The sequence below is a fragment of the Rhipicephalus sanguineus genome, chromosome 9, assembly GCF_013339695.2.
Source record: "Rhipicephalus sanguineus isolate Rsan-2018 chromosome 9, BIME_Rsan_1.4, whole genome shotgun sequence".
Classification (NCBI taxonomy): Eukaryota; Metazoa; Arthropoda; class Arachnida; order Ixodida; family Ixodidae; genus Rhipicephalus; species Rhipicephalus sanguineus.
Window position 1 is genome coordinate 28,157,482 of NC_051184.2, and position 62,261 is coordinate 28,219,742.

Genomic DNA, 62,261 nt, shown 5'->3' on the forward strand with positions numbered 1-62,261 from the left:
GAAGCTCGGTAAGATATGGAGAGGAGTATTGATGACTTTATCTCCAATAAACTTTACCATATGGCTTTGTGGTTTCTTGCGGAAACCAGTGACACAATGACGCACATTCAGCAGCGTCTAACTCGCAGGGCGTGGGCGGAAAACGACCGCTTTTCTTCGCTGTGCTCGAACGTCATCCTGCCCTTACTAAGATGGTGGCCGCGGTCGCCGCCTTAGGGTGGGTACAGCTTCACTCTTGAGGTGTCATTTCTACTCCAGGTATTCTTCTAAGTGCGTAGCACTTTAGAGGTTCGGTTTGTCGTCCATCCACCGTCTCATCTTGCATGGTTGCGCCATGGTAAATACAGACCTAAAACAAGGCTAACAATGTTCAAAACCAGTGCAAAATTAACCAAGAAGGTCTAAAATAACAAACTACAGAAATAACCAAGAATTAATCGCAATAGTTTACCTAAGATCGCGAAAAACACTCCTGAAACATACTCCTGATACCCGCGCCGCGCAAGAGAGGGCGCTACCGCCTCGGCAAGCGCGCGATTGAGGAGTGAATCACCGGGTTGCCCGCGCTATGCACATCTTTGGGTTACACGGTAGTGGAGCTGCATTAATCGCAGGATTTAGAACCAGGGTTGCCACTGACTTTCGAGTAAATGTCGCCAAACGACGAGCAGAAAGTCGCCAAAAGTCGTCATTTTTTTACGAATTTCGCCAAAAAAGTCGCCATTCTATATATGTGCGGCATATCCTAGTAATAAGAATTTCCACTGATGTATAGCCCCGTAGAATACAGTGCCATTCAAAGCCCTTAAAGTATATTGACATTTCTCAATGGCAGTCGCATCGCCCCTTCACCATGGGAGTGCTTGGTGCACCTGGTTCTCCGACTAGTCGCAAGATGTGCGCGGAGGCGCAAGTATGAAAGGATAAAACGCTCATGATATCCTTCCATCCCTGTCCGCTCGTTTCAAAGGTAAAAGTGTGGTAAACCTTAGGCGAAAGCCGCGAAGGCGTTGTTTGTAGACAGCTTTACATCCCCTCATATGAAAAAAAGGATTAACAGGTTTATTGAAAGTAGTAAGACAGAATTCTTACAGGTATCGTTCATTAGTGAGTCTTATGCCTTTCAGTGTGAACTAATATGATACCGGACGCCACTGTCCCTTTCATATATAATCACTTATATCTACCCGCGTCAATCCAGTGCGTTATAATTGAACAGGTAGACATTGTAAAATGTTATATAGCAATTGTTTTCATTGCACACGTCCACCGAGGCAGTAGAAAATGCCTGAATAAATAATTTTTTATTGCACGAACACCCGCGTATCCGCCCATCTTCGCTATACGAGCTCGATTAGGGGATACTGCAGCGGTGAATAGGTCGCCAAGCTATTCAGAATAGTTGGAGCTTTGGCGGAACAAATGGCCGGAACACACGATCAACCCGTCATCTAGCCCCTTCAGAAGCGAAACTTTAGCGAAGCTCTGAAGCATCTAGATGAATCTAGATGAATTGAGTTAGAACCATCTAGATGAATTGAGGAGATACACACGAGTTACAGGACGGACATACAGAACGGCGCGCAATGTGCACCTCAAAACCCAGAAAAATACAGAGAATAGTGCCGCTCATTCGTTGGGAAGGCACTGAGCTTAGGATGCATAACTCAGTGGAGACCTAAGCTGAAAATCGCCAAAAATTCGCCATGTCGCCATTCATAATTTTAGGTCGCCACGGGCCTCTCAAATTCGCCAATTTGGCGAAAAGTAGCCACCATTGGCAACCCTGTTTAGAACTACAACGGCAAGACCTACAGAAGAACGACCTTAGCAGGATTTAGCGCGGGATCTAGGACCGCACCACGGCCTACACAAGAACGACATTTTTTAAAACCTCCTTGTACCGCACTCACGAGGTCATCAGAGCGCGCGGTCGGGTTTGCCTTTTTCACGAACGCGAACACCTCACACAACGCGCGCAAGTGTTGTTCCGGCGGCGCGTGCCGAGGATTACTTCGTATAAGCCTCTGCAGGCCCTCTCTAGCCTGGAAGGCGAGATAAAATTGAGCGAGAGAGGGGAAAGGGAATCGTAGTCGACGCGGAGGGAAAAACGTGCAATGTGTGTCAGGTGCACTCGAACGGTGATGACGGTCGGGAGCGCAGACCCAGGGAGCGATGGACCTGGCGTCGAGGCTACGGGTTTGAGCTCGGAGCACGCGCGCGCGGACGTCACTCCGAAGCGAACTCTCGACACCGAACCCTTCGCGGTCCACGTAAACTGCTGTACTCGTGCGGCGGCGCTCAGGCCAGGCGTCCGGCGTCAGGGTCTGTTTCGTAGTCGCAGCTGCTCGCTGGATAAAAAAGTAAAGAGAACCTCGCGCGCTGTACGTCGCGCCGTCGTCCCAGCTTCCAAGGTTTGTTTGCCCGTCCTGCTTTTTTCTCTCTCTCAATGTCTGCCCTGCTTTCTTGTTTTGTTTATGTCGCTATAGTACGCTCAGAGTCGAATGCAGTACCAGTAACGAAAAGAATGATGTCTTTCTGTGGCGCCTGGTAGGACCAGCGCGCCCCCTCCTACAGCCGTCTTTCTAGAAGGCGGCCTGTGTAAGGCGTATGCTTCGCGCAAGTCCAGCTCGCACTAGCAGCTTCGTCTTTGTGCAGCTGGCTCGGTTGAATCGGATAGGCGCAGCCAGGTTGTCGTTTCTCGAACCCGCTTTTGGAGCGAGGCTCCTGGTTTGAGAGGACCTCGTATGCAATGTTCGTTACACGGGATCACGCGCCCCGTTGACGTCTGTCAGCTGGTCAGCTGCGGTTGTTTGACTTTGGCGTCACAGAGGCCTATTGTGGAGATTACTTCAACGCTTGCTGTGCGTCATTTCAGTGTAAAGAAAAAGAAAAGTATCACTAGAGTGCTGTGACCTAGACTGATGCATTAGTTATAAGCTTATCTTTTTTTTTTCATTTTTTTTTCATTTTTTTTTGTACGGGTTCGAAACGTGGGACTTGCGTTTTCGGTGAAGCGTACCTCTGGTCAAGCGATATTGAGACAGCCGACCACTCAAACCAGAGAGTTTAGGTGTACGTAGGATGAACGAAATGGTTATTCTTAGTGTTCCCTAAGCTCCACGCCTATATTATTCTTGAAGAAGGCGCACTGAATCCTCTAATCTACGGGCCTATGTTAATTTAAAAGAAGGCGCATTGAATCCTCAGGTATTCTGATGAAGTGTAACGTTCACGGCAACGTTTGTTAGTAGTTATGCAGCGTCTTGCGAGTCATACCTGCGTCGATGACGCCAACGTGGACGGTAACGGTGGCAGGCAGCTGCTTTAGTTTCCGTACAGGTACTGATGTGAACGGCGATCATTTACGCTTCCGAGCGCCAGACGCCACGCGCAGTGTGGTCGCAATGCCCGTGGAAGGGAGCAGTTATCAGAATGGATCTCAGTCGTTGTCAAAGCTTCAGTAGTTGTACAGGAGGCTTCGATCCGGCGGTACGGCGACCGCATATGGCAGAAATCAGAAGTGTTTTAATGTACCACATACAAGAGAACAGCGCCACACATGTAGGTATGCAGTTCAATGACAATCGCCGACTTTGTCACTAGGTCCTTCTTCGATCGCAGTCGTCCTAATATTCTCAGTCAAATGAAAAGGCAGGTGTCTAAGATACTTAACGGCGGGGGCGATGTAACATTGCAGTTGTTGGATCATTCACAGGAGCTATTGCATTTATTCCTGAAGCGGCCAATGTGGAATTTATCGTTATTCGCTTAATCTAAATACCGCCTGCTCATGTACTTCCGGACATTTATAAGAGGGCCGTTGGACAGTTAGAGGGCCGAATCGTAGGCGTCCGCACAGCGTGGGGCAGGCAGGGAGGTGGGGCCCTCCCCCTTATGATATAAGGGGACGCCACGTCTGCCCCTTACCCTTACTCAGTCGAACCTGTGAGGTCATTGTTTAAGGTGCGGGGTTATGGCCATGCAGGTTTTCGACGATAATGGCTGCCGAGAACCCGATGATGTCGCATTCCGAGAACTGATTTACTTCTCATCTGTGCCACAGAAAGCCGGGGACCAAAGGCAGGCAGTTGTGGGAAGCACGCCATCGCTTCATTTTCATTTTTGAATCCATTGCGAAGCTTGTTTCCTTTCGGACTCGACCAACGTGAAGTGGTGGGGGGGGGTGCTGCGGTGAAAATTGCCCCCCCCCCCCCCTCACCCTGTAATGGAGAACCGTGCGCACGCTTAGGGACTGAATAGATACCAAGGGGGTTGGGAGACGTAGTCGATGACGTCAGAGGGCCAGATGGAGGGCCGAAATCAGGAAGTTCGCAGTCATATTGTCACGGGGTCGCGACGTCGACGAAGGTAGCAGTCAACGTGTCCGAGATGAAACTCTTTATTTGGCCGAACTTGTGGCCGTGAAACTGAAAGTCAAACTACAGCAATACTGATAGCGGCGAGCACTGATAGCGGCGAGCAGAGCGTCGGCCGTCGGAAAACTGATGATCGCTTAGGACGCGCAGTCTTTTATACATCATGCATCGAACTTTCCAGCCTTATCACTGGTGGTCGCGCAACCTCTGGAATAATCTTGGCTATTCGCGTCATGTGCGCAATCGTAACAAAATGATCTACTACAATCGCGAAGCTTCTCGAACACTGCGGCGCGGTCAGCTTCGAGCTTTGCTAACCGTCCTTGCGGGTCAAACCCGGATACATCAAAATAAAACAAGAAGTGGGCGTGGCAATACAACGGAACCAGCTCGCTCAGGCTAGGGTAAACGGGAGATCAGCGGGAGATGCCTTCGACCCGCATTGGGCATAAAATAGGCCTGAATTAATAATGAACGATGCTTACAAACTCTATCGCATATCGACGCGCGGCCCTTGAGATGCATGAGCCATTCCAGAGCTGCGATCGTGTCGAAAGCTTTAGGTGCATTTTGTAACACATTGTCGCGCCCGAGAGAGCTGTCACGCCGCGAAATCGGATCCATCATCGTTAGGCCCCCGACCTTATCAAAGGTACCGGTTTTAACTTTGCCAGGAACGGTATTTCTGGTTCAAAATCAGTCCGCAAAGGAAGTTCCGTGTGTAAAGAACACGTGGCTGTGTTGGAATTGTTCGATTCGCACTTTCCGAGCGCAGCACTCTGCAGGAATTCTTCGTAAACGTAAATGTCAGAAACACACTGCCCGATTGAAAGGTCGTAGCACCTGGCTACTCATGACCTTACGGCAATTACCTGCTACGCTATTTTCTTATTTATTTATTTATTTATTTTTCAGCATAGGAATGCACGCTGTGTTTCGGCATCTCTCTAGCACATGCTCCCGGCTTCGTGACATTTCTAGCGACATACCAATGAAATGTCGTGCGACGAAACTGGTTGATCAGTCAAACTGAGATGTGTGACCTGCGAATTCATAGCAGTGGTTACGCGAATGATGCCGTAACTGAGGCTTCGTAAGTGCCTCTTTTGCAGCCCCTCCCTTGTCGACGCCCACGCTTATCCCTCAATATCTCCCAAGAGAAAAGTATATAACAGCTGCATCTTACCCGTACTTGCCTGTGGGGCAGGAACACGGAGAACCTGGAAAGGTTCAACTTATATTGAGGACGACGCAGCGAGCCTTTGAGAGGAAAATGAAAGGTGTGATGTGTTAAGGGACAAGATGAGAGCAGAGTTGGCCAGGGAAGAAAAACGGGTGTTAATGACATCGTAGTAGAAATCAAGAAGAAATAGGCGTAGGCAGGGCATGTAGCGAGAAGGCAAGATGCCCTCCGGTCATTAGGAGTAATAGACCAGGTTCCAAGAGAAGGCCAGCACCCCAGGGGGAGGCAAGAAGTTGGGTGGATAACGTGGATGACGTGGCCGTAGCAAGCACAGTACCGGGTTAATTGCAGTGACACGGGAGAGGCCTTTGCTCTGCAGTGGCCGTAGGCAAGATGATGATGATGACGATGACGTCATCATAGCTCGCCTACCTTAGGATAACAGTGGCCTTCCGTAGAAACCTCACGACCACTGAACGCGAACGTCGGAGTTCGCGCGTGTATGTTGTTATGCTGGCTGCCTGTACGAGGTTAAACAATGAAGGTTTTTGTACCTTTGGGTATATGGATGTGTGGCATAAGCACTGCTGAGGATAAGAGAGAGAGAGAGAAGAGGAAGGCAGGGAGGTTAACCATATGGTAGAATCCGTTATGCCACCCTGCACTGGGGCGGCGAAATGTGGGTGCACTGCTGAATAATGCTACTGGTAGTACGAAGGATGTTGCTTTAAAAACTCCGGAAATGTTGAGCTGACCGTCATTGACATCACCGCTGGAGATCACGCGGATCGCAGCATTGTTCGCAACGGCTGGGTATGTTGTGCTTACGATTGTGTCAAGATTTGTTGACATAAAAGAGAAGGAGGAGGAGGGTATTGGCAAAGGGGAAGGAAAGTTAGTGAGGAGGAGAAAAAAGTTACTGTTGCAGCCGAGGCAACAACAGTTCCGCGTTTCTTTACAGAACAGAACCCCCCCCCCCTCCTCCCTGTGTTCACGCCTACGGCTGCTACCGCTGGAAACAAGATGTTGCGCTCACTGAACAGAGATTTCGTAATCATTCCATTAAAAAAACTAAGACAAAAACCTTGCCTCGGTAATCTTATGCTCGCTTCATTATTCATTATAATTATTGCTGGTTATGGATTAACGCATCTGAAACTTACATGTGTTCACATTCGAGAACTCATGGTTTCTTCGTTGCGCGGGCATCTATATGGATGGCTTAACGAGGTTGTCAACACCTTTACGCTTTTCATCGCAAGTGTAAAACGAATTTATTCGAATTGGTTGAGTGGTTGTTTAATGAAAGCTTTTATGTTCTCGGGTGTATGTTAATGGACACATTTCTGTATTCAGATGCACGTTGAACGCAGAAATGGTTTTATGAGACAACTTCGGGACCGATTTGAAGATAATTTGTTGCGTTTGTGACAGAACAGTGAATTCAATCTACGCTAGAAGCACAATTTTGATTAATAATATCTGGGGCTATACGTGCCATAACAAAGATAGGATTATAGGAGAAGCCGTAGTGGAGGGCTCCAGAAATTTTGATCATCATCTGTTCTTTAACGTGCGCTGACATCGCACAGAAAATGGGCCTTTAGCATTCCGCCTCCATCGAAATGCGACCGCCGCGACCGGGATCGAACCCGCGACCTTCGGATGAGCAGCCGAGCACCGTAACCACTGTAACACTGCGGCGGACCACAATTTTGATTCATTCATTCATTCATTCATTCATTCATTCATTCATTCATTCATTCATTCATTCATTCATTCATTTTTAAAAGTGGCCATGAGCAGCTTTATGCGTTTGTCAGGGTGCACTCTTGTTGCACAAGGAGCAGGAAAAAGAATACGAGACGTAATAACTGGAAAAACAGTGGTACTGGGACCGTATTCACAAAAACGTCGTACAAAAAAATTTTCGTAAGAGAACTTTTCAGTCAATCACGATGCGGGACATATCATTAGTGAAGCCGATTGACCAATGGGAGAACGCAGTTAGCAGAGAAGTTTTGTGAATTTGGCCCCTGAAAGGCAACAAAAAAGAAAAAGAAAATGTTCACCTTTGAAGAACTTGTTGCTGGGCTAGTTGGTACATAACCTTGAGGAAAAATTTAGACGCCTACGCAGCACCAGGAGAAAAACGAAGCACTTTCCTATGCTTCATCTTTCTTCTTGTGCTGCTCAATAGGCGTCTAAGTTTTCCCACAAAAATATTCAACGACTGAGATCTGGCAAAAAGAGCAAATACAAGGGCTAGACACGTCGAGATTATTACGCAAGCTACTTTGATTCAGATGTTGAACATCTTTATTTTAGGAAAACGTTGCGGCAACAGGGTAAGCTTCAAAAACATTCACTCACGAAATTTACAAATTCCTACCGCTGTGCTGTTTTCTGAACGGGTGTCGCAATTTTGTAATCTGGGTCAGTTTGTGAAGCAAGCAAATGCGACGTGGGTTTCGCCAACTCCCACAACTTCCTATATCCCTTCCGACACGCGCGTGAGTTTACAGCCGTTATGTGAAATCATTTGTAATGTTTGCTAGGGTCTCGCAAACTTTTTACTCTCCAGTCAGCGGCATACTTGAGATCGGTCTACGTTAGATCAAATTTCGTCATCCTCATAAATCTATTATTGAATGCAGCTGAGAGAATTGTGGTGAATTTTTTTTCTAAGTGGCGGAGTTTTACACTTAATAGCTAAGCTACATTTCTTAGGTCTTAACTTATCTTTGAAATGTATCAAACTTTGTCAAAATCGCTTAAGTGGCCGCTGAGAAAACGTACACCGGTTCCCGTTCGCTTAGATATGATCTTCTTTAGCTAAGGGAACCATGGAAATGGTGTACACCGAATTGTTCATCACATCCATGAGTTCACGGCTAATTAATTTTGTCTAATGCGAAAGTACATTTGCGCTTACGACGTGGCTTCCTTCTTCATCTTCCAATCACGTGCGTTTTCTTAATTACAAGATTCTGTTTGTGGATGTGTTCATCGATGCTGCTTGGAGTTTCTGGGCGTATACGCTCGTTGGGATTGGATTGCGAAACGTGCCGAAGGAGACGGGAATAGGCTACACAATGGGCGCCATTCGTCTTACCCGTCAACACTTTTCACGCCGACTCACTTCGGTATTTCGTGGACGCACTTTTCAAGACTACCCTCGATTCACCTTTCGCTTCGTCGCATTTGTCGCTTTTCATTTCGGCGCAAAAGCCGAAATGCGTCATGGGATGCGGGGTGCTGTGGCAAGATAGTGCGATATTTTATACGAAAATTAAACCAATAATCGCAAGTGTCGTAGGTTGTGAAACATCAAGGCAGTTGGCGGTGGAGCTAGCCGAAGGTGAACATTCCGACAAAACAGTGAGTCGCAGGAGAGTTTGAGAATTGGGGGCCCCAGGAATTTTGTGAAACCAAGAAATCTGCGAGCCGCCAGGGCGCATGCGCAGAAGCCAAGTTACTCTTGGGCTCTTGCGCTTGCGTTGACGCAAGACCCAAAAATCGGAAACTAGCGTGCGTCCCCAAGGCGTCTTGGGTCGCCGGCGAGATGAAGCAGACGCAGCGCGGGCCACGACGCAGTGTGGCCCGCGCCTCCAATAATTTTAATTTCGCCACGTGTGGCGCCGCGAGAGTTTGACCCAACGCAGACTGCTTTGGCCCAGTTCTCCAACTCTGCTGTCCCTCCGAACGCAAGAACAGCCTACCCAACGCAGCTTGGGGACCCAGTGTCTTGGGTCCCCAATTCTGAAATTCTCTATAGAGTCTCGTATGTTAACAAAACAGCGGTAACAGTGGTGCGAGTGCGTGAGTGAAAACATTATTTAAGGTGCCCGGCGGTATTGGGCGAAGTGGGGCCCACAAGCACCCCGGCCTATATTTGGGGCAGGAATATGCTTATGCGTTAAATGCAAGCGATGTAGTACTTAAGCCGGTGTGGTACGGTAATATTCTTGTTCTCTGTAAGGGTGTCGTACTGTTCTTGTCTGAAATAGTCATCGTTTGTAGATGAGGCTGTACTGTCGCAAGCGAGTGAATTCCGTGGGGTTTCTTCCATCACTGATTGCTTCTGTTCGGCAGCTGCCGGCGAGCAGCATTTTTTAGGGGCGAAGCTCCTTAAGGCGGCACCCGTTCGTCCCTCGTAGTCGTCGTCGTCGTAGTAGTAGCAGTAGTAGCACTGGTAGGTCTCTTCGTATACCTCCCATAGGGACGCGTAATTCAAACGTTCTGCGACGCTTGCGCCGAGAGCGCCAAGAAAGCCGTTGAGTTACGGCCCTGGCGAGTGGAAGCGCTGTAATGGCGGCGATGACGCAGCTGTTACGTAACGATTGCGTTTTTACGTCGTCGGGGCAACAGTAACAACAGCCGCTCGCTTCTTCTCGCCCCCCCCCCTTCCCCCTCTTCCTCCCTCGCACTCCTCGCGGCGTTTTCTTTTTTTTTTTTTCGGGCGCGCTTGCTTTTTCTCCTCTCCCATGTCGGGTGCCGTTTTTTTTTGCCTTCTTTCTTGGCGGCTCCTTTTTCTTCTTTCATGCCGCGCGCCGTTTTTTTTTTTTTCGTGTGCGTGGCGCGTTTTTTTTTTTCGCGTGCGCGCGTGCTGTGCTTGGTCGCGCATTTATGTTTTTCTGTCCGCTCGTGGTGCGCAGTGCGTTTGAATGCACGCAGCCTGCATGATCCAGAGCATAAGGGATGACTTCCACCCGCAACATATCTGTGACTTCGTTTTATTGCTCCGTTTCCAAAACTCAAGATTTGCACATAATGGGACACGATACAAGTTCCGGAGAAGAAGAGAAATAAAGAATGCACAGTGTGTCCATGACTAAACAGCACAAAAGTTCATTGTAAAGTTCAGAAATTGGAAATTAAAAATCGAACACACTGAAAATGCAGGCCCTTTAACGTATACACATATAAGTAACATGATGTGTTTAGTACAATACTGACCAAAGTGCACAAGAGCTGCTGATGTGACAGAGTCATGAAAATTAAAGAAATGTAGGCGAAATGTCAGTGCATGGCAAAAACAATAAAGATGCGCAAAATACCTAAATATGGAATAATATTGCAATTAACTACTTATTAACCACTGTACTAATACGAAACACAAAACAACTAGATATATATAAGCAGTACATCGCACTAAAAAGGGAAATACACATTATTTGGCACTTGACCACTACTTGACAGTTAGATGGCGGCAACGGCATGAAGGCGATGGTCCGTTTATGCAGCAGCACATATAACATTCGAAGAAACGCGTATTACCCAATGGCCAGGTGAAATAAGTCTACTACACAGCTTTTCTTTCACCGCTAATACAATACATAGCTGTAGATAACGTCACTGAAGTGAGAATGTCATGCCCTGTACACTGAGCACTTCATTGAGATAAACGCAAACAATAAAATTCTGCATATTGGACACTTGCAATACTCAAGGCTCACCAGAAAAAAACAACCCTCATGTCTACACATGAAGGTTCTTCGAACGGTTTTTCTATAGGTAATTACAGAGGTAATACATAAACACAAAGAGTACTTTTTCAGCTGTAAGTACATATAATGAACATAACATTCACGCACCGAAAGAAAGCACTGGGGGCAGAGTAGAAAGCTGGTGCACTTGAGGTTGCGGATCGAGACTTCGCAGAGAGCAGATTCTATAGTTATTAACCCTTCCTTGGGCAAACGCGTCACTTGTGGCCTTCTCCATAATTCAGAAAACGTTTACGTCCTGCAGAAAAGCAGTTGCAAACCGAATTCAAACGACAAAAATTACGCAGTCACATCACGCAAACGTAGTTTCGTCGTCTCGGTATAGTGCAAGTTGAGATACACAGACTCAGAAACGCGTATTTAAACGAAGGCGAGTGATAAACAGGCCAAAAAATGCAAAAAGCACTTCCAAGGAAGCAGTCATGTCAGAGACGCAGAAGTTAACCTATGAGTCTAAAGTGCTTTATTTTCGTTACTTCTTGGTACAACGATGCAAAATCGTGCTCTTCACGATTCAGTCACGTTTAAAAACAACTGTTGTCCAACTGCAATGAAGCTATATATGCGTGGCTGCGAACGCAAACCGCATACTCACCTATAGTTTTTTCGATCAGGGAAGAATCTTGCGGAACTCGGTCTTGAAGTATCCGTGCACCGCTGCATGATGTACGAATGGCGTGTGCCGTTAACCATCACGGCGGCAAGAGAGCAATCCACGGAAACACCGCAAAAACTGCACACGCCGGCCAACGGTCGCTTCATGTAACGGAACATCACGAAACTTCACATCAAGGCCGGCGACTACGACGGGCTCCGATGTGGCGGCGGCGGAGCACGGCTGACCATAACGACCGCTCCAATAAGTCTCAAAAGCGAACAGTGATCCGCCAACCTCAACGAGAGACTTGCAGGCGTCCCCCAAGCATAGCCTGCCTGCACGGACAGCCTGGTGCCCGCGCTCAACGCTCGCTTCATGCTACAACGGAACTTTCGAGAAATTCAAAACTAGCGTTGCGGCGCGCGCGCGGCCTCGGCGGCCGGCGCGGGGCGCACGGCTTTGCCGGCACGGCGGCGGGCTGCCATTGGCTGCTTTCATTTTGACTCGCCATCGACTCGAGCGCCAATTTCGCCTTCAGTTATCGCACTTCTGGTTGGAAGCTCAGTTAGGCTCAGATTCAAGATGGTGGTGATGACGTAACGATGACGTAATTCTTTGGGACGCTTGAGCGGCAGTGTTTCCGACCGTTGGTAGTAGTAGTCGTAGTCCGTAACAAGTCTTACGCTTTGACCTCCAAGGTGGTGCCGGTGGGAGATTTTTCCTGTGCGTTGTTGAACAATAAAAAATTCGCAGCGTGCGCGTTAACTAAAAGCCGAATTCTTCTGTCTCTCATTCCCCATTAGCAGCCATTGGCATGTTCCAGTAGGAAACGTTAGTAGAAGTAGAAGTGTAAGTGTTAGCTAAAAGCCGACTTCTTCTGTCTCTCATTCCCATTAGCAGCCATTGTTTACCTCCAAGGTAGTGCCTGGTGAGATTTCTCCTGTGCGTGATTAAACAATAAAAATTTTGTTCAAAACGCCGTTGATTGATGAAATAAACCAACGAAAGACGCCAGATGTTTTGTAAAAGCAAAACGAAAGAACGCCAGATGTTTCTAAAGCGAAAGGAAAAGACGCCAGCTGCTTAACGAAAGACGCCAGATGTTTTCTAAAGCAATGGTTTTCTAAACAATGAAAATTCACAGCGTACATGTAAAATTAAAGTGAGCTGCAAGTCGTCATAACTCATCGAACCTTTAGTATAAACGCGCCCGATCTCACGTCGGTTGGGCAGAATTCACGGAAGATTCACGGTTTACCGATGAACCTCCGCAGCTTCGCCCACTCATCATCATTCACTCCGTGGATATGCTGTGATTTTTTTTTATAGTGAAGCTCTCTGTGGCTAAGATCCGGGATTTCGTGGCATCCGCATGGGTAATCTCTCCCCTAAAAAGTGAGAGTGAGAGAACCAAACAACAAAAGTAAACGCATATCGCTGCTCTCTTCGGTATTCAGTACTTATTTTGGAACGCGTACAAGATCGCACCACTGTGGTGCGATCTTGTACGCGTTCCAAAATAAGTACGGAGGCGTGGCATTACATCCAGCCGCACGTGACCGCACGCGATTGGTCAATGCAGGGCCGTAACGTCTGTCGCGGTTCACATGGGCCATTCGCGTGCGGCTGGATGTAACGCTACGCCTCCGTGTTCATTTTGGAATGTGTACAAGATCGCACCACAGTTCGCCAAAACTAGTAGCGAGATAAGAGGCTCGGACCGCCGCGGCGTCGAGGCGTGTCATGTGCCATATACGGCACGTGACTTAGCTCGCACAAGTACCTACGGACACGCGAAGTGGCCAATAGCGGCCGAGCAAAGGTATCAACTCCCAGACTACGCGGGGCCAGCGTGTGGACGAATAAACTCGTGTGTACGTGACGTCGCTGACACGAATAGATATCCGCTTGTCGAAGCTTTTGTTCCAAGCTGACGTACTAATTCTTTGGCCCCCCGTTAGCTGCGCTGAGTTAGTTGCGTTGGTAGCTGCGCTGTGCTGGTAGCTGCGCGTTAGCTGTGCTGGTAGCTGTCTTTCGGCGATATACAGTCACCACTGACCACATGTTGTGCGAGATTCGGTCCCGTCAAACGAAGCGCTTCATAAATCTTTGCTCACGACATCGTACTCCAGATATCGCCATGCATGCTAGAAAGACATGACGCGTCAAAATCTGTGGTACATCCCCTCGTCACAGTTTCGCGAGAATCCCAGCACTGTGCGCTGATACGTCACGATACGATCGCATGTGTACTGCGGTCATGTTGGTCGCACATATCGCGAACAGGCACACATCGGAAGCGTCAGAAACAACGCACGTGCGTTTTGCTTTCAACGTATGCGGGTCATTGTGTAATGCGCTGAGTACTGAGCTTGACTTGCATTGTCCCCCCCCCCCTTCCGCCCTGCTTCTTATAATCAAGTGAAGCTTGTGTACTGCCTCACAAGTGTCATTGGCGTTGTAGGTGTGGCCGCAAAAAAAAAAAAAAAAAAAGCCCTCGTCCTCGAGCTCACAGAAATGAGGCTCTCGAAGGTGCGCCGGTCGCATGCGTGTTTGTTTGCACCATTTTCCAATATACAGATGCTCTCTCGATCGCGGGCTCGTCGGCGATTAGCCATTTTGATATGGAAATCTGATCTTTTGTCGAGGTTACTTCTCATTTCACGTTGCCGCATTTCATTGCTGCCTGGACATGAATGCATGACCGTCATTGTTGCCTGTAGCAACAGAAGTGCTCCGCTGCTAAGCACGTTGATGAAGGTTCAATTCCTGGCATGGGGGAAGCATTGCGCAATGCGAAAGAAAGAAAGAAAGGAAAGAAAGAAAGAAAGAAAGAAAGAAAGAAAGAAAGAAAGAAAGTAAGAAAGAAAGAAAAGTAGCAGTTCGGGCACGCACACGCCAATCTTCGCTTGTTCCCACTTTCCCAGTAGAGTAGATAAGGACTTTCTCTCGCTGTCCTTGCTATCGCATGTCAGTCGCCCAAAAACCGCGCGACTCTTGCATTTCACCCAGTTCTTTCCCATTTCAAGGCGTTATTAGGCGTTAATTAGGTATAGGCCGAGATGTGGGTGGACTGTAAAACTATAAGGTCTTAGCGTCTCAAGGTATCGGCAAACAAGTCGAATGACACCCGCTCTAAGAAAACCAGCTAAACTATAAGTTCGCATTCTGTCGTTGCGCGATCACAAATCCTCTTTCTCTCTCTCATCTTTCCACTCCCCTTTCCCCCAACGTAGGGTAGCCAACCTGACATGCCTCTGGTTAACCCCCCTACCTTCTCGCTTTTGGTTTCTTCCTTCCTACTTTCTATCGTCATTTTTCTGTCACTTCGAAGCATTTTCTTTTTATCCGCGTTCCGCGCGGTTCTTATCGCCCTCTTGAGCATACCGAGCGGCGTTCGAGTGGCCACTTTGAAGCTAGGACCGGAAAGGCTCGCAAGCCGCTCGAAATAACAGGCATATCGGCCGGCCCTTGTTTGCCCCGTCACCGCGGCCGTCAATATTGACCCACGCTACACGTCTCGCTACCGCGACGGGCCAGTCTTAGGTGGCTGAACTGGATGGACGTAAACAATGCCGTCTTTATACAGTCGGGAAATTGCTACTTGCGCCAAAGCGGCTGTTCGACGCTAATCCGTTACCCTCGTGAGAACCGGCAACGAAGGGTCAGCGGTGCCGCTGTACGGTTCGGGATAAATTGCCCACCTCTTTTAAAAGGACTCCGAAGAGAAGAACGATTTTTCTCGTATTAGTAAATCACTCTTTCACGATGCCAAAATCACCACGCTTGCCGCGAGAAGACGCCTGGTAAGCGAGAACGCGTGCAAAAAGAAAATGGGAGTGACGAAGCCATCTTCGAGTGCCCGCACCAGTGGCTGTGATTCCATAGATTTTGGTGACGTTTACTAGGGCCTACATAGTTCCTAATCGGTAAAAATTAAGTAAAATGTCCTCTGAGGGGGCCAGAGACTTAACATACCAAGTTTCAGGGAATTCCGTTGAGCCAGTGTTGCCAAAATACGGAAAATACGCGCTGAAACACGTTACGCCACGTGCGTCGATATTGGGCGCGAAATTTGAAAATGAATCATTGACCTTGATCTTCTCCTTTATCAATTAACTCGTCATGGTGAAATTAACGACATTAGAGTTATCAGAGTACAATTTATCAATCTAAACCGCTTCACTGTTTCGCTTTAGTGTCCCCTTAAAGTCCAGATTTCAAGGATTCGATTTTCGGCCGCAGTGGGGCCGAATAACTTATGCTTACCACTTTTTCCTCTGTAATACTCTAAACATTTTTTGTTCATTATGTATTCTTATGTTGCCTCTAAACGTATGTGCATGCTGCCTTGTGTTATGAGCCCCCCAGGCACCTTCACGCCGCTTTTCGCCTGGGGTTACATTCCAACTATTATGTTGGAAATCAACATTTTTTATTGAATGATTGTTGATGTCAGATCGTTAAGATAATCCGGGAAAGATAGCGCATTGTGTTGTCGTCTCCCTTACGTCCCTGTTTGTAAGCGCTCAATATGTTTTCAAGATAAACTCGGAGCATCTTTTCATCGGATAAGAGCAGTTTCGTGGCTTACTAACTGAACCACGTGATCAATCAATCAATCAATCAATCAATCAATCAATCAATCAATCAATCAATCAATCAATCAATCAATCAATCAATCAATCATCGCCGTGTTCTTTCGAGACGCTATTTTACATTCAGTGTTAAACATCAGTTCCTTGCATAAGCCGGCTTCAACTATGAAAAAAAAAAAAGAACAGAAGGCGATATAATCAAGCCTTGACAAAGAAGGCTAGAAGATGATGCTTGTGTTCTTGTTTTTTTTTATCTTTTGTCAACTCGCTGTCCTGTGAAAGGTACGCCACGCTTGCCGAACCGGTTAGCGTGAACCGATTATAGAAGCAACGCATTCTAGTGAAGAAATGATCCTTAGTGGTCGCTTCCAGAGGACGAGTCCGAATCTTTCGATTTCTCTTTGGTAAATGAATTCGGTAAGGCATTATTGCAAAAGTGAATTACGGCGATATCTCGAACTCTTGTCGAAACTCTCTAAAACACGAGATGGATGGAGAAGAGTGCATCGAGGGGCATCGCCTTCTTAATTCGCTGACCTTTGTTCACTTCCTTCAATTCTTTTTCTTCTTTTGTGCGTCGAATCAGGTGTGTGGATGGCTAGATTTTGATAGAGCCATCTGTCGCTGGCACTGCCTCAATGATGAGCGATCTTAAACGGCTTGCGGCAGAAGTAGCCTCGCTTGCGCCGTTTAACATTGAAAATCATCGCAGACATCGCCATTATTTGTAATAGAGCAAGCAAGTTCACTGGCCGCGCCGATGCTGTATACTTTCGTCGGATCCGCAGAAGAGAGACGGCGCTGAGACAGAGCCGGAAAAAAAACCAAAACAAGAGAGGCTCGTCGTTTGTAGCCACTTCAAACACCTGTCCGCTTTCCTGCGCTGCTATTTCGAACAACGGCAGCTGCGCAGCTATCGGTCCCTCGCTGTACACTCTTTATTTCCCATGAGTCCCCGGGGGTCGCCGATAACGAACAGCAGCTGGGGGATAACATGAGCTACCGAGCGTTTCGCTTGTATTGCGGGCAGATTTAACCAGCCGGACGTACTACATATCGTGCAGTTCACGGAATACATAGCAGTAGCGGTTGTTTCGACACCTTGCGGTGGTTAGTCCAACCACAAAGAAGAGGAATTTATCGAGTGTTACTTGTTTGTGTCAAACACACACACACACACACACACACACACACACACACACACACACACACACACACACACACACACACACACACACACACACACACACACACACACACACAGATATATATATATATATATATATATATATATATATATATATATATATATATATATATATATATATATATATATATCATCGCAACAGATGTCGAGGTCCAGGAAAGCATAGGGAACGTCATTTGTAGTCTTTAATCGTAGTGTTGTGATTATGAGATATAGGGATATGAATATGAATTGAAGAAGTCACAGTTTCGCCGCAAGGGCGAATCAATGAATGCGATAGCAACATATTGGAATGGTATACGAACTGAGGCTAGCAATGAACTCCATTAGGATCCGATCTTAGGACAAAACGCTGACATGAGGGAATACGGCCGCTCCAGGGAGTGAAGCGGTTTTCCTCGCTGTCTCTCGTCTTCTCGAGAAGTAAGCGGTGAGGGCACAGCACGTACAAGGCTAGGAGCCGTCTACTGATCTCTGTAGAGATGCGACCGCGCCGTTTTTATCGAAGTTCGCATTTTCTGCCCGAGCGACGCGGAGGCGCTTAAGCTTATGTATGCCAAGAAAGGAAGATGTGACATGGGGCTTCCGGTATGCAGGTAAATTGTCATCACTTCGTGGGTACTCGAGACCTGCACTTCCGGGGCTGTGACGTCGTCCGTGTGGACTGAATAATGTAGAGCTCTCAGTGGCACTGAGTAGTCAACGTACGGTAAATAATGAGCTGACGTAGCTGCACGTCTGTCCGACAGTTAAGGGCCGGTCTTCCGGTGCCACATATGTGTAGATGAGGGAACATATGCTTATTTCTCCACGATACAAGCACAGCACAGCACAGCGCTTGTATTCTTGGAGAAAGGCTCCTACTCATCGGCAGCTTGAGTAGTTTCAATGCACAGATGTGCCCGCACTTCCTAAGTCTGTGAAGACTGAGGCGTTTCGCATTTTCTTCTAGACAGCTACCAAGCTCAGAAAATATTATGGAGGTGCATTAAAACAAGGTGAACTGAACAGTGCATTAGTTTCTTTATTTGTTTTAGTTTGCTTCATTTTTTTTCTTTATTTGCTCATCTTTGTTTTTAAGCAACCTTTTTCTTTTTGCGCTGAATAACTTACATAACTTATAGAAATAGAGCACCCGATGGGATATAAACCTCAACGTCTCCACAACGAGTCAGTTAGAATAGAACAACAACAAAATGAAAAAGGGGTGACACCAAACATAGCGCTATGCTTAAAACCATAGTGCAACATCATCCCGCGCAGCGTTTTCATGTCGGAACCGGTGAGGTACCTTCGATTTTGCATTGTATATGCGTTCTGCACCGCTTTAACGGCACGGAACAGCACAGCTTTGGGCATATAGCTGCGACAGCTGCGACGACGGGGTGACAATACTGGCCGATTCATCGCGCGAACTGAACCTGGGCGCCGGCCTTGAGCCACTGAGAGAGCTCGTGGATAGAGCTATGCGTCATTTCGCCTTGCACAGGGCGCAGAGAGACAGAGCACACACACACACACGTGAGGTTAGAACAACGAGTAAAAGTTCTGCTGCAGTGCTGCAGCATGAAAACAGACGTTCGAGTTGGGGAGGAGGGAGCCGACTTTGTTTTCTGTTTGGATTTCTCCATCCACCGCCACATGTTCTCCGAGTGGGCGGGGCGTGGCGACGTCACGCGACACGTAAGCGCCCCCCACGTGACCAGCGGACGCACGACACACACCTCTCCGCATACTGCTGTCGTCGGTGACGCTGCGCGATGAGTCGGAGTTCGGCGATAGCGTGCGTGCGTTCGACGGCACTTCGCCGTCGTGACTGACGTCAGCACGACGCTGTGTATTCTGGTGTTCGCGAAAAATGTGGAACGTCGCGAGTGGTTTTGTTCGTTAGTGTGGAAGACACTATAGAGGAACGTTGACTCGTCGAAACTGAAACATTCGAGTGGGCATGTTGGATACCAACGTCTGTTGTGATACACTGCAGTGGTGGCCGCCGGCAGTGACCTTACCGGGCCAAGCTTCGTAAACGTGCCCACAAGCCGATTCGTACGTACGGTGCCACCTCTTCCCCACCTTCTACGCACCTCCTAATTTGGATATGCCACTGTATATCCTGTTACAACGACGTGTACGTTCAACGTTCATATTTGCAAGATGGTTACTACATTGTTATTCTTAAGAGCGTATGTTCACAAAATCGTCGATTTGGAGTATTCTCGGGCGACATCGTGTAAGCTGTGGCAGCTTATCAGTGGCTAGATTGTGGCGTGCTTGGCTCGAAGGCGTGGGATGCGATTCTCGTCCGCGGCGACCGCTTTTCGATGAGGGCGATATCCTAAAGCATCGGTGTACTTAGATTTAGGTGCACGTTAAAGAACCACAGCTGGTCAGAATGAATACGGTAGCCCCCCGGTAACGCGCACCTTATAATCATATCGTCATTGTGGCACTTAAAACACCAGAATTTGATTTTTATTTACCGACTTACGCTCCTTCTGCTTTGTTTTGATAAAAATACGGCAAATGCCATGTGAGGCCTGGCCTAAAAGAATAAATAATTGAAAGACTGCGCCGCGACGGTATGTGTGCTCTCTTGAAACGAGTGTTTTTGAACTTGTAGGACTGTATATATGTATATATGCATATAATTTTTGTTTCTTATTTTTTGTCTTAACAACTATGTGGAAAGGGGTGGCCGTCACCAAATAATGGTGACAACTACTCCTTCATTTATATTCTATTTCAATAAAAATAATTTCGAATGACAGTTGATAACCCCAGAGCGAGGGACACGAAATAATAATTTGATACGTGTCATCGGCCTTATATTATGCATCAGATTAGAATGTACGATATAGCCCAGAATCGCGAGAAGTGCAGGCTCTCGCTTTCCAAATGGGAAAGCCGATAACTAACGCCCCATCGATGTAGCAGAATAAGTGATAACGGAACCTCAGCCAATGGAAGAAGATAACCATGCGGACTTATGAGGAAATTTGTGCTTATTGATCGGGTTGACGTAAGATAATGTGGTGTATATTTCGGACAGGCCTTTTCCTCCAGCCGTATGCTGTATTAGGGAGCTAGTAAAGTCTGAAGGAGGTTTAGCAAGTCATTTAACTGGTTACAATTATAAAACATATACAAAGTTTGAATCACATAACTTATTATCCGATTGGCATCTGATTATGCTGCAATATCGAATACGATGACTATATACTTACTTAATTACAAAAGAAACAGCTATGATACATTAACTATTTGAAGTCAAGTGTCAAATATTACAGGTTAAGGAAATATACAAGCGTTAATTCATTTAGGTGCCTTACAAATATTTTAGTTTTGCAAATATTTACGTTAGAGGCCGTTATAGCTGCCTTTATGCGCTTGCGACTCACTTCGTTAACGAGAATGTGGTTTTCGTTGCCGATTTCGAGACAGCGGGGCTCTTGCCGTGACGTCACTGTCTGACGTCACAAGCGGGAAAAGGCGTTAAGGCCAGCTTCCGATATATGCAGTCTCCGAAAGCAGTGACATTTCGAATGAACGCCTTCTTTCCGTCCTTTCCACCTGCACGGTGCTCGCGCATTCTTCTGAGAACCGACGTCGTCAAGGCAGCTGCGTGTGCTTGTACAATGCGTGTCTGTGACGATTCGCCGGTGTCCATCGATACAGTGTAGGTTCGTTCGTCATCTTTACGCTGCTGTCTGGTAACGTGGGTACTTACGTCAACCTTGGTAGAACGAAAAAAAAAAGACACTCGCAAACTGACAACTGATGCAGCAGTCCGTGTTAATAATAACATCTGGGGTTTAACGTCTCAAAACCACGATATGATTGAGAGACGCCGTAGTGGAGGGCTCCGGAAATTTCGACCACCTGGGGATCTTTAACGTGCACCTAAATCTAGGTACACGGGCCTCAAACACTGGAGAGTTTTAGCAACTTACGGAAATACGGTACGCAAATACGGTAAGGACGTACGGTAGCATTCCTCCTTTCCCGCTGGTTGTGGTTTGGCCGCTCAACGACCGGGAAAGGAGGAGCGGTACCGTACTGCCTTACCGTATTTCCGTAACTTGCTAAAAGACTCTATTTTCGCCTCCATCGAAAATGCAGCCGCCGCGGCCGGGATTCGATCCCGCGACCTTCGGGTCAGCAGCCGAGCGCCATAACCACTAGACCACCGTGGCGGGGCAGCAGTCCGTGTTCTCACGTCTTTCAGAAGTACTAGGGTACGCACACTTGCGCGAAATAATAACACCGATGACTTAGCCAAGGGTGGAGGAGGAGGGTTTAGGGGGAGTTCAAATCACCCGAATTTTTTAGTTTTCGTATGTATGTATGTATGTATGTATGTATGTATGTATGTATGTATGTATGTATGTATGTATGTATGTATGTATGTATTATGTATGTATGTATGTATGTATGTATTATGTATGTATGTATGTATGTATGTACACCCGCACAAATACAAACATACACACGAACATTCAGAACGAGTAATTGAAAGCCCCCTCCCCACCCCCCTCGAAAAGACTCTGGCTACACCTCTGATTCATACTATGCTATCGAAGAGTCTCAGAAAATGCCGAAGGAAGTCCGCCGTTCTGGTCTGTAGTTATGGTGTTCGACAGCTGATACGTAGGTCGCGGGATCGAACCCTGGTCGCGGCGGCCGCATTTCGGTGGAGGCGAAATGCTGGAAGCCCGTGTGCTTAGATTTAGATGCACGTCAAAGAACCCCAGGTGGTAGGAATTTCTGGAGCCCTCCTCTACGGCGTTCCTCATAATCATATTGTGGTTTTGGCGCTTAAAAACCCAGATATTGTCATCATTGCTTCTTTCCTTTCGCAAGAAATGTACGGCGTCGGCAAATAAATACTTACGCGAAAAATAAAAAAAAAAGAAAGGAAGGACGTTTTTGGCGTATGCCTCAAACAGGCGGCCAATACCGTTGGGACATGTGTCGGACGCGAAGCCGTGACCTACATTTTCAACGCGACACGAAAGCATAGCTTCCCGTGTGGCCCCTAGGCACTGCGTGTACCGCGTGCCACGGTCACCGACAGTCTTGACAACCTGTCCTGCAAGCCATCTGCTGCGCTCTTTGTTGAAACGGCCGTTAACTTTTCCATTTTTGAAACGGATTAAGAGTAGTTCGCTGCTTCTATAAATAGCAAGATCTCGATGTATGCACACACAAGGTTCAAATTCATCAAAACGAACTGGATGGTATAGATAAAATAATGTCGTTCATGTGTAACAGCTGCTTAGTCTGTAGTCTCGAATAGTACGTATTATCTTGTGCAGGTGACAGTGCGTATGTATGTATGTATGTAGTATGTATGTATGTATGTATGTATGTATGTATGTATGTATGTATGTATGTATGTATATGTATGTATGTATGTATCAGTGCTGGGCAGTATCGAAGATACATGTATCTTAGATACTATCTTAGATACTCTGTGGGTATCTTGTATCTGTATCGCGATACGCCTCGCAAAACGAGTATCTGTATCTGTATTTCCGATACATTCAGCAATGTATCGTGTATCTTAAGATACAAGATACTGCTATAAAAGCACCACCCCGCTAAACAATAAACGTCGACCGGAATTCCGGTTCTCCAGCTGATATTGCTGCCACTACGTCACCTGAATAAAACTAACGACAGTTACATTCTTGTATATTTCCGCCAGAGCGCTCCAGCGAGCACAGATGATGAGGTTTAGGCGTCCCTATTGGTGGAGCAGAGTCACGTGATGGCGCTCGAGCCATCTCGACAAAAACAAGTGTGCGAACGTCTACGCGCAGCCTACCCTTTTTTTTTTCCTAGATGTTTTCTTTCTGTTTAGTTGTGTTGATTCATGACACTTGTTCATAGCCACTGCACTCTGCTGCATACTCCAATGCGTGCGGCGTCTTTCGCACAAATTCTGATGCCGATATACTGTCGCTATCAAAGTTTGTCTAGCGTGGTGCTTCGTTGCAAAGTCTCAAGAATGCAAGAATGGGGCTGCTTTGCGTCTCGCGGCTTTCACACATCAGCGATATGAAAGATCTCGAGGAGGTAAGCTTGACTTGCATAAGTAGGATGAGATTGACATACATGCAAAGGATATTCTAACGACCGTCCCTCTATCGGTGCCGACGTTAGATGCAATAGAACGAGCATTTACGTAACAGGGAATATTTTGACGTACTGTGTCTTTGTTCTTCCTGTTAAATTGTTAGAGAAGTTCTTTTAATGATAATTTGATTGTTAGCACAAGTGCTTTCTTTACTGTCGTCCGTTTGCATCCCATACATTACCCAGTCCTCTGCATACCTTTAACAGTGAAGCTGTTTAGCAAACCCTCCCTTCTCCGACGAACCAAAAGACTATCATCATCATAAACGGGTATGTGCCACAGAAATGGGGTCAGTTCTCCTACTCACCACTGGTTCCCTAAAAATGAAGAAGGCAACAGTTAGCCGAACAAATGGCTGCGAAGCGACGGCAGCGAGCCGAAGACCCCGAGTACGTACAACGAGAGAATACTAGGTAACGGAAAAGGCAACGGCGGCTTCTAGAAGACCCCGAAGCGATGGAAGGCCTACGCCAACGACGATGGAAGGCGCCCGATGCCGTCCGGCTCGTCTATATACTCGAAAGACGAAGACTGGTCCTAGCCATAAGCTGATCGGTCTCATGCGCCGTAACTGCAAAGTTCATCCCCGCTACAGCCAAGTTCAAGTAACAGTTCAAGCCAAGTTAAAGCAAAAGTTCAGCAACGTTACAGCCAAGTTCAAGCCAAGTTCAGCCTCGCCAGAGCCAAGTTCGAGTCAAGTTCAAGCCTCGCTACAGCTAAGTTTAACCTCGCTACTGCCATGTTCTGCCTATAGATGCAGAATAAATATGCATGAGACCGATCAGCTTCGCTGCGTATCGAGCTTTGCGCCGCATAGTGCACGTTTTGCGCCATCTTTTTCTCCCGTCTGTTTATTGTTATATGTCTTTTGTAAAAACCGTTCTTTGCTTTATTCTTATTTTTCAATTGTCTGCCAACGTAGTTTTTTTCATATTTCGCAGGATTTCTTTAAAAGTCCGAAAATATCCACCACGCAGCATGTACGCTGTCAAAAAAAAAAAAAAAAAATGGATCGGTCGTTTTCAAATGCGCTCTACGATGTGTCGAAGCACAGTTGGCCCAAAAGTAGATATTAAAAATGTCGCATAATTGACCTTATTTAATTAACCAGTTAAGCTTATGACAAAACATGCCATAAGGAACACCACGTGACGGTACACCAAATACCTTTGGTTTCATTCAGCGGCAGTTAACCACTTGTTTTTTTCATTATTTGGTTCAACTTACGTGAAACACCCTGTATACTTATTCACTTTGATTGTTTAGTAGGGAACCACCTTGCTATTTGACTTAAATGTATTGATTTTCTTTTGTTTAGGTCACCTTAAAATATTCTTAGTGTTACAGATCTGCAGGTAAGCAGAGCGAGTAGTGGCAATAGTGTGAATAGCTGTGATAACCTGTGGCGCTTTGTGCCTCTAGAACACGTCTGAGACGTTTCCTGGCAGCTCAGGTTCTCTCGAAGAAGAAATGCTAAAGATTGCATGTTAGTGAATATGTGTCAGCGAACGCTTTACGCCATCAGATAAGTAAAATGTGAAAAATCACTGCAGTTTTATGTCCTTAATCAATTGTGCAATTATATAGTTCATCGTCTTCGCACGATGCGTCACAAACAATATCGCTACAGGCGTTGTTGCTGCTCTACACCTGTTGGCGGATGCGGCATTACAACAGCAAAAATACGCTTGCGAACAAGGTAAGACTGCACAGCGGTGTTTACGCCATCGTGCGGAAGTATCTTAATAAGGTTCTTGCAAGTAGATGGCAACCGGCTAGCAGGTCGACAAGTAGAGCCCCGACAACCATAAGTTGCAGAAGTGTGAAGCAAAAACCACTAATAGCGCAGCGGTTAAAGAGCTGTCATGTTAAGCAGCCAAACAAACAAATAAGTTGTTTAGGAATGAAACTAATATACCTTGAGCAAGAAAGTTAGTATCTTGTGATACAATAAGGTATTTTATAAAAATTAAGCAAAGTTGGTTGCAGTTAAAAAATTTTCATGTAAACACATTTTTACATAGGCCTTTCATAGGCCTTTGCTGCTTCATAATTAGATCTATAATAGAAAATTTGCAAGTGTATCGAAGTATCTTAAGATACAATTGGGAAGTATCGTATCGGATACAATTATTCCGCAAGTATCTTGTATCTGTATCTCAAATACTTCTTGCCTAAGCATCTTGTATCGTATCGCGATACAATTTCAAAGTATCTTTGCCCAGCCCTGGTATGTATGTATGTATGTATGTATGTATGTATGTATGTATGTATGTATGTATGTATGTATGTATGTATGTATGTATGTATGTATGTATGTATGTATGTATGTATGTATGTATGTATGTATGTATGTATGTATGTATGTGGACCCGCCGCGGTGGTATATCGGTTATGGTGCTCGACTGCTGACCCGAAGGTAACGGGATTGACTTCCGACGGGACGGCCACGTTTCGACGGAGGCGAAATGCTAGAGGCCCGCGTACTTAGATTTGGGTGCATGTTAAAGAACCCCAGGTGGTCAAAATTTCCGGAGCCCTCCACTACGGTGTCCCTCATAATCATATCGTGGTTTTGGGACGTAAAACCCCAACAATTCTTATTTTTATGTATGTTATGACTCATTCAGTCAGATGCAGCATACCAAAAAAAAAAAAAAAAAACAAAACCAGAACCGCGCCCATTACAATTCATGCTGCCCTATTTAAAAAGTAAACGCCTAAGCCAATAAAACGATTGTCTCTTTCATCTTTCCATCCACAGTTGAATGACAACCAGGCTGAAGGACGGGAGGCGACAGTCAGACTCCGAGGGCCGAGGGCTTTGCGTGGGGGCGTGTTCGATTTCAGCCGGTCACTGGATAATAAGATAAGCTCCTCAAGAGATGGATTTATCCTGACCCCCGCCGGGACCTACTGAAGGGGAAAAGGAGATCCTCAGAAGTTAACGCCCTGGCGTCGAAAGCCGGAACGGCCAAGCCGCTGTCCGCGGAAAGCGTGCCGCCGCCGTTGCCGAACAACTCCACAGCCGGAACCAGAACCGGAACCGGATCTGCAAGCGACCCAATGGCCACGCTGCAGCTGGAACAGCTGTTTCGCGCGTGCGACACCCGCGGTACGGGATACCTGGACCGTGAAGAGCTCCGCAAGCTTTGCCACCGGTTCAGCATCAGTAGTCAGGACGCCGACGCCATATTCGAAGACCTGGACCACGATGAAGACGGTCGCATAGACTTCCACGACTTCGAGAAAGGATTTCGCGACTTCCTCACGCAGCTCCCGGGAGGCGACACGCCGCCGGAACCGGAGTCGGCGGACGCTGCCGCCGCCGGCGGCGGCAACGCCTCCGCAGCCAACGCGAGTGCTCCGAGACCATCGGAACTGCAGAAGGCGTTGCGCAGGGCCTCCACCATCGAGTATCGCAGGGACTCCGTGATCAACGGCGGCGACGACATTGCCAAGCTGTGGAACACGCAGCGAGCCTGGGGCAACCTGACCACCGAGCTTGCCAAGTCTGGGAACGTCATCGAGTGAGTGTTGTTGCGGCCATTTATGATTCTCGTGCGCGTTTCTCCAGGGGGGGCTCTCTTGTACGCGTTCTGTGACAGGTCGGAACGAAACGTCACGAGAGGACGAGAGGGAGCAAATGGCCAGTATAGTCGAGCTGAGGGAATTCAGAAACGTTTTCAACGCACGAATAATAAAAAAATCACAGCATATCCACGGAGTGAATGATGATGAGTGGGCGACGCTGCGGAGGTTCATCGGTAAACCGTGAATCTTCCGTGAATTCTGCCCAGTACATCATCACCGACGTGAGATCGGGCGCGTTTATACTAAAGGTTCGATGAGTTATGAGGACTTGCAGCTCACTTTCATTTTACATGTACGCTGTGAATTTTCATTGTTTAGAAAACCATTGCTTTAGAAAACAACTGGCGTCTTTCGTTAAGCAGCTGGCGTCTTTCCGTTTTGCTTTAGAAAAATCTGGCGTCTTTCGTTGGTTTATTTCATCAATCAACGGTGTTTTGAACAAAATTTTTATTGTTTAATCACGCACAGGAGAAATCTCACCAGGCACTACCTTGGAGCTAAAGAATGGCTGCTAATGGGAATGAGAGACAGAAGAAGTCGGCTTTTAGCTAACGCTGCGAATTTTTTATTGTTCAACAACGCACAGGAAAAATCTCCCACCGGCACCACCTTGGAGGTCAAAGCGTAATACTGGTTACGCACTACGACTACGACTACGATGGACGAACGGGTGCCGCCTTAAGGAGCTTCGCCCCTAAAATAATAATAATAATATCTTGGGTTTAACGTCCCAAAACCACGATATGATTATGAGAGACGCCGTAGTGGAGGGCTCCGGAAATTTCGACCACTTGGGGTTCTTTAACGTGCGCCTAAATCTAAGTACACGGGCCTCAGACATGTTCGCCTCCATCGAAAATGCAGCCGCCGCGGCCGGGATTCGATCCCGCGACCTGCGGGTCAGCAGTCGAGCGCCATAACCACTAGACCACCGCGGCGGGGCTACGCATGAAAAAATATGGAATTACTGTAGCTGAACATCAATATTGCTAGGCACTGTTTTTCAAAGCTCAAAATTGAAGAGCGGGATGACTTTAACAATATACTTGTGTTAATGTCCTGAGTGGACGCTATAGGTACGTGTTGCCACAATTCGACGAGTCGTGCGGTAGCGGGGTCTGGTTGCGATTTCCGCGAACTATGGGCGCGGGATTGGAGTAAGCCAGGCACAAAGCAGGCTAATCCGATTCGCCGGGCCCAGCGCTTACGTTTCTATCCAATTCATGTCGTCCGGAGACCGTTCTGTATCCGTTCTATCGGACGGAACGGTGCCTCCGACCGTTCTGTGCCCATTCTTTGCCAAAATGATTCACAGCACTGCCGTTTCCGGTTGCTATTCTCACGTCTGACTGTCAGACCAGCCTCCACCAATTCCGTGCGGCTCCCTCTCGTGACGTTTCGTTCCGTTCTGTCGCAGAACGCGTAAAAATAGCTGCGCCCCCCTCCTTCCCCTCCCCAGAACGCTGGACATGTGACAGGGATTCATATTCTATTCAATGTTCAACCACTGTATGCTTGGGAAGATTTATAGAACGGCGGTTTTTCCAAGAGGCCCTTGGCGCAAACACGTTACGACAGAACAATGGTGCATGCTACTTGGACACTGCTCGCTGTTGTTAGCGGGAGTGTAACGGCCTGTCAGCAGAATTGCAAAAGGCCACAGGTTTCGTCTGCGGAGTGCGCTGACACCCGTGCAATGAGTCTACAGGGTGACTGGCGTTACTTTGCCAGCAAGACGGAAGTCCCAGTCTCGATTGCAGAGGAGCAGCGGCAGGCGTGTCGTAATTGCGCAGATACTTCTAATTATATATAGGTGACGAGCGCGGCAACGTTTACACCGACTTTGCGCCACGTGAGTACACAGCCGCTTGGGGATCTGTTTACCGCAGCGTTTGTGATAGCAGGAAAAAAAAAAAGTCACCGCCTAATCATATGACTATGCTTGCAAATATCACGTGGGGAGCAGGGACGTAGCCAGAATTTTTTTTTAAGGATGGGAAGGAGGGGGGGTGACTGAATTATCCTTTATGTATGTTCGCACGTGCGTCTGTATATATGAGTGATTATATATACACATGCAAAATTGAAAAATTTAGGGGGGGGGGGGGGCGGTGAGCCCTCTCTTCCTGGCTACGTCAATGTTGGGGAGGGAGTGTGAAGTGTTAATTAGTTTGTCGTGTTACTTTTCTCATACGCCCGAAGTGAAAGCAGCTCGCACCACATGTTCCTCACGTCCGCTACTCGAGAAGCATTTTGAAACGTGATTAGTTGTGAATTCTAAGGCGAAAAGAATGCGAAAGAAACATGGAATAGAAACATGGATTCCTCTTGGATAGTTCTGGATGTTGCTGCTGACATACGTGTGTCATTTGATATTGCCACAAAACCATCACGGACAAAAAAGGACGCTCCAGGAAGGCAGTGATACATGGACTGGTAGAGAACTTTTCCGGAGGCGGGAGGGTGAGGGGGTCAGCTTATGGGAGATCTGATGCCTAAAGCTTAGTATGAGGTGTCAACACCCATCATATTATGCATCAGGTGGTGGTGCTGGGGGGGATGGGGTCAGGACATCAAGATTCTCCCCTGGATCCGCCCGTGCCAATGAAGACGACAATATAGATGAGATGCAACGCTTAATCGGAGAAGAAACAATGATTAGATTATGAGCAACAAGTCATACCTGACACGGTAATACCTGCTACGTAGTTTTCGATTTTGATGGCTGCACGACGTTCTAGATTTCAGAAACAAAATAATGAGGGCTTTTCGTGCTCCCCTTTGCAGAACACGTGTTCTCTTTGGTTTCGCTCCCAAGTTAGCTTCACGTGAGCAAGCCGAGTGCGTTTTAGAACATTATTGATGAACATCGCCTGGCAGCCGGGAATCGGGAAACAGAGCACTGGGTTTGTTTGGAGGGAAACATAGAGGGTGCTGGTTGAATGGAATTTGCTGCAAAAACCGCCTGTTTCTCGCTGAAACCGGCTAAAACCCCGGCTGCTTCTCGTCTCATGGCAAACGAAACGATAGCGAAAGAACGCCAGGGTTCAACAATTAGCATGGACACATACGCATTTCTACACGCGAATTCAAGAGAGCACGGGAAACGCAGGGAAGCGACTTTCACGGATAAATATTGCCGCAAACACGTAGGATTGCTGCGCAATGCAGCCTCAGTCGACGTTTCTGAAATACTTAGATGTGAGCGACAACTTCTTTAAAGAAAGAAACATCGATCTTTCTTACGCCGAAACACACCCATTGTCTATCACTACGCGACAGTTGAAGAATTTTCTATCCTAACCTTGAGTAGCGGGCCTCGACGACCGTGATGCAACAGGAGTTCAAATTCTCAACCGATGACTGTCGCTGGTTTCACATATCCTTGAATCCTATCCTTGAATATGCCTGTCCAGTATGGGATCCTCATGGTCAAACTCTAATCTATAAACTTGAACGCATACAAAACCGCGCTGCACGCTTTGTCAGCGACAATTATAACTTTAACTCCAGTGTTACCTGTATTAAAGGCAACTTAGGATGGAAACTTCTTGAGCAGCGCAGAAAATTCTTGCGATTAAAGTTTTTCCATTCGATCTTTTGTAATGAAATTCGCATCAACAAGAGCTTATACATGATGAGACCATACTACGTGTCACATAGAAATGATCATTCAAAAAAAATCCGCGAGATCAGCTGTCGTACCGGTGTCTTCGCTAACTCTTTTTTTCCTTTCACTACTCGTGAATGGAATAAGTTGGATGCGTGTGTTGTTGATCTCCCAGCCGATGCTTTTTGTTCATCACTACAAGATGTGTGCTTTTCGTGAATACGCAGGCATTTCTGCGCAAATGTGTGCCATTTTTTACTGTAAAACTGTGTTTTTCCTTTCTAACCCCCCTACAATAATGCCCACTTGGGCGATGTAGGTTTCACTAATAAATAAATAAATAAATAAATAAATAAATAAATAAATAGATAAATAAATAAATAAATAAATAAATAAATAAATAAATAAATAAATAAATAAATAAATAAATAAATGAGCGCGCTTATAGCAAGCATCTCCTTTTTTTTTAAAGCGTGCTTTGCGTGCAAGCTACGAACTTTGGTTCCCTGACAGAAATGGCGCAGTATGGGCAAAATTGTTTGTTGTCTCTTAAGGTGCCATTTGCTAAATCAGTCTACGAGTATTACCACATTGTAAGTTTAGAGAAGTCACGCACTTTAAAAGAGTGTCAGCTGCTTCTTGGCTGGCTTTGTGTCTGACATTCACATCCCTCTTGAGGTTCCACACGCGTGCTGTGGTTCCACTCTCTTTGTTGGTGCGAATTCACTATCGAACGCGTTCGTCTAAAGACCTAGCTGTACACTTCAGGGCGACCTACGCAGGTGTCGCAACAGGCTCCACGCAAGGCGCGAGATGAAGATAACAGTGCGAATGGCTTTCTCTAGCATCGAATGATTGCCTTTTTCATCAGTGTGCATTGTTTTCCCACACAACAATAAAGAAAAGAAAACTTAACAGTTAGGAGCAGTGGGTTGAGCGATGTTGCTGAAAGACAGCAACATCGATCCAGCCATTGCTGTAATGCATTTAATTGTAGCACTGTAGAAAGACTTGGAAATGAAATCTGCCTACACGATTGCGGTCGGCATTCCACTCGCAATCATCTGTCATGAAACGGAACGTGATCGTGACTTAGCAAATGTTCCCGCGTTCTCTGACGCAGAATGACTCATCGTCGCCTAATTTGCTTGTCTAAATTCTTGTCACATACGCAAATGGCAAATTCGCGAAACCTCTTTTGTATGGCACCTAGTCACTCAAATTCACAGCAATAATAGTTACTGGAACGCACAGGGAACAGAGTGCTCGTGAGCCTAGCTCAACCGTAGTTTAGACGCTTGCTGTATTTTGATAGCCTTAATAGCGGCGAAGGAACTCTATGTACAATATGGCCGTACGACATTCTACGTTCTAACAGTTTTGTGTAGCGTAGTTGCGGAGTAGAGAAAGTGAGCAGCTGGAAGAAATTTTTAATTGCCTTTGACATTATTCGTGTAGATGATAACGGTCGGTAAATGTATCGCCCGCATAGCGGCGGATATTGTGGCGGATATGTGCATGTGTCGAAGTTTTATGTAATATGGGCACACGTCGACGAGCTCTAAACGCGGACAGAAACGTAACGTTAGATAAAACAGTGCTACAAAACATTTCTGCGTAACAGTGGCAATACATTACATGTCATATACGTTCAGTACGTTGTATATCCATTAATTTTAAAGTATGTCTATATTAGCCGTGTCTCGTTTCTAGAAAATGAGGAAGTGTATGAGTTTTCTAAAAAGTTTTTGTATCATTTGTTCACTCACCTTTTCATTCACGTGCTTTTGTTTCTGGTATTTTCGCGAATACTATATACATGTATAGAGATCATATCAGGAATATGCTTTGGTAGAACGATATACTTCACGATGAGGGAAATGCTTTCAGTAATGCCGTACAAAAGCACGTTGTTTCGGCATGTCTGTTAAAACCACGCACGACTGTTGGAGATATGAAGATCCTGGAATTATCGTCTGTAAACTTTGCTTCTTATGGAGAGTGCTCAGGAGTCGTGCTTTTTCACTAGGAAACAAGTAAGTTGAGTAATCTCATTCGCGTGTCTTTAGAACAGAAGCACATTACCTGGCTTAGATAAGACGTCCCGTTATGATATAGTCGATTCGTATGACAGTGGTGCCTTTATTGTCTTTAGCAGAGAAGAAATCATACACAAGAAAAGTGCGGAGAAGAATAGCCGGCTGTGTGGACAGCGAAGCATGGGAAGAGGAAAGAACATAGAAAAAAAAAACGAAACCAAGTTAAGAAACAGGTGCACATGCGCAGCTGTCTTTGAGCCACACGTGGACAGGAAAACGAGCTTTGTTGTTTCTTCGTGCTGTTGCATGCTGAGTCCCCGCTGTGTGGAACGTTTCCAGAGACGCTTGTATCGGTAACGTTGCCGTCTCGCACTAACCCGGCAGTGCGCATCGCTTTCGAATGGCTGGTTGACACATTTCGTGCACACAATTATAGCTGTTCGCTCAAGGAGGGCAGACGTTAAACGACAACGCGATAGTGTCAGAGATGGAGCGTAAGAAATGCAGGAATTTCATTGATGGATTTCACACAGGGATTCAGTGCAGTTTAATATAACGTCACGTACGACATTTTGTGAGTGCAAAATAAGAAGCAAAGAAATTTTAAGAACGAGAAAACTTCTTTTCTCCTTAAGATTTGTTACTTTTCTTTGCGCTCTGAAAATGTCGCATGCAATTCACCACCAACTCGCTTAACACCAAGTCTTATTTAACAGAACGTGTTGCCTGAGCTGGTTGGCTCTTACTTGAAGAGTTGGGAAGTGTGCCCCTTAGGACAAGACGGTGGAGAAGACCGTCCTGTTCTCTTCACCTACTTAGGACTGGACGATGAAGAAGTATGTCCTGTCTCCTTCACCAACTTAGGACATAACAGTGAAAAAGGTCATCCTGTCCTCTTCACCAACTTAGGACAGGATGATGAAGAAGCCCGTCCTGTTCTCATCACCAGCTTAGGACAGGACAGTGAAGTAGGCCATCCTGTCCTCTTCACCAACTTAGGACAGGATAATGAAGAAGCCCGTCCTGTTCTCTTCACCAACTTAGGACAGGACAGTGAAGGAGGCCATTCTGTCCTCTTCACCAACTTAGGACAGGACGATGAAGAAGCCCGTCTTGTTCTCTTCACCAACTTAGGACAGGGCAGTGAAGGAGGCCATCCTGTCCTCTTCACCAAGTTAGGACAGGATGATGAAGAAGCCCGTCCTGTTCTCTTCACCAACTTATCACAGGACGATGAAGAAGACTGTCCTGTGGTCCACGCCAACTTAGGACAGGATGATGAAGAAGACCGCCCTGTTCTCTTCACGAACTTATCACAGGACGATGAAGAAGACTGTTCTGTTCTCTACACCAACATAGGACAGGAGCATGAAGAAGACCGTCCTGTCCTCTTCACCGACTTAGGATAAGACGGTGAAGAAGGCTATCCTGTCCTCTTCACCAACTTAGGACAGGATGATGAGGAAGCCTGTCCTGTCCTCTTCACCAACTTATCACAGGATGATGAAGAAGACTGTTCTGTTCTCTACACCAACTTAGGACAGGATGATGAAGAAGACCGTCCTGTTCTCTTCACCAACTTATCACAGGACGATGAAGAAGACTGTTCTGTTCTCTACACCAACTTAGGACAGGAGGATGAAGAAGACCGTCCTGTCCTCTTCACCGACTTAGGATAAGACGGTGAAGAAGGCCATCCTGTCCTCTTCACCAACTTAGGACAGGATGATGTGGAAGCCCGTCCTGTCCTCTTCACCAACTTATCACAGGATGATGAAGAAGACTGTTCTGTTCTCTACACCAACTTAGGACAGGAGGATGAAGAAGACCGTCCTGTCCTCTTCACCAACTTATCACAGGATGTTGAAGAAGACTGTTCTGTTCTCTACACCAACTTAGGACAGGAGGATGAAGAAGACCGTCCTGTCCTCTTCACCGACTTAGGATAGGACGGTGAAGAAGACCATCGGACATATCGGACGTATACCTTCACCACGCACTTTACCGTACCTAGCGATTGTCCAACCTTTTACACCGTGCCATACATAGATACTGTCGAACTGCCGACCATATGCATTTTTCATAGACCGCACAACTCACAGATATATATACCGTACGCCTTTGTGCAAGTAGATGTGTGCAAGGAGGTGACTCAGGGGCGAAGTTGCATCACATAACGGGTGTGCTATGATGAGCGCAACTGCTTTGTATCCTGCAGGCTTTCCGTCCTCATATAGGATTGCAGTAACGCAAGAATATCCTTCTTTTTCTTCTTGTTCAAGTACCTCTTTCGCGAGCAACTATGTGCGTACATTCACCGAGGTGCCCTTTAGCCTCTTTCCATGGTACATTCGGCTTTCCTCGAGCAACTATTTGTTAAGTTCTCGCGATCCTTTCGAGCAGCTGGCGGATGGTTTCGCAAGGACCACTTCTTGTTTTGTTCATTCCTTTTTAGAGCGCTACGCAGGGCCAGAACATCGCACCCAATGAGTGAATGGCTTTTTGTGTTTCTGACAATAGGGTAGGAAAATTGACTCTACGATCGTCTTGGTACCATTGAAGTTATAGTCGGCGCGTGAAATACTTTAACCTTCGTGCTTGTGACCTTACTTTTGAGCCGAAAGCCTTATATGATTCGCGAGTTGAAAATTCCGGCGTAGTTGACGTCTACACGAATTGTAAAAAAAAAAAAATCAACTAATAAAAGTTCGGCTCTAGGCGCGCGAGCTGCGTGCTAAATTCGTGTTTGCGAAAGCGTGAAGACGAGTCCGTAAAGAATAAGCGCCAGGAGGTCTTCAAGAAAAAAAAAAAAAAAAGAGTTGAATTTCGAAATTCTTCTGTGAACCTGCATTTGTGTATTAATGGGTTCCAGAACTTGCCATATTCGTTTAAAGTGTCATCGTAACTCGTAGAACAAGTGCTGATGTCAGTAGAGCACTTTGAAATGAATGCCAATCAATACGCTTTAACGATGAATAATAGCTTTCGCCTTAAAGGGGTACTGACACAAAAATTTTGGCCCCGCGTTTTTTTTTTTTTTCTGCGATGTGTTGCTGGGGCCCTGTTAGTCAAAACACGGCGCATCGTTTGCTGCAGTGTGCAACGGATAATTAATTACAGGCTCCTCATTACCGACCAGTGTCAGTTTCGGTTTCAAAAATGACAAGCCTCCGGGTGCAACTATCACCATCTAGCGGGTGCAGCGTTCGACACGTCAGCACACAGAACTGTGACGCACTTCTCCGCGGTTCGCGAGCAGTGGCCGAGAAGTATGCTGCTGGAGCAAACGTGGCAAAAAAAAAATGGCGGCTATGACGTCATCATAACTTTTGCAGCGTGGTCACGTGAGGGAAGTAGTGGGGTCCCCGAGGGTCCCCTTTGAGGGTGTCAGTAGCGCGAGGATGTCGATCGCTCTCGCAAACTTCAAGATTCATTTAAAATACCTTCCAAGCTATATTCGCTGTTGATATTTTGCGGATGATATACGCATGTTCACGGCAAATCGACCCCGCAGGCTGTCTCGGCCGCGAAAGTTTGTGTCAGAACCCCTTTAAGTTGTCCTAGTGTTAGTTAAAGGGACACTAAAGGCAAATAACAATTTATGTCAGAGTGAAAGGTCAATGTATGAGAACGTCCAAAACGTCAATATTATCAACAGCAGTGCTCTACTAATCTAGAAATTAAGGTAATAATAATGATATCTGAGGTTTAACGTCCCAAAGAGAAATTAAGGTAAACGTAGGACACGATATGCGCCACGAGTGGGACAATTTGGAAATGATCCCGATGACGTCAAGAGTCCAGAGTACAGTTAACCGCTATAGTAATCAAACTAGTTGCGATAAAAAAAGAACTTTCCGTGCATCACAAAACGTAATAAAATGCTGCTTGTTCGTTTCTGTTTGATTCATGGAAAGAAGAACCCCTTGGCGTTACCATGGGGAACGGCGCGAGTGGTTCAAAAATTCCGTTTTCTCCGAGCTGCGCGTATCAGTGGTAGTTTCGGTATCGCGTACTGCTGCGTGTGCTTGGCTCTCGCTATTTTCGCACTGCTGATACTCTACTTCTGCTGCTGCCCAAGCTAAGCTCCGTTACAGTGAACTGTACAGTTTCGGAGTGACCCGTGGCTGCGTCTTGGCAAGGTTGATGGCCGCTGTTGCGCAAGAAACCATAGCGTCAGCGGCCGGGCAGTAAAGGCGGGCAACGTTGGGCACAGCAACTGCTACGTCAGAAGGCCCGTTCAGGCGGGTGATTTGAAGTGCGCTAACGCCGTGCGGACTACTAAAACGGGATTTTCTTTCAAAATAACAATTTTCTTGGCACGAAACAAGCAACTACGCGGTTTCTGGAACGCTTTTTCAACAATGAACGTCGACTTAATATTTGCCTTTAGTGTCCCTTTAAGGATGGATGGATGGATGAATAAACTTTATTTTGGTCCCTCGGAACGCGCCGTAGAGCGTTGGGGTCCGCTCCCATGTCGGAACAAAATGACCAGGTCTCTGGAGTTCCTTTAAGGGACCCCAGAGATTTTATGCTGTAAACCATGGGTTCTCAAACTGCATGGGTTCCACGGAACCCAGGGGTTCTGTGAAGGACATTTTAGGGTTCCGCGAGCGGTCAGAACGAATGCGACCCGCTTTCGTTTTACCCCCATTAGCACTCAATATATGACTTCGAAGAGAAAACGTTCAAGAAATTTTCTATTCAAGCCATAGCACGCCGCATCCGCACATCCGGTGTTTGCGGGTAGCGAGAAACCTCCACGGTAGCAGCACTAAAGACTCGTCGTCTTGTGCGCGCCATGAAACTTGCGTGATTTGCGGGCCCGCGGTGACAGAGCGCTGGCAACATACAACTTGGGCTTGTATGTTGCGCTGGTAATTCATGATCGTGAGCGCAGTTTTGTTAACGGGCACCTGAACATTTTATTCGCGGCTCATGGCGCGACGGCATTTACGTGGCGGTTTTCATAAACGCCAATTTGCCACTGCACTATGCCGGTTTTGTAAAGCGCTTTGATACGCGCAAGCGGCAGCGCATTTCGGGGCGGCTGTGTACTACATGAGCATTTAGGTTTATAGCCTTACGACCGGCGTATCGATCGACGGCCATTTCGCGGTGTGACTGGCATCATGCCTTCATTTATGTTTTGCAAAAAATAAAACAAGCTTGTGTACATCCGGCGCTTTGTCTACGTGAAGACATTGCTTACGGCGTGCGGTGCCTGAAGCATGGCGTGCATGGTCGGTGGGCGCTTTACGTGACTCGTGGCGCGGTGTGAGGGCGTTGCGGAGGAATCGCAAGTCTGTGAATGATCAGGAGTTGCACATCAAGGACGATGACCTTCGGTATTAAGGATAATAGGCCAATACGGGTGGTGAATTAATACTGTGGGTGGTGAATTAATACTCACATTACGCATACTAAGAAGTAAAAGTATTTTTTTTATTTGACTTGATGTAAGGAGACGTTGGCACACAAATAAGGCGCAGGCTACTCCTTAGCTCTTGTAGTACATAGGGTCCATGAACATAAAGTGCATAGGCTCCAAATTTCGAAAATATTACGATTGGCCGAGCAGTGTTGTCGAAATCTTTGCCGAAATTTGACAGGAAGTTGAAGTTTTCATGTGAGAACCAGCGACACTGACATGTGTCTGTATGGGGAAAATCGCCTACCTGTACTACGCGAAAGGTACTTGACGTCATGGAAATAAGCAAGTGTGATTGGATAGGACATCTATACAAATTCTCTCAGGGTGGGACACATACGACCGTGGGCGGAGCTTACATTTTTTCTTAGATTGTAACCGAATATATTTGGTATACGGTTTATTGGTAGAAGAAGGCAAGGTGCGCAAACACACAAACACAAGAGAGAAGAACAAGACAGAACAAAAACGCGTTGCGTCCGTGTTCGCACGAGTCTTGTCTCTTACGATTACTGACCAGAAAGTTTGTTTCCATACTCAGAAACGGGACATTTGCACGTGAAAGCTCGTATTTGCATCTCATTTAGAATAAGGACTCCCATTCGCCCATTGCGACGGCATGTATGTACATGTGTCAACGTTTTCTTTTTTCTCAATGGCCACATTCTGCGCGTCGTCTGCGCGCACCGAGTTAATGACCGGCCGTTAACCCCGTTCTGCGTTTTGCGTGAATGTCAACGAGTGCCGTGTTTTCGATTCCGGTCGGTGCACCCCTCGGTCGTCGGCTGTGTTTTTTAGCTGCCTCTTGAGCGGCTGAGAGGAAAGTCATTGACGATACGTAGGAGAACGATACCGTGCGTACGCATTCTGTAGAAGGCCAACGTTTGAAAACACACTGAGCTTCTCGAGACACCTACTGGTCGTGCCCGTTATTAACCGAGATTTTTTTTTTTGTTTTTGTTTTGTGGTCCTTGTTTAGGTCACTCGCTAAAGGTTACGTTAACGACGAGAAGGAAGTTATAAGGACTATGCGTGTGACGTCATGCAGGCGATTTTTTATCCCTGTTTAAACGCTTCAGCTGTGGTGCTCCAGATGAGCGGATCTTGATATCGCATATTTTCACAATATTGAGCGACAAATTTCAATTTCCGTTCCTTGGCCCATACGCAGTCTTGGAGCAGACTTCTCCCCTTAACTATCGCGTCGATCCTGTCATAGATCCAACTGACGGCCGTCGTCGCGACACCGAGATTGTCCACGTCTCTCGTGTGATGCCTCCCACAAGGCGTTCTCCGCGCGTTTAAGTACGCGGAGTAAATTAGCGTGGGCATTTATCAGGCACTTCATCATCTGTACACGATCATCGTCACATTGCTGGGTTCTTCGTCTTCATCGCTTGAGGGTACTCATCTTGAGATCGTTCTGCGCCTCGAGCGTAATCGTTTCGCCAGGTCTTCGGGGTGTATTAAACGCGTGTTAACTACTACGTCACAATATTAGTAATATGTGACGTAGCACACGTTATTAATATGTGCTATGTGCGCTAATATGTGTTAAGGGACACTGCAGATTTTGTCCCTTAATCGCGCACTCGTGCAAGCGCCGTATAATTACGAGTACCAGTATGATCGCTGACGTCTACAAACTTTAATGGCAATCATTTGTTTATGACGTCGCTGTGACCCTGAAAAACATTAAATTAATACGTACACCAGTTTTCGTCTGTCGCGTCTTGTACCAGCGGCCACGCGCTCCCACTGTCTTACTTCGATCCGTAAATAGTGTAAATAGCAACTTTTTTTTTTCTAGGCTACGGCGGCCGCATTTTCGTGGAGGCAAAGTGCCAGGACACCCGCCTGCATAGATTTAGGTGCACGTTACAGAACTTCAGGAGGTGAAAGTCAATCCGCAGTCCTCCAGTACGGTGCGCCTCATAATCATACCTTGGTTTTGACATGAGAGCCTCCATAATTACAAATTTATTCGCTAAATAGGCAGTCGTATACGCAACAGCGAAGTGATACAATACCTCTGTGTAGATGGGCTCACGCCTACTTATATATACGCCAGAAGTGCGTCGCAAAAACGTTTCATGCAACCGTCAGGTTGACATGTAGCTTAGAAGAGTGCGGGTGTAGGTCAGTGGGCTTTTCACGATTAGGAAAAATGACCGCTAAAGACACGCGGGTCGCAGAAAGTGGACAACACGAAGCGGTACTGACAACTGTTCATTTAATGAGACAACGCCGAGATCGCTAACACGTGTGCACCGGAAAACAACAACAAAATAAGACGATGAAAAAACACAGAGCAACCTTCATCAACGTGTAGGCAAGGTGGTGATGCGCTCTCTATTTGCAGCCGCAGTCATGTCAGTTGCTTTTTTAAATGCGGAGCATTTCTTAGTCGCACCTGTGGCGTCGGCCGCCGTCCACACCCCCACTGCGCATGCTCGGCTCATCTCGTGCCGGCAGCAAGCCTCTCCTCTCCCTTCCTCCCTCCTCTCGATCGAACGCGGGCGGTGTGTATATAAGCGGCGGAGCGCGCGTTCGGAATTCAGTCAAAGGCGTCTTTACTTGGCTTTCGCTTTTTATTCAGTTTTTTTTTAAAGGCGGAAACCTTATATGCCTCGATCGTCAAATGCAAATATTGAGAGTCGGCGTCGGTGGCATCAACACGAGTGGTTCAAATACTACTACTACTACTACTACTACTACTACTACTACTACTACTACTACTACTACTACTACTACTACTACTACTATAATAATAATAATAATAATTATTATTATCATTATTATTATTATCACGTGATGACGCCACCATGCGGCGTCATCACGACGTCCCAGCTCGCCAAAATTTGTGACGCCACGTCAGCATGACGTCCCATGACGTGACGTCACATCATGACGTCGTCACATCACATCGTCGCTTAGTCGAGGGTGTGCCGATCACGGAGGCAGTGCAAAACCAGGTGAGGTGCAGAAACTTTCGGACTGAGGAAAAAAAAAAAAAAAAGATGACGCCTTCGAATTGTCTCAGGCGAATACATAAGGGACCCTGTGAGTTCTTTCTTTGTTGTTGTTTTTTTTTCGCCAGCGTTTTCCTACGCTTCCGTCCTTGCAAACCGAGGACCTTGCTGTTGCGTTACCCGTTAATCGCACGAGGAACGGCCCGCACTTCTTCCGTGGCTGCACGAACAACGCGACTCGCTGAATAACGTTGCGGTCGCAGTGTTTCACCGAGTTCGTATGCTTTGCCTCTGTAGAGCCAGAGTGCATATTGTGCTAACTGTACGTCGTATACATTTATTATCTCAGGTTAGGGACCTTTAACAGGGCGAGGCGGCCGGTAGTCCGCGATAGATTGACGTGCCGTTACTTGCGCCATGTCGCGCCTGCCTGACCCGTCGCTCTGACGTTGCCGGCATTCCTACGCGGCCAACTGTGGGCTAGCGCCTCGCGTTCGTTGCGAAATGTGTTTTGCCGGTACAGGACTCGCGCATGTGTTCAGCGCTCTTTGCTGGACATGTCATTTCATTCTTGAAACCGATGGGCCGATCGAGCCCGGCTGCGTCGTTTTTTGTGTCCAACCGTATAGCGTAGAAGTCGACGATCATTTGCGGCGTAACAGTTGGGGATTCCTCATATATTCTTCATATCTCCGCAATAATAATTGTTGGGGTTTAACGTCCCAAAGCCGGGATATGATTATGAGGGACGCCGTAGTCGAGGGCGCCGGAAATTTCGACCACCTGAGGTTCTTTAACATGCACCTAAGTCTAAGTACAGGGGCCTCAAGCATTCAAGTCTCCATCGGAAATGCGGTCGCCGCGGCCGGGATTGGATCCCGCGGCAATCGGGTCAGCAGTCGACCACCATAACCACTAGACCACCGCGGTGGGTGATTCTTAACATCTCTACGGAGATTAGTACATTTTTTTGTAGTTCACAGCGCTAAGGGGACGACGAGGACAAAGTACGAAGAAGGCGACGACACGAGCGCTGACTCACAACTGAGGTTTATTGAAAGAAACGGCACGGATAAATACAATACAAAGGTCAAAGACGCCTCAGCGGGGCTACTGCACGTGTGCGGCAGAGTCATCCAAGTGACGTGAACATGCCAGAACACGTGGACTACACACGTGCGCCTAGAAAACGAATAAACAATAAAAAAAAAACAATCGCTGCTCTTTTTCGCTCAGGGCGAAAGAGCTGCAATTTTTAACTTTGAGATTGTCACCCCGATTAACGCGGGAAAAAGGCTTCTTTGCACCTTTTTCAGTTTTATTTGTTTGTTTGTTTTTCGGACGCATGCGTGGAATCCACGTGTTCTGGCATGTGTACACCACTTGGATGACTCTGCTGCGCAAGCGCAGTCGCCCGCTGAGGCGTTGTTGGTCTTTGTATCGTTATTTATTCATGTCGTTTCTGTCAATAAACTTCAGTTGTGAGTCAGCGCTCGCGTCGTCACCTTCTTCATACTTCCTCCTCGTCCATTTAGCGCTGTGAACTATCAAAAATGAATTATCACCGTTCTACCCCAGGTTTCCCACCTTGTGGAGATCACTACGCTTCTCCAGAAGGCTGAAGCACAGCGCTCCGAACTGCACGGGCGACGAACACCGATAACACTTAATTTGAAATAGCTCACACAGAAGCGATCTGCTGGAGATAAGTAACCTGTTCGAGCGCCAGGGCGGGGTACCTTTATCACTATAAGAAGAGCCAGTAGGCGCACGGCAGCACTGGCAGTCGGACACAGTACCTCGCTCTTTGGAGGCCGACGTTCGTTTAACTACAACTACTGTGTAGCTCCGAGCTTGCGGGTTCTCGGGCATGGTTAACGACAAAGATCGAGAGAGTTATATAAAATCACGCCGTATCCACGAAGTGAATGATTATTGAGGAGCTGGCCCGGAGGTAATCGGGGAAACCGTGAATGCTCCGTACAATTCCTCTGCTGTCATATAAAGATGTCACACGTTCTTATAGTAACGATTGCGGTCAGGTTGTTGTCGAACCACAAGCGGTCGCAGACCTTGCATCTGTGGCTGAACGTGTGGTCGAGGAAATCGCGCTTGAAGCGTGCGTCGGCACCACCAACTTCAGGCAGGTAGCGACCGCTTTCGGCGCTTGGCCGCTGCATCCCGCGCCCATACCTTTTCGAGGTTCTCTTGCCGCCGCTTCCGCTTTGCATCGGCTTCGCGCGGGCTTGTATCTCGGGGTCCGCACGACGCTGACGTCTCTCTGCGGCCTCGCGAGCTCTCACCGCAGGGTCTTGGCGGCGAGCCCGCGATCCTGCGGCCTTGCGAGCCCTCATCTCCGCCGCCTTGTCTTCTTCGTTCATGTAATTAGTATCGAAGCGCACTGCCGGAGTGGAGCGAGTGACGCATGCTACAGTTGGCTATGCTATATGTGGTTTTGCCGGCGTTATTATCATCATCAAGGCTCTTCGAAGGACAAGGGGAAGAAGACTTCACCTTCGCGCGAGCGTGCGCATGCATCAGTTGGCTATGCTATATGTGGTTTTGCCTGCGTTAATGTCATCATCAAGGCGCTCGATGAACAAGAGGAAGAAGACTTTTTTTTTTAGCGCGAGTGTGCGCATGCTACAGTTGGCTGGGCTATATGTGGTTTTGCCTGCGTTAATATCACCATGAACGCGCTCGAAGAACAAGATGAAGAAGACTTACTTCTCTTTCGCGCTAGGTGCGCCTGTAGCGGTCGCCTCTGGAACTAAGGTTACGCTTACGGCGCGGGACTTTGCGCCAGCTTAAGAACGTGGCGAGCCAGCTCCTAATAATTTGTGAGGCTCTACGTGCCAAGACCCTGATATGATTATGAGGCACTCCGTAGTGTACAAAGTCGCCGCCGCCGCCACCGAATTTTGTAACTCAAAACAAGCTTCGCTTGAAGAAGCCACAGTTCCTCTTGGCAACGCTTAGGAGAGCGCAGGCGAAAGTCGATGCTCCCACGGGACACTCAATAAATTACTTCGACATAATGAGTCGATTGCATCGATTACGGTGCAATCGTACTCGACTACGAAAACATCGCTGTTTCGATAGGCGTGCATGCGCATGGAGCAATGGGGGCACCTAAGAACGGAATGGAGGGGGGGGGGGGGCAAAGTCTGTCCCATACATTGACTTAGCAGGGAGGGGAGGCGCTGTGATAAACCGTCCCCGTCCCCCCCTCCTCACCCCCCCCCCCCCTGATGAGGGGAACCCTGCGCACGCCTGTGGCTGTGTCTTCGTGGTCTTGCCTGACCTTGCCTTTGTGTGGGTGCGCTTCCGTCCTAATATGAAGTACAAGCAACAAGTCCTAAGCTTCAGTCTTGTCGTAAGTTAGAGTGTTTATGTCCTCCTTGCTGCTGCAGACATACAGAACTGTCAGCCATGCTTGCTAGTGCAAAATAAGCTCTCGTGGATGTGACAACATGCCAACATCTCGCACGTGCAGGTCGCACGAGAGGTCGGATTTCCAGGAATAATCATAATAATATTTAGGGTTTTACGCGCCAAAACCACGATATGATTATGAGGCACGCGGGTATAGTGGAGGGCTCTGGAAATTTCGACCACCTGGTGTTCCGGGAAGTCTGCGCAGTCCTATGAGCGGCATTCGACTCGGCTAATGAGAGCACGCGTGCCGAATGGCGAAGCTTCTTATACTCGGCGACAACTTTCTTGACGACACTGTGGAAACTACACAACCGAAGCGCATGCCTGCTGCCGCTCCAAAGAGTATAGTACTTAAGTTTACTGATAATTTTCTCATTAGCCTTGCTGAAGTAAACGCTGCTTTATCTTTTATGAGACTCAAACGATTCCGGGAAGTCGCAAGTAAAATACAGTTATTGTTCAATTTGCAAGAATGCCTTCCTTCTTTTCCCATTTCTTAAACAGCGCCACCTTTTCAGCACGCCCGTTTTCCAGAGTAAACATAGCGTCCATGACGTAGTTGGTCAGTGTACGACCGCAAACGCGCTGTTTAGTTCTCCAAGAAAATTATACTCGTAATATGATACTAAAATGTACACTGAACGATCGAAATGTTTCTCCCATTCACATTTTTCGTGTATATAATTTTCCAAACGCGTTAACGATGCGGGCGAGCAAAACCGATATCGGCCACATGCTGCCGTATACTACTTGCGGAGCAACACGAATGTGCGGAAGCCCCGCCTCCGCAGCCTTCGCTCCACTGTCAAGTTAATAAGGTGTCACTAAATATATTACCAATGTCCGTGATAAAACGATAGGAATGATATGCGGGATCACAGTAAACTTTGGCCTCGGTCGCTAGAGATGCTAGGGAGTTAACTTTCGACTCCTTACTGTGGAGCGGTGTCGAGCGATGTTTGGCTGCCATAGATGGTTACACCCTACGAATAAATACAAGCTCCGCCTACGGAACTGCGGCACGCCTGCCACTCGCCTGTGCAAGAGAGTCGTGCTAGGTGGTTTCCCTTGTAACCATAACTGTTTCTTCGCCGCTGTGGAAATTACTACACATATGATATTAGTAGTTAAAGGTTGGTCGTCCCTACTTAAAACACTACATTTCCCCGAGCAGTGATGTCGGAATCTTCGCTGAAGATGGCCTGGAAGTTCAAGTTTTTCGACCGAAAACCAGCGACACGAACATGTGTCTGTATGGGAAAATCATGCGCCTTAACTACGCGTAACCCGCTTGACGTCACGGAAATGAGCAAGTGCAATTGGATAGGGCATCTGTGCAAATTTTCTCTAGGTGGCGCAGTGATGGCTGTGGGCGGGGCTTACATTTATTACGTTCTAACCGACTATATAGGTGAAAAACGTGGGCCCCGCCACGGTGGTCTAATGGTTATGGCGCTCGACTGCTGACCCGAAGGTCGCGGGATCGAATCCCGGCCGCGGCGGCTGCATTTTCGATGGAGGCGAAAATGTTTGAGGCCCGTGTGCTTAGATTTAGGTGCACGTTAAAGAACCCCAGGTGGTCGAAATTTCCGGAGCCCTCCACTACGGCGTCTCTCATAATCATATCGTGGTTTTGGGACGTTAAACCCCAGACATTATTATTATTATTATTATTATTATTATTATTATTATTATTATTATTATTATAGGTGAAAAACGTGGCGGGAAGCTGCGTTGATCCAATCTGTACACTGTGCATGCGTAGTGTGCGTATATAACAAAGTATATAGTTCCAAGAGAAGGAAAGAGCCGCTACGTCACATGTAGGCAGCGCGCGCACGAAAGGAATATCTTTCGCGATCGCTTCCGAGCGCAAGTTTTTTTCTGCGTCGTCGGCGCCGCGGCAGAACCTCGTCGTGCACACAGAGACGTAAGCTCGCACAGATGGCTCAAGTCACGACAACGAAACGCGTGCGCCTGCAGAATGAGAGTATAGGTTGCCCCCCCTTTCAGCGAACAACCTCTCCGGCTCTCCCGGAGCGCCTGCAGGGAACCTTCCTGCATAAGCGAACCTCAAAGCCCCGGGCCTCTGTGGTCTTTCGATTATTTAAAAAAAGATATTTATCACTCGCTGGCAGCACTTCAATACAATCAAATCCAATCAAATGAAATCAAACTTTATTTCATCTCAGCAAAGAGAAATGGGGTCGCGGGAAGAAGCTGAATTACTGCAGCTTGACTAAGCCCTGTCCGCTGTGTTACAATACAGGTACACGATAGCCTAAAACATTAGACACTTTGAAATAATATGGAAATAAAAGAGAGTGTGTCATACAGTAATGCATGCTGTATTTAGTAAGAAAATGTGTAATACATACAGTAAAGTGTACGGTAAGAAAAAAAAAAAAACCTGTGTACTTAGATTTAAGTGCACGTTATAATCAAATGCGGAGAACAACGCGCTCAACTGAGTAATCGGTTGAACGTCCTCGATAGGCGACCACTCAGAATTGACAAAGTGCTTGGGCCGCGGCCACATCCTGACAATTTAAGACGTGCAGTGAGCGCGCTTCGTGATTTTTGAATGGACAAAGGCTTAATAAGATGTTTATAGTTTTCATTATTGCTCCCCTTCGTAGTAGTATGTTTTTGATTAACATACCTCAAAGTCATGATATGCGTGAGTGCATAGAAAACTATCTGTACGAACTCTATCCGCGGTAAGCTGTGTGACCACCCCTCTATGTACTGGACTATGCCTTTAGACTCTGCTAATTCTTCATACGCCACATATCGTACATGTACACAGTGCTTCTGATTATGTTTTCCGTTTTTTTTTAAATTTTTTTTATTACTTTACTCGTTCTAGTTTTTCTTGTTTTTCTGTGTCTCTTCAATACTACTGTCATGTTGTTGCGGTAGCCAGCTCTAACGTAGCCTACCTTGCCTTCCCATCCTTTTTTCATATATAAATAAATTAAAAAAAAACCTGGTAGTCAAAATCAACCCGGAGTGTCCCAATACAGCGTAACTCATTATGATATCGTGAAGAGGAATGTGTCAAGGGGCCTCTATTCTTGTTATGAAGAAACAGAAGGAAAACTGGTTGGCCCCTTGATCCATTCTTCTTCTTTCGTTCAACAACGACAACAGCAACAACAACAACAACAACAACAACAACAACAACGACGACGACGACGACGACGACAACAACAACAACAACAACAACAACAACAACAACAACAACAACGGAACAGATAGTACCTCTCAACAAAAAAGAACAAAAAAAAGAACAAATCCGTTGTAGGCATGTGGTCGTCCTGAACGCACTCGATTATGTGTCAGTTTCATTTTACAGAACATGACGTTCCGGAGAGCGTACGTTTCTTTTCTGCCTTCAATCATTCACCCGAAGCTCTTTATATGTTTTGAATTCTCGCTGTGCGGTGTCACACGTCGGACGTTGTGCGTCATTCACGTAGCTGTGACTGACAAAATTTTTGTGTCACTTAGGGTACACGTTCGATGTGTGCTGACTTCACTTACGAGCAGTATCAAACTCGAAAAAGAAAAGTAAGCCGCGTCACCGGTTTTTCACTGTAGGCTTCATGACGTTAAAATAAGTAAGCTAGCCTGACATGGTTTGTGTTCTGTATTTGTCAGGAAGTTCCGAAGGGACTCTATACAGCGCAGGAATTGCCACCCCCTCCTCCCCCTCACTTCTGTTCCCTGCTTGGTCTTTGGACTGCACCATGTTTTAAATAAATAAATTCCAGTTCCACGCAGTTAAAGCTGTCGAAACAGCGCAACGCTGTCGTGCTAACTCCCGCTGCCGCTCGCGACGAACGGCCTCTTCCTCGGGCGTACGAAAAATCTTGCCCATCTTTGGAAAGGGAGCGGCGCACACGAACCCCTGCTCTTATACCCGCGGCCAGTCGCCTCGTCTCCACCGGGGCTCTCCTCCTCGCGCCCACCGCGGCCTCGCATTGGTTACCGCCTCTTCTCCTCGCACCGAACGCGGCCTCTCATTGGCCGCCTTCTCCGCAACGGCAAGTTCCTTTCGCCGAGCTGCGTAACGACAACGGCGAAGCGTCGACTGAAGACAGTTTCGCTGTTAAAATAAATACGTGCAGCATTAACAAACGCACGCACGTACACACACCCGTATACCCCGTACGTACCCGCTCGCTCAAGCATGCACATGCGCACGTCCTATCTGTCTTCTTTTCTGAAACGTTTTGCGCACAAAGAACGTATTTTTCCTTTTAGAATGCATTTGTGCATACGCACTCACTGGGAAAATAGGAATGGAGACACAACGATACGCGCAGGGTGCATTTGCCTATAGTCGGATAAAAGAAGTCAGGAGAGGCCCTACCCAGACGACCGAAGCGCGGCAGCCGATCGCCTCCGCGACTAAAGAAATAGTCCCGCTCGTGCACGCGCCGATGTTCTCTGAAGGCGGAGCCACCGGCCGTCCCGCTTCATGACGTCAGTCCCGTATGCGCACCCATTAGTGCTGGCTTGTGTTCATCCGCCTTTGGGGAGGAAATGCCGATGACTTCTAAAGTTGTGTCCGACTATAGTGTAGGAATAAGTTCGGATGGGGAGGGGTATGCGCGTATTATATGTCTGCATTTTCTGTAAGTGTTTCTCGTCTTCGTTTTTTTTAACACGAAAGTGTTTTATGCCGGGGTGCACCAAGTACATCCGTCACGGATATGACGTTGATAAAATGGACGCCAGCGGGTGAGAAGGAAAAAAACCAAGAAAAAGATCCCCCACTGGAAATCGAACCCACGACCTTGCGGCCGCGACGGCAAGCGCCCGACGCCCTACCGACTGAGCTAACTCGGCAGGGAACGCGCCTTATATCTTTCACACATTCTCTCTTTCGCACGATGGTCACTGTTGGCGGTGTAGGTAGGCGGGGCGGAGCGGGGCCGTGCCGCCGTCTATGAGAGGTGAAAAGAAGTAATGCTTCACGATCGACACTTACTAGCGCTTACTCCGAGATTGCGCGCGATATCGGAGGTCATGGTTAAAGCGTCTCGATACCAGCGAGGTACACTGGCCGCGCTGGCGTCGCCGAGGCACCCTTCACGCAGTTACGTCGTTACGTTGGTTACGTTCTTTGCCTTTCGCTTCGTGTTAGCGTGCGTCGGCTCATCGTAGTAGTGCACCTTCCACATGCACTAACGGGATTTCTCCGCCGCCGACTGCTTCGGTTGTGAGAGCACCGACTAACAAAACTGCTGCAATAGGCGTTGCAGAAAGGACGCGATTTCGACGGGCGAATGTCGTGCCTTATGGTGGAGCGAGACCAGCGCCTGCGAGACAGGTTACGAAATCTACCTCCCGTGTTGCTGAAGCGCAGTGTGTGGTAGTGTATACATGAGCGCAGGCGTCGGTCACCCATTGCTAGAAAGCGCACACTGTGTCGTTTCTCTCCTTAATTGACGACGCTTTGAAGAAGTGCATACCGGCTACCAGTGTTGATTATGAGCTTGTTGGTTCACGATTCGCTGTGTCCAAATATATGTCCACAACGTCAGCTACCACAACGGTTTAATCATGATCATGGGCGTTAGTCGTCGCGATAGAGACATGCCGTCAACATAGGTGCATCCACGTCAAACGGTGCTGTAGCTGCCCAACACGAATATACATTGTACAAGCTCTCATATATCACTACACAATAAGCACTACTTCTGTGAAGACACATTTCACTTTCGTGTTATGCCGATTCCTATGACGGAGGGATCAGCTATGTTCTTTCAATGTAAGTATTGCCCTGCGTTTTTCACATTCAGGGTTCGAAAAGGGACAATGAAACGTCTATATGTTACGCGCACTGACAGCAATCATGAGCTTCAAAGCTGCAACGAGGGCTTTCCTATACCTGTGAGTCATTCAACGTCCTGAAGAAAGGCTGGCGTTGCGTCGGCGCGCTGCGAGTGACCCACGTCAGAATGAAAAAGGAGGAGGGAAATTTGGCAGCGCTCGTTTATTACAATGCACTCGGTAGATATTTAAAGGTCGCGAGCTTCTGACCGTCTGCACAGCAGAATTGCGCATAGGGTTTTGTAAGGAGCAGCATTACTAGTGAAACGAATGTTCAGCCGCTTTGACAAAACAAAGGGCTTCTTTTTTCGACTGTTGCTTCAGGCCTGGAGTATCGCCGAGATACGTGCTTTGGGAAATGTGTTGCTTTTTTTTTCGGAACTGTAATTCAAAGGAAACCTCGTACGTAACGCGCAGAGCCGGCCTCTCGGGCTCTTCTTTAATATAAGCCCACTTCTCTCGGCAAGGAGTGTCCCGTGCAATTCAGCCGTGTAAGTAGTTTGCTGTATAGACATCTATATCTATCTATATCTATCTATGTACATCCGAGATTTAACCAAGGGAATCTAACCGAGAATTAGGCCAAGGAAAGCACAGCTACGTGACATTAACATTTGTCTTTAACTGTAGCTTAGCAATTATGACGTAAATTGAAATGAATTAATATGGTCGAAAAATCACCCTCCCCGTCGGTGGTATCCATAGGCGTGCGCAGGGTTCCCCATCAGGGTGAGGGGGCGAAGGTTCAGCCCCCCATTTATTGACTGAGTCAATGTACGAGGCAGATTTCGCGCCCCCTCCGCCCTTTTAGGTGACTAGGGGGCTCAAGATATAGGGCAGATTTTGCGCCCCCCCCCGTCATGGGTGACTAGGGGGGGCGGCCGCCCCCCTGCCCCCTGTGCGCACGCCTATGGTGGTATCCGAACCCGCAGCCTTCGAATAACGCGTCTGATGCTCCACCAATTGTGCTACGACGGAAGACGCTTCCCGTTCACTTCGTTGGGTATTTCTGCTCGTGTTATCCCTGGGAGTCTTAGCCAGCGTCTGTTGGATTCGTTTGGTTGGGTCTTACAACGAAACGAGCCCCTCGGAAAAAAGTCACAGCATATCCACGTGGTGAATGATGATGAGTGGGGCGAAGCGAACTCGCGCTGCAGCACGGAGATGGCATTGGCGCGAGCGTGGTCCTTCTTGATGGAAGATATTGTGACTAGATTGTTTGAGAACCACAATCTGTTGCACACACCGCAACTATGGCCGAAACTGTTATCAAGGAAGTCCCACTGGAAGCGCGCGTCGGCGCCTTCGGGCAGAGCCCGCCTGATGCGTTTTGCAGCCACTTCACGTGCTCGCACAGCCTCGCTCTGCTTGCCGGTACGCGCGCTTTCTCGCCGCTTCACGGTCCTTCACATTTTGAAGATCCGGTCCGCGCCGCAGCCGTGCAGCTTCGGCCTCGCGGGCTCGAACGGCGGGGTCTTCGCGCCGCAGCCGTGCAGCTTGTCGAGCAGCTTCGGCCTCGCGGGCTCGAACGGCGGGGTCTTCTCGCCGCAGCCGTGCAGCTTGTCGAGCAGCTTCGGCTTCGCGGGCTCGAACGGCGGAATCTGCTTCGCGGCGTCGACGTGCAGCTTCGGCCTCGCGGGCTCTCACCTCAGGATTCTGCCTGCGAGCGCGCGCTGCCGCCGCCTTCCGTGCCCTCCGTTCCGCAGCCTTGTTTTCCATCTGGCGACTCCGAGCTAAAGAGAAAGCGTGCCAAGAGGGAGCCTCATGGCGCGTTACTTCTGAAATGTTGTCTTCGGGTGTCGTTGAAAACACGAGACGTAGTAAAAAAGAAAGAACGCCACACAGGCGAACACGCACGACAGTGTCACTCGTCAACGTCGTCTTCTTCTTCTACTGCATACCAGAACGCGCGCAGTAAAGAAGAAAGAATGCCACACAGGCGAGTCTCACTCGTCAACGTCGTCTTCTTCTTCTACTGCATACCAGAACGCGCGCTTCTCACGAGCTAGAGGTGGCTACTACAACGCTATAAACAAACGGAGGATGGACAGACCCACGGCATAAGGAGCTTCGCCCCTACGTAAAATACCCCTTATTTCGTTCATACACACGTGAGGGTGTCTGGGCATCCGTATTAGGAAGTAAGTGAACCGCATGAGCGTCACTCTAGTGCGGGCTGGTCGTCCTTTTTTCCACGTGCCTAAAGAGCACCATGGAAGGGCAGGGGATTGTTCGGTTCCCTTCGCGTGTCGGTGTTTTTCTCGGCGCACGAGGTTTGCTTTTCTTCAGTGAGAGACTCGGAGGGTCGGTCATTGATCCCTATGTGTTGACGTTCTAACTTTTATTCCTGCGGTGCTCTACCTGTACGCACTGAGGCGTTCCGAACCAAAACACGTTTGCAAACAGTAACATGTTTAGCAATAACAACGTGCGCAGCGTCAGGTGTCCCGGCAACTTCCTGGCTGGAATTTAGAGTATTTAAAAAAATACGTTTCCGTTTTCCGGCGCCTGTTGTTTTTATATCGCCGAGATGTCGTGCGATTTGTGCGTATAAAGGTGAAAACCATCGGGACAAAATCGTCGAATACATGTAGGTCCTGTTTATCTTAATTTGAATGACTTGTAACTAGAAGAGCTTGTTGCTGGGCTAGTTGGAACATAACTCTGAGGGAAATATTTAGACGCCTAAGCACCACCAGAAAAAAAAAGAGACGAAGCACAGGAAAAGTCCGTCATCTTCGTCAGCTGCGTCTTTTTTCTGATGCTTAAGCGTCTAAATTTTCTCCTCAACGTGAATGCCTTGGACGAGGGGAAAAACAAAGTCACACAGCTCCTTATTCTTTTGCCTAAGACGGCTCGAAGGCGAAAGCCATCATAGTCTTCTCCTCAATAGATTGTATTGACCCCCCCCCCCCCCCAAAGCAGCTCTGAACCCTACCTGGTTTTGCACAGCCTCCGTGATCGGCTCACCTTCGACCAATTGACGATGTCGTGTGATGACGTCACTAAGTGATGTCACGTTATATAGCGTCATGATGGCGTCGCATATTCAGCGTAATTCGTGTATTGAGCGTAATGTGAAAGTGTTAGTGATGCGTGAGTGTCCATGGTCGTTTACAATGTGATCCAGTCGTTCTTACGAGCAGTGGTGCGTACGTTTCTTCCATACCCCGCATCGTGTGACAAAAAAATAAGTCTGTGCTTAGACTGCACGCTGCATCATGCAGGAGCAAGACGGGTGACGTCACGAGGCCACGGAATCGCAAATGGCAGCTTTTGCGCAGACAAATCAAAGGAAACATAAAGAAAAAATTAACTGCGCTGGTGGCATTTTCGTCAGATGACATCATTAATACTTGAGAGTGGGGTCGCAGGCGTGAGGAGGAAGTGTCTTGAAAAGTTACACGAGGCAGATATGTTCAAACAAAACGATGTGAGACACGAAGGATGGAAGTGTCAGGTCAATCATTCGCTCACTTTTCTGGTTGCCATATGCGTCGGCACTTCCTTTTCTTCACGTCATTCATGTTTGTAAACAAGATCGCTTTGACATTGTCAGCGCGCGTGTTCATGAACAAGTGGACGCAAAAACAAAAAGAAACTGAGGGTGCGTACCTCTCGTTTATTTCTGTTCGAATTGGCACGTCTTCCTGAGCGCACCTACGTGCTGCTGAGTGATGTGCCGTTTCTGACTAAATTAAACACCTAAGTAGCAAAAATGCCGCGCGCTTAAGATCGGAACAGTTGGTACGACGCGCTGGCTTTTGTAGGGAACTGCATAGGCACACCTGTCGCGGTGTCTGTAATATCTAGAGTTTTACGTGGCAAACCTACGAAATGATTGTGAGGCACGCCGTATAGTGGACAGCTTCGGAAGTTTCGGCCGTACAGTGTTTTTTAGGGGCGAAGCTTCTTAAAGCGGCACCCGTTTGTCCCTCGTAGTGCGTAACCAGTCGTAACGCTAGTACCAGATCTTGACCTCCAAGGTGGTGCCGGTGGGAGATTTCTCCTGTGCGTTGTTGAACAATAAAAAATTCGCAGCGTGCGCGTGAACTGAAAGCCGAATTCTTCTGTCTCTCTTTCCCCATTAGCAGCCATTGGCATGTTCCAGTAGGAAACGTTAGTAGAAGTGTGTTAGCTAAAAGCCGACTTCTTCTGTCTCTCATTCCCATTAGCAGTCATTGTTTACCTCCAAGGTAGTGCCTGGTGAGATTTCTCCTGTGCGTGATTAAACAATAAAAATTTTGTTCAAAACGCCGTTGATTGATGATGAAATAAACCAACGAAAGACGCCAGATGTTTTCTAAAAGCAAAACGAAAAGACGCCAGATGTTTCTAAAGCAAAACGAAAAGACGCCAGCTGCTTAACGAAAGACGCGAGATGTTTTCTAAAGCAATGGTTTTCTAAACAATGAAAATTCACAGCGTACATGTAAAATTAAAGTGAGCTGTAAGTCGTCATAACTCTCATCGAACCTTTAGTATAATCGCGCTCGATCTCACGTCGGTGATGATGTACTGGGCAGAATTCACGGAAGATTCACGGTTTACCGATGAATCTCCGCAGCTTCGCCCACTCATCATCATTCACTCCGTGGATATGCTGTGATTTTTTTAACCTTCACTGACATCGCACAGTACACGTGCCTCGAGGATTTCGCCTCCATCGAAATGCGACCGCCGCCAGTGCGACCGCCGGAGTGGCCGGGAACGATCCCGCGACTTTCGGGTCAGCAGCCGAGCACCGTAACCACTTAGCACTCAGGCGGACATGTCACGGTGACCTCGTACTGTGAGAGATGCCGACCGAAGATACAAAATGCAACGCCTGTTGCTGAAGCCTTCTAACAACGGCGCTTCAGATGTACCAAAGCTGCCCCGCCACGGTGGTCTAGTGGTTATGGCGCTCGACTGCTGACCCGAAGGTCGCGGGATCGAATCCCGGCCGCGGCGGCTGCATTTTCGATGGAGGCGAAAATGTTTGAGGCCCGTGTACTTAGATTTAGGTGCACGTTAAAGAACCCCAGGTGGTCGAAATTTCCGGAGCCCTCCACTACGGCGTCTCTCATAATCATATCTTGGTTTTGGGACGTTAAACCCCAGATATTATTATTAGATGTACCAAAGCTCGACAGCTGACCCGAAGGTCGTGGGATCGAATCCCGGACGCGGCGGCCGCATTTTCGATGGAGGCGAGAATGCTTGAGGCCCGTGTGCTTAGATTTAGGTGCACGTTAAAGAACCCCAGGTGGTCGAAATTTCCGGAGCCCTCCACTACGGCGTCCCTCATAATCATATCTTGGTTTTGAGACGTTAAACCCCAACAATTAATTATATACTTTATATAGATGTACCAAAGTGATGTACCAAAGGCATCGTGCTGTCACTGGTCTCGCTGTTTGAACTGTGCTTCTATTTCTAAACACGACTAACAGGACCTGCAACACTACGCGTGCCGGAATTGAAGTGCTTATTGAATCGAACGGTCTTTTCGGCTCGCCCTTTGTCCCGGCAAGCGCAGCGGATGACTACGGACGTATATTGTACTGTGCGCGGTCCGCGTGTGCATTCGGCCGCGCGGTACACCACGGCCGGTCCAGAGGACGAGAGGGACGCTGTTCTGTCCCGGTTGCAGTGAAGCGTGGACTTGATCGGGTGCGCGCGGAAACGCTGAGCACTTTGCCATCGTCCTTTTCGCCTTGTCCTCGCATGCTTATTGCCTTCGCTCTCCACGACATGGCCCAGCACATTCTCATCGAAATCGGAGTTTATTAGGGCGAAAGCCGTAGGTGCCTCGTCAAACGCGAAAATCGACCGTCGGCGTCCCGCTTCGGCGGTGTCGACAGGAGTGCTTGAAAAAAAATCATCATCACGTGATGACGTCACCATATGACGTCATAGTGACATCACAGATTGCCAAAATTTGTGACATCTTCATGACGTCACATGATGACGTCTTCACATGACATCGTCGCTTTGCACTGCCTCTGATCACGGAGGCAGTGTAAAACCTGGTGCGGGGCAGAAAACTAGCAATGCCTCCGATCCTGGAGGCACTGCAAAACTACGTTAGGTGCAGAAGCTTTCGGAGGGGGGCGCGGGAGGATGAATACATCGACTGAAGAAAAATAAGAAGTTGGCTTTCGACTTCGAGTCATCTTAAGCGAATGCATAAGGGACCTTGTGAGCTTTTTTGGGACATCACGGCAACGGCGACGCCGACATTTTGTTTGGAGCGGCTGTATGACTAGGATAGATGTTACAGGTTTTTGTGAGAAGTTCAACAAGTAACATACATGTTCCGCTACGGACGGACTGCGGACGTCACCACTGTGTACGTGGCACCCTTTGGGGAGGCTTGTGAGTATCGATATGGCCGAAGCTTGAATTTTGAACGCTGAAGGAAGCAATGCAAATATAGGAACGTAAACTATGAAATCTAATATATATCGCATACGGCTTCATTAAATCGTTAAGCCACTGAGGCACTTTAGCGTCGTATTGTTAAAGAACTTAAATGAAACAACACTCGCATAGGCCGTGCCACTCAGATATGACAGAAGCCTCGTTATCCTTATTTGTATTTTGTGCACTTCAGAATTGTGTTGTAATATTTGACCATGTTAATCTTCTGAGCATATATTTGTCAAATGTAGTTGCTAAACTATGAGAGACCAATTAGTTTTTAAACTATATCCCCGTTTGTCGAAGCCGAAACAATAAAAAGCAGCGACAGAGTACGAAATAGTGTGGGCGACAGTGGTTTTACGGGTGGAATGACACCCGCGAACTGTCGCGACAGTGGGGTACACGAAAACAACCTTCCTCTACTGACGGCATTGCGCTCTTGTTTTGTCAAAATTCGAAGCGAATGCCAGTCGGAGGAGCTCGTTTCCGTAAACGAGAACAAACAGAATAACAACGGCAGCAGCACAGTCACCTTTCTACGGCGGCGCGAATTACCATTGACACCCGGCGCTCTTGTTTTGTCAAAATTCGAAGCGAATGCCAGTCGGAGGAGCTCGTTTCCGTAAACGAGAACAAACAGAATAACAACGGCAGCAGCACAGTCACCTTTCTACGGCGGCGCGAATTACCATTGACACCCGGGGGAGAAGAAAAAGGCTCGATTGCCCGCGACTTGTTCTTTTGTGGGTGACTCGCGAGCATGTTACGTCATAAATGACGTCAAAGGACCAAGAATACATAAGCGACATACCGAAAAATGAGACAAAACATCAGCCTTAATTAAGGACAGGCAAATGTCTTAGCCTTAGGTGGACATTATTTTTAGTACAGGAAGCTGCGCACGAAGAATGCAAACTGAAAGAAGACGGAACCCACGCGCCATACACTTTCGCTAGGGGTCTCCGCGAAATGCGGAAGGCTTTCAGTGCATACTACGCGTTCTGAGGCGGTGGACGTGCGCGCAATTTCCCAGTTCATGACTCACATTCGAGGCGCAAGTCTTGCGGAGTGCGGTGCAGCATGGTGTCATTTGCGAGTACCACGACGCAATGGGGCGCGCGGAGTTGAAGAAATCCGCATGGACGCTTTCTCGGTAAGGGAACGACAGTACGCATTTAGGTACCTACAGGTAGCTTATACAGGAACTCTATAGGAGCGTTATGCTAAACAACCCGTGTACTTAGACTGAGGTGCACGCTAAAAGAACCCCGGATGATCTGAATTAATCCGAAGTCTTCTACTATGGCGTGCCGCATAACCATATCCTGGTTTTGGCACGCGAACCAAATAAATGAATTTTATATTAATGATTGTGTCACGGCTGCTGTGGGATTTGCCAAGGGCAAACAATATCCGGGGTTTTACGTGCTAAAACTGTAATCCGATTATGAGGTACGCCGTAGTGAGGTGGGCGCACGATTAATTTTCACCGCCTGAGGTTCTTTAATGTGCATCTAAATCCACGTATATGGGTATTATTACATTCTACTGCCACCGAAATGCGGCTGCCGTGGTCGGGAGTCGAACCCGCGTTCTCGAGCTCAGCAGGGCCAAAGACGGCTCTAGATTGAAGTGCGAACACGAGCATTGTGCTTACTTTATGGGAATTTACTCCAAAATACCTCAAGATCACCGCTGAAAGATTTGGTCGACGGTTGACCGTAATGTCGTGACCTAACTTTACGTGTTTGCGTCCGTGCCGTCTGTTGCCTCGTAGAAAACTGTCAGCCAACGAAACGAGCTGAACGACCGTCGCATATGAACCTGCTTCAGGGAAATCATTACGAGCTTGTAGTCTCCCCTAGTATTGCGAGGCCTTACGTGACGTTTCTAGACGGCGTTGCATGTCGGCGTAATGATGTGTGGACTGTGTCGACAAAGCACTCTTCAAGAACAAGCCAGCGCTGGTGCGACTGAATGGGGCTGCCAAATAGTGTGAGTCGTGCCTGCTGTACGTGTCATTACCCCTGTGACGTGTTATACCGTATGTCGCCAGATCTTCTAGCGTGTTTATTATTTGTACCAAATCGTCTTTCCAGGGAAAGTCCGCTGACAGCCTACCATCGGGCGTTCTTGAATAGGTGCGTCTTGTTCGACTGCGTTTTAGATTAGCCCTATACTGTGTTGCTTCGTTCATTATAATTAAGGCTAAAGCCTTAGATGCCACATCGAACACGAAGAATGACCGTCGGCGTCGTCGTCAACACGAGTGATGCAAAAAAAAAAATCATGTTACGGCATCACCCTATGAAGTCATCACGACTATGACGTCATCACGTCGGAATTTGTGACGTCATCATGTGGTTTGCACTGTTTCCGCTCCCGGAGGCAGTGCAAAACCTCGCTAGGTGCAAAAAGGTTCCGGGGGCAGGGCGATTAGTACAATCGACTGAGCAGAAAAAGAAAAACGAGATGGCTTTCACGTCCGAGTCACTTCAGGCGAATGCGTACACTCTTAAAAAAAAGGGTGTCTGTACTGACTACCTTTGGGTGGTAATCGCCTCGCTACACATATGATGACCTTTTGGGGTGTCAAACGACTCCCTTCGTTCTTCAGACCAACGACTCCCTTCTTCACAATTTGGGGTGTCAAACGACTCCCTTCGTTCTTCAGACCAACGACTCCCTTCTTCACAAGCAGAGAGTCTACGTTACTCCCAACGCAGGAGTCTACGTGACTACCTTTTATTTCCCGCTAGTACCTCTAGGTAGTCAGGGTGACCCCTTTGCCATGGTAACGCTGACCCCCACTGGAGCGTTCCTTTGACTCCGTTGTCCTTAAGGACAGTGGTGTACATGACTCCCCTGGCAAGAGTCAGTGTGACCACTTCGTGGTACTCAATGAGACACTCTGCAACAAATAATGCGTTTATTTTTCTTCTTGGTCGATATTGATGAAACTTGCTGAGTTTAGGTTTACTTATGTGGCGATTTCAAATATGCAATTATCTGGAAGAAAACGCAGTTTTTACACATAAAAATTTCATGTGTCTTGATGAGCAAGCCTTTCCAAACTTGGAGTTACAAAGTAAATCGACATATCGCTATAGTTAGGGATAAAAACTGTATGCAATAGTTTTAAAGGAGTTTACTGCGCTGTTCTGGCATAATGTTCATGAACCCACTAGCCCACATACGAACTCGCGTTTTAAACCCATTTGAGTTAAAAGTTACGTAATATTGAACTCTCGTGAGCGAATCACCAGCTAGACATACACTTACTGGTCAATGTTCAGCATACTATGACTATTGTTAAGTGGGTTTAGGACATGCATTCTGGTTATGTTGCATACAGTTCCCATTTCATATTATTGTGATATGCTTACTTTGTAACTCGTGCAGGCCTAACATGGCACATGAAATGTTTGATATACTTAACACGACATATAATAGTAGAAAAATATTTGCATTTTCAAAATCAGCGTACAAATACACATAAACTAAAGTTTTATAGAGATTGATCAAGAATTTCAAAAGAACTTCAAATCAGAGCGAACACCATTAGGGTTTTTATCTGACAATCGACGAAAGTTGGTGCCGCTACCTCTTGTTACTCAACAAGGCACTTCCACCGGGTTTACTCAAACAGGAACACTGTGGTGGATGCATGACAGCCGCAACAAGTTTTTGTAGCAACTTTACAGTGCTGCACTCAATTCCTCCGGGGGAAATAAAATACTACTCGAAGTTTATATAGATGAGTCTCAGAACAATTTCCGCTCGCGTAAAACAACAAAAAATGTTGATTCTAGAAGAAAGTAAGCCATGCAACACGGAAACAGAAGAGATGCGGACAGCTCAAACGCTAGCGTTTGGTTTGTCTGTGTCTTCTCTTTCACGTCTGCATGCCTTCATCCTATAAACAAACTGAAATTTCTGCGATTCGTAAAATTATTCTTTGAATCGGTTTTAAACACTTCATGCCATTTCATACATGTTCACTTTGTAATGACAACCTACTGTTTTATCAGTAAGCACCTAAACTATAGGCACAACATCCTGCGAATAATGCGTAGTCCTTAGCCACGTCACCACAATTGTTAAGCATTTTATATATATATATATATATATATATATATATATATATATATATATATATATATATATATATATATATATATATATCTGTGTGTGTGTGTGTGTTTGACATTTTTGAGCGCGCAAAAGAACAGGGACGAAAAACGATGCGGACACAGCGCTGTCTTCCAACATATGCTTTATTTTCTACAGTGGTACATATATATATATAGACAACAAAAAGCAACGCACGCAGGTGCATTGTACAGGAAGGCTTCATGTAAAACCACAAATAAGTATGCATGATAAGCAATCAAACAACCTGATACCGGATTTTTTTCTTCTTTAAGAGATCAAGCGGTCATTCCTGACTACCACTATCGTCTAGTCACCCTGTGGGCCTTGCTTAGAAAGTCTAGTTCTTTTTGGATAGGTCAATTGAAGGTGCACTAATGCACATGTCTCCCAAACTTGCAATCTTCGCCGCTTCAATTATCTCGCGTGTTGTTTGTGCCTGGCTCCTTCCTGTCGCAGTGCACTGCGAATACATGGGATCGCACCCACACTTCCTGCAGTGGAAAGCCACATGTCCCACACCTCCAGTTCGCACGTTATTTGCGTGCTCACGCAGCCTGTCATTGGCACACCGTCCCGTCTGCCCTATGTATTTCTTGCCACAGGACAGCAGTAACTCATAAACGATGTTGTTCTCACATTTAACAAAGCTTTCTTTGTGCTTTTTTTGGCACCTGGGTTTTTCAGAACCACTGTAGGAGGCCTGCACAGATTATAAAGCTTGTTTGGTGCTGAAAGGACGACTCTTACGTTGGCGTTGTTTCCTATCTTTTTCAGCCTATGTGAGACATCGTGAAGGTACGGTATGACGGCGCATTTCTGCTTGACAGGCTCCGTTTCTGGTGAAGCCTGCTCCTCACCCTCGCGAGCATGTTTGACAGTCTTGAGAAGACCCTCCGCCACAGATGTGACAACATACTGAGGAAACCCCGCCTTTTTCAGGCAGTCAGCTTGCGCCTGGAAACTACACGAACACTTGTGAGGACATGAGCGGCGAAGCGCATTCATTAGGGTTAATTTTGCAATACCCCTTTTAACTAGCTTGGAGTGGCCCGAAGAAAACGGCAGAAGCGGCTTATTGGCCCTAGGCTCGTACGACCAGCAGACCTGGTCTCGCTCGAAGAACATTCGTAATTCAAGAAAACGCAAGGCGTTG

General features: G+C 47.3%; 1 protein-coding gene across 1 annotated transcript; it reads left to right on the forward strand.

The window, feature by feature from the left end:
• The first annotated feature begins 19,217 nt into the window (after positions 1-19,217).
• On the forward strand, positions 19,218-59,125 carry LOC119405406 (ras and EF-hand domain-containing protein). Its single transcript, XM_037672246.1, has 3 exons — positions 19,218-19,521; positions 26,379-27,144; positions 59,053-59,125. Exons 2-3 carry the CDS (start codon positions 26,681-26,683, stop codon positions 59,123-59,125), a joined length of 537 nt encoding a protein of 178 aa, XP_037528174.1. The 5' UTR covers positions 19,218-19,521; positions 26,379-26,680.
• The last annotated feature ends 3,136 nt before the right edge of the window (positions 59,126-62,261 follow it).

What these genes read in the sequence shown, in the direction of transcription:
- LOC119405406 (XM_037672246.1), top strand. Translation starts at nt 26,681, where the DNA reads ATGGCCACGCTGCAGCTGGAACAGCTGTTTCGCGCGTGCGACACCCGC. An exon ending in AAGTCTGGGAACGTCATCGA is followed by an intron (nt 27,145 to 59,052) that starts GTGAGTGTTGTT and finishes TCGTCTTTCCAG; the next exon opens with GGAAAGTCCGCTGACAGCCT.